The 72,089-nt window shown below is 46.6% G+C and overlaps 3 protein-coding genes and 2 pseudogenes across 3 annotated transcripts; 3 read left to right on the top strand and 2 right to left on the bottom strand.

The window, feature by feature from the left end:
- Positions 1-5,056: 5,056 nt before the first annotated feature.
- LOC123067210 (cysteine-rich receptor-like protein kinase 6) lies at positions 5,057-7,612 on the top strand. Its single transcript, XM_044490111.1, has 6 exons — positions 5,057-5,918; positions 6,038-6,171; positions 6,372-6,582; positions 6,749-6,989; positions 7,074-7,224; positions 7,310-7,612. Exons 1-6 carry the CDS (start codon positions 5,057-5,059, stop codon positions 7,610-7,612), a joined length of 1,902 nt encoding a protein of 633 aa, XP_044346046.1.
- Positions 7,613-18,211: 10,599 nt separating this feature from the next.
- LOC123067209 (uncharacterized) lies at positions 18,212-27,065 on the top strand (annotated as a pseudogene).
- A 2,609-nt stretch (positions 27,066-29,674) lies between these two features.
- Positions 29,675-35,827, bottom strand: LOC123064500 (receptor-like protein 50; annotated as a pseudogene).
- Positions 35,828-40,671: 4,844 nt separating this feature from the next.
- On the bottom strand, positions 40,672-41,430 carry LOC123067208 (probable LRR receptor-like serine/threonine-protein kinase At3g47570). The gene has a single exon (XM_044490110.1). It carries the CDS (start codon positions 41,428-41,430, stop codon positions 40,672-40,674), a length of 759 nt encoding a protein of 252 aa, XP_044346045.1.
- A 6,394-nt stretch (positions 41,431-47,824) lies between these two features.
- On the top strand, positions 47,825-54,430 carry LOC123067207 (wall-associated receptor kinase-like 3). The gene is made up of 5 exons (XM_044490108.1): positions 47,825-48,779; positions 50,190-50,539; positions 50,637-50,675; positions 52,962-53,055; positions 53,193-54,430. Exons 1-5 carry the CDS (start codon positions 47,825-47,827, stop codon positions 54,428-54,430), a joined length of 2,676 nt encoding a protein of 891 aa, XP_044346043.1.
- Positions 54,431-72,089: the final 17,659 nt, after the last annotated feature.

The following is a 72,089-nucleotide window of genomic DNA, read 5'->3' as shown; positions in this document are numbered from 1 at the left end:
GTAAGCTAATAATACTTATGGTACCTTTAGTCTCGATCCCATAAGGCACAACATTCATCGGGAGTCCCTGTTGAAGAACATCGTATGGTAACATACTTAGCAATGAAGTTTAGCTTCAAAAATAATGTATGGAAAAGATGCACTGAGGACAAATGATAAAAATCTTACCATCCTTCCTAAATAGATGTGACTGTAGTTCATTACGAACACTATTGGTCGCACGTTTTCAGTACTAACATTTCTAAATGCAGGAAGAAAATTTGTCTTGATAGTATCAAGATCATCAAGCCATGAAACATAGTGACTGAGCTCCTCGCAGTTGAGCTCAGCCCCGGCACAGTATACGGTCCTGTCTACCAAGCGCTGAACATGTTTGCTTGCACCGAAATAAGCTGACAATACAAATTAGTTGTCAACTATTTTTGAATAAACAATATCAAAGACATAAATATGATTGAGAAACTTACATAATGGTATAACTGGAGGCGTCTGCACATCGACCCAGATGTCGGTATTACCTTCAATATCATCTTCCGGACGAATATCAAAGGTGATAACCATATCAGGCTCAAATGCATAAGTCTTGCATAGTGCTCACCATGTTTTGCATCCAAAATAGGTGTAGTCATCTGAATTGTATAATTTTATGTTAAAAATATAACCATGCTTGGTCTTCAAGTAAACTTTCTTTACCTCCATAGTACGACTGAAACCTATCTTATCCAATACAAAAACTCTTGCATGGTAGGGGATACGCTAGTAGAATAGTAAAAATAAATAAATTATAAGTTCAAGCAAATGAAGCATATGTCATGCTTAATTACGAAAAAAAAACTTGTCGTTGTGACTTACTGTATCTACTTCGAAGTTCTCATCCAGCTTGATGCTGAAGCGCCTATCATCATCTAGGAAGATTCCGTCGCACAGGACGCGCTCGTCTTTGCAGTATTTGCAAGTACCGAAATCCTTTTCGTCGTCAGACATTTCCTATGTTCATAGTTGAAACATTAATTGAAAATCGATCGAAGACAACTACCAGGATACTCAACAAACAAATCCAGGGCACTCGATATTTCCTACATATCCTGGCACAAGTCATGCCAAAATTCACGAAAAAATTCGGCATGACCTTTGCTAAAATAGGACATATCGAGCGCCTGAAATTTGCCGGAGCGGAAATGAATCAACACTCTGGCAAAACATAGGCCACTCGAAGGTGTAACCTGCAAACATGATCGGTCACTTGGGCAAGCACATATCCTATTTGAGCAACACAAGATATACATTTCAAAATATCTTATAGGACTCAAATTAGCATGCATTCAATAAGCAAAAGTAAATCATCTCATGCGTCCGTACATCGTCGAATATTATCACTAATACATCCCGAATAGTGTCATACATATAACATCACTAATACAACTAAAACCCTAGCACACGACGGGTATCGGCGCGGGCGGTGGACACCCACAGAGAAGGAACCATCACGGGATCATAGCTCCAGTGAGATCCCTGAAGAACCTGCCAGGTATTGGAGAACCTGTACTCCAACGCAAACAAGTAGCGACGGACGTGCGCGTCCTCCTCACTGACACGATGACGCACCACCTCCGCGGGGTCCTCGAGCCTCTGGATCGTCATTGGCCCACACGACCGTCACCAAAGAAGGTTCGGGTCAACGACAGGGTGGCTCCTCACAACCTGCGCCCCCCGGTAGGTAGCGCCTCCCAGTAACACCCCGAGGAGTCCAGTCCCGGACATGGCCCGTCTGGTCAAGCAGGTGTCGTCCTCCGCCGACTCGACGACGAGGATGCGGGATAGGCATCGTCCACGTCGATGCGGGAAAAATTGCTTTAACTAAAAAAGTAGCAACAAGTTCTTACTAACTAGTTCTATTAAATCAATTAATTCTTACTAAAAATAAACTTACTATAAATAAAAATAAATTAGTACCTAATTAGTACCTAGTTCTTACTAACTACTCCCTCCGTTCCGATTTACTCGTAAACCATGACGAGTAAATCGGAACGGAGGGAGTAATTAGTACCTAGGAACTACTACCCTAATTACCATATAAGTATCCATTTTTAACTAGGTTCGTACTACCTAATTAAATAGGGTTAATACTAATTGTAATTAACTAACTAGCACTAAAAATAGCCTAGGGTTCGTACTAACTAGAACTAAATAGCTAGGGTTCATACTAAGCAAACAAGAGGGATCGGAAGGGGAGAGTTCTTACAGTGGGCGGGGAGAGAGATGGGGTCGGGGGAGACGGCGGTACCGAGGCGCGGCGAGGCGGGGTCGGGGGAGATGGCAGCAAGGCGGGATCGAGGGAGACGGCGGTGAGCCGGGGTCGGGGGAGACGGCAGCAAGGCGGGGTCGAGGGAGACGGCGGCGAGACGACGGCGAGGCGGAGGCGACGAGGGGGAGAAGAGAGAGTGGGGAATTGGGGGAGGAAGCAGAGGAGAGGGAACCAGGCCGTGCGGGGGTTAGGTGAAAATAGTTTTAACAGTAGCGTGCGGAGACAAAACGCGCTGCTGCTAAAAATCCGTAGTAGTAGCGCTGTTTCTGGAAGGGCGCTATTACTATACCTAGCACGTCGGGAACGGTGTGGCAATTATAGTAGTATCGCATTCTGCTACTGCCACGCTACTACTAAGCGGGTAACAGTAGCGCTGTTTTAGCCGACGCGCTACTGCTAAGTAGCAGTAGCGTCTCATTTTAACAAGCGCTACTGGTAAGATTCTGTGTATAAACTTTTAGCTAGTAATGTAAGCTGCCACTGACATACATATAGCTTATGATGGCATGACACTATACAAAAATTAACCAAAAGGTAGTAGGCTTTAAATCGGTCCAACACACAGAAAAACAAAACAGCCTAAAATATCGACTGAAAACACAACAAAACATCACAATTGATATGTATCGCTCAGCGTTAAGGACTCAATCGCCGACTAGTGTAGGTAGAGGGGCCTGGCATTTTAGGAATGAAAGCGAAGCGAGCGAGCAAACTACCGCGACTGGTTTTAGGAGCTTTTGGAAGGTTCCTGACCGACGATTGAATCTTCTAGAAGTTTTTTTTTCTTCACTCATTTTTCCTGTTTTCTAGTTATTTTTCCTTTTTAAAAAATTCAAAAATATCAATAAATTTCAGTATTTTTTGGGATATAAATTTTTTCTTCAGAAATGTTCAGGATTTTAAATTTTGTTCGTGCTTAAAAAATTGTTTCAACAAAAAAAAATTCGCATTTTTTCATTTTTTTAGAATATCAAAAAATAGTCGATATTTTAAATAAATGTTAAAAAATATTAATTTTCGAAAAAACTTCAATGCACAGACTATCTTTTCAATTTCGTGATAAATTTTAAATTTAACATTTTTAAAATTCCACAAACATTTGGTCTAATCCGCAAATAATATTTAAATTCATGAGCATTTGTTGAATCCGCAAATTTTGAATTTGCAATTTTTTCTTTCAATCCATGAACAATTTTTTAATTCACAAACAATTTTCGCAATGCACAAACATTTATTGAATTCATGATTTTTTTTCAAATTCATGATCATTCTTTGGAAACACAAACAATTTTCATATTCATGAACATTTTTAGTTCTCGGTTATTTTTTAAAATCACAAAAGGAAAAACTCCACAAATCAAACCTACGCTACACTATAGGAGCCAGCGATTCAATGTACTGGGCCAGTCCACCCAACGTGTGGGATCTCCCTTAGCGCTCGCAACAGGCGCGCTATAGCAGCTCCCTATAGCAGCACCCACAAAACATTAGTCAACATTGTTATGCTTACCTCTGTTAGTTCATGTTATGACTCATTAAACAAGAGAGTCAGATAAAGAGGTGCATAAAAAGTGCTCAAAAATAATAAGTCTCGTTTTTCTCTCCATTATGTAAACGGCCGTCGCTTGGGTATTATGTCGCCGCCCACTAACCTTGCTATTCCAGTCATCCTGACTGTTTAATAAATGGCAGTAATTCCAACAGAAGGAAATGTACCCTACGCATGATGCATGAATCATAAAGGAACGATAACAGATTCAAGTGAAAGCTACTCCCTCCTTCCTAAATATATATCCTTTTAGATTTCAAATGGACTACCACATACGGATATATATAGACATATTTTAGAGTATAAATTCACTCATTTTGCTCCGTATGTAGTCACTTGTTGAAATCTCTAGAAAGAAAAATATTTAGGAACGGAGGAAGTAGAAATTTAGCAAACACACACACACACAAAAAAAAAAAACCAAGGTTCTATCCTCCCTACCCGGCATGATAAGAAAGAGAATCTCTCATACTTTAAAAAATAGTTTTCTCTCTAGCTCATTTGTTCGTCCACCCTTTCATCGGTAGTTCCTATTTTTATTTTCTCATCCCATCTTTGGTTTTTCCTCATCAGTTTTGCATGAAAACCACCGTAACTATAAAGCTTTTTTCTTTAATTTGTAATCACATTAACAATAAAATGGCTTGTAATCACGATGATTACCTACACAAATTCACTAAAAAAAATAATACAAATCTACTCCTTACGATCCAAAAAAGTGTCATGGCTTCATTTTAAATTTAAACTAAAGATGAACTAAAGCCATGACAGTTTTTTAGATCGCAGGGGTACAAATTATGCTGCCATTGTAACGCATTGACAATTATCTAGTGATTCAGAAGAACAAAAAATAAGGCCCCCCGCATTCAAAAGTCTGAGTGTGCGTTGATCGTTCCAAAGTAATGTGCCTTTCAGTGCATGGTGATGGGTGCGTTGGTCGTTTCAAAGTACTCCCTCCGTCCGAAAAATCTTGCCCCTCAGTGCTAGATACATCTATTTGAGGGACAAGATTTTTGAGGGAGTAAGTATTAATTGACCCATGCGAAATCAGCTGAAAAAAGGTTTCCGTGTTCATTTTTCCAAGTGACCGATGGTGATTTGATGACACACAAGCGCACTTATTTGTGGATCATCTCATCTGGCAGAAGGGAAACAAGAAACATGTTGTAGCTAGCTAGTCGTGCACTCGTGATAGATCGGCCATGGCGATCATCCTGCTCCTCCTCCTACTCACACCGTCTCTGGCGGCACCCGACGTGTTCTGTGACAACGTCAAGGCCATCGCCACCACTCTCTCCAAGAACGCCGCCTCTTCCCCGGTACACTTTGCCACCAAGACCTTTGGCGGCGCCCCCAACGTCGTCTTCGCGCTCGCGCTCTGCCGCGGCGACGTCCTCGATGGTCCCGCCTGCGGTGACTGCATCGCCAACTGGTTCGGCAAGGCGCTGAACCGGACCAGGTGCGACAAGGCCCGCTCCAGCTACGGCGACTGTATCGTCGTCTATAGCGCCGGCTATGATATCCTAGCGGCGCCCTCGAATACCACGGGAGGGTACGGCGATAACACGCCGCCCTTCGAGCAGTGGAACATCAAGAATGTCACCACCGGCGACGTCCCCCTCGCCGTCGGCCTCGTCCGCGAGCTGCTGGTGGAGACTGCAGAGAAGGCGGCCACCACGCCACCGAGGCTGTACGCCACCGGCGTCATGGACGTAGACGAGGTGACGACCTACCCAAAGGTGTACTCCCAGGCGCAGTGCACGCCGGACCTGTCCGCGGACGACTGCTCGGCGTGCCTGCTCCGTCTCCTCGGCATGGTCAACTCCACCATGTCCCTGCGAATTGGTGGGCAGATGGCTGTCACGCGGTGCTATTTTAGGTATGAGGCGTATCGGTTCTACGACACCCAGCCCATGCTGAGTCTGCCGTCGCGGCCACCGCCGACGACTCCGACCAAATGCAGGAGCATGTTGTGGGTAATTGCGGTAGTTGCAGTTCCACTATCGGCAGCAGCATTTCTCTTCTTCAATTGTTACTCTCGTCGTCTCAAAAGGCGAAGAAAAGGTATGCTAGCTAATGACCTAGTGGAATGTTCTTCCTTCACGTTCTTTACGGTTAGTGGTGATAATCTTTTTTTAAATGTAGTGGTAATTATGTTATGCTGATGACCTAGTGGAATTTAGGGAGAGAGGACCTAGTTTGGCAAGGGAAGAATTCCGAGTTCTCTTTGTTTCACTTTGAACAGCTATTGGAGGCAACAAGTAAATTTTCAGAAGAAAACAAACTTGGACAAGGTGGCTTTGGTGCTGTCTATAAGGTACATTTGTAGGTCTATGAGGTTCACATTTTGTTCTTGTGAACTGTTCTAGCTGCCTAATATGATCTCTTGTATGAAACAAGTATGTCAACATTGAATCTAGCTATCTTATATAGTACTAACTTTTAAACGGGAGAGGATGACTAATTACAGCCAAGGTGGGGAAGAGCCTAACTTTTGGGTAGATATTTTTTCCTCAGGGCCAGCTTCCAGATGGGTTGGAGATAGCGGTTAAGAGACTTGCTTCACATTCAGGACATGGTTTCACTGAGTTTAAAAATGAAGTCCAGCTCATAGCCAAACTCCAGCACACAAATTTGGTTAGGTTCTTGGGATGTTGCTCCCAAGAAGAGGAGAAAATATTGGTCTACGAATACTTGCCAAACAAAAGCCTGGACATCTTCATCTTTGGTATGCATTTGCATTCCTTAATTTACCTTAATTATTTTCCATGGTTGTGTTGCATCAAAAGAACTAAATATTACTCAAAAATGTTATTTCTATCAGTTCTGCGAATATGTAGTTTAATTTATGTGGGCGCTTTTCGCCGTATACTAATTATCTAATTGATGTGCAGATGAGTATAAAAGAGCTTTACTAGATTGGACAAAACTATTAGAAATAATTGAAGGAGTAGCACATGGACTCCATTACTTACATAAGCACTCTGGATTGCTTGTCATACTTCGAGATCTTAAACCAAGCAACATTCTCCTGGACAGCGAAATGAATCCCAAAATTTCAGATTTCGGGCTAGCAAAAATATTCAGCTCAAATGACACTGAAGGCGACACTACAAGAAGAGTCGTTGGCACATAGTAAGTTTGATAGAAAAAACTCCAATTACAATTATATATATTACATTTCAACCAGATAATGACATTTATCATATATAATTTTAGTGGTTACATGGCCCCTGCGTATGCTTCGAAGGGCGTCTTCTCTATTAAATCCGATGTCTTCAGCTTTCGTGTTGTCATTTTTGAGATCCTTAGCGGAAAACGGAATTCTGGTAACCAACAATGTGGAGGCTTCGTCAATCTCCTTGGATATGTAAGCGTATACACACGAGCTTCAACTTGCATTTTTTTTCTTCATTTGCTATAAAACCTATTTTTATTAATGGGATTGCAAACAGACATGGCAATTGTGGGAAGAGGGAAAGTGGATCGATCTCCTCGATGCATCATTGCTTCCTGATATTCACTTGGCAAAGTTAATGAGGTGCATTAATATAGCATTGTTATGTGTGCAAGAGAATGCAGTTGATCGGCCAACCATGGGAGATATTGTTGCAATGCTAAGAAGTGATACTATGATCTTGGCTAAGCCTAAGCAGCCAGCATATATCAATGTAAGGGTGGGAAATGAAGAGACTTCCAATGCTCCCGAGTCGTGCAGTATTAATGATATAACCATATCTGCCACAATTCCTAGATAGTGGTTTTCCTTGTATCATGTTATTAATCTATCTCATTGTACTAGTATTAACAACACTATAAACATTATATGATGTGGAAGTATAAATGTTGCTTCAAATGTGAGATTATGTACCCCAATAGATATAAAAGAACGCTTCCACGCTAGTTGGAGTAAAGAATCCGCTGGTTTTCCCATGCCCTTGATCATATTTCCCTTCCCGGGTGTGTCTGTTCTACACCCACGCACATTGTACCCCTGGTGCACCCACGATCAAAAATTTAGCAAAACATCTGAAAAGAATCTGAAACTTTGTGGATGTGATTATGAGCAAATGTTTTAGGTGCTTGCAAGATCTAAGGAAATATGTATAAAAAAACAAAGTTTGTGCTCAAAACATGTGGACGGTAACGTGGGTGCACAACATCATTTGTATTTCGTTTTTGTATGGACATTGAGGGAGTCCTGGACTAGGGGGTGTCCGGATAGCCGAACTATCATCATCGGCCGGACTCCAAGACTATGAAGATACAAGATTGAAGACTTCGTCCCGTGTCCGGATGGGACTTTCCTTGACGTGGAAGGCAAGCTTGGCGATATGGATATGTAGATCTCCTACCATTGTAACCGACTCTGTGTAACCCTAGCCCTCTCTGGTGTCTATATAAACCGGATGGCTTTCGTCCGTAGGACGAACAACAATCATACCATAGGCTAGCTTCTAGGGTTTAGCCTCCTTGATCTCGTGGTAGATCTACTCTTGTAATACACACATCATCAATATCAATCAAGCAGGACGTAGGGTTTTACCTCCATCAAGAGGGCCCGAACCTGGGTAAAACATCGTGTCCCTTGTCCCCTGTTACCATCCGCCTAGACGCACAGTTCGGGACCCCCTACCCGAGATCCGTCGGTTTTGACACCGACATTGGTGCTTTCATTGAGAGTTCCTCTGTGTCGTCACCTATAGGCTCGATGGCTTCTTCGATCATCAACAACGACGCAGTCCAGGGTGAGACCTTCCTCCCCGGACAGATCTTCGTATTTGGTGGCTTTGCACTGCGGGCCAATTCGCTTGGCCATCTGGAGCAGATCGAAAGCTATGCCCCTGGCCGTCAGGTCAGATTTGGAAGTTTGAACTTCATGGCTGACATCCGCGGGGACTTGATCTTCGATGGATTCGAGCCACAGCCGAGCGCGCCGCACTGTCACGACGGGCATGACTTAGCTCTGTAGCCGGACAGTAACCTGGAGGCCGCACACGAGTCCGCTCCGATCTTCAATTCGGAGACGGCCGCGCAGATCGAGGACGGGTGGCTAGACACCGCCTCGGGGGCTGCAACCTCTACGGCGATAGAGCCGAACACTGACCTTGTCCCTCATGAAGCTCGTGACTCCGAGGTGCCGGACTCCTCGCCGAACTCCGAACCTCCCGCGCCCCCTCCAATCGAATCCGATTGGGCGCCGGTCATGGAGTTCACCGCTGTGGACATCTTTCAACACTCACCTTTCGGCGACATCTTGAGTTCGCTAAAGTATCTTTCGTTATCAGGAGAGCCCTGGCCGGACTGCGGTCAGGACGGTTGGGATGCGGACGACGAAGAAATTCAAAGCCTACCCACCACCCACTTAGTAGCCACTGTCGACGATCTAACCGACATGCTAGACTTTGACTCCGAAGACATCGACGGTATGGACGACGATGCCGGAGACGACCAAGAACCAGCGCCTACTGGGCACTGGAAAGCCACCTCATCATATGACATATACATGGTGGATATCCCAAAGGATGGGAATGGCGAAGGAACAGCGGAGGATGACCCCTCCAAGAAACAGCCCAAGCGCCGGCGTCAGCGGCGCCGCTCTAAATCCCGCCACAGCAAGAAGTAGAGGATTACATGCCTCCCTCCGGAGACGAGGCAAGCCTCGACGACGACGAATTCGTCGTGCCCGAGGATCCCATCAAACAAGAGCGTTTTAAACACAGGCTTATGGCCACGGCAAACAGCCTCAGGAAAAAGCAGCAGCAGCTTAGAGCCGATCAAGATCTGCTAGCCGACAGATGGACTGAAGTCCTTGCGGCCGAAGAGCATGAGCTCGACCGCCCCTCCAAAAGCTACCCTAAACGCAAGCTGCTCCCCCGATTAGAGGAGGAGTCATATGAACCTGCATCACCAGCAGACAATACGGCTGACCGACCACCCATGACCACGACAGAGAGGCCTCTAGGACCTCCACCAGAACCGTACCCCGGCATCGCTCGAAAAGCACAAGGCCACAGGGGAATGCTCCGGACTTGCGAGATATATTGGAGGATAAGGCAAGACAATCAAGATCGATCTATGGATCGCGTGGGCGCCCCATGATATGCGACGACAACCATCGCGCCGGACACAGTAAGTCCGGCCGGGCCGAACAAAATATACAAAGCTCTTTTGAACTCCGTCATGCTATCGCCCAATACAGAGGCGCCGCACACCCACTATGCTTCATAGATGAAGTAATGGATCATCAAATCCCCGAAGGGTTTAAACCCGTGAACATTGAATCTTATGATGGCACAACAGACCCCGCGGTTTGGATCGAGGACTATCTCCTTCATATCCACATGGCCCGCGGTGATGATCTCCACGCCATCAAATATCTCCCACTCAAGCTTAAAGGACCAGCCCGGCATTGGCTTAACAGCTTGCCAGCAGAGTCAATTGGGAGTTGGGAAGACCTGGAAGCCGCATTCCTCGATAACTTCCAAGGCACGTACGTGCCACCACCAGACGCTGACGACCTAAGCCATATAATTCAGCAGTCAGACGAATCGGCCTGACAATTCTGGACACGGTTCTTAACCAAGAAAAATCAAATCGTCGATTGCCCGGATGCGGAGGCCCTCGCGGCTTTCAAACATAACATCCGCGACGAGTGGCTTGCCCGACACCTGGGACAGGAAAAGCCGAAATCGATGGCAGCCCTCACATCACTCATGACCCGCTTCTGCGCGGGTGAGGACAGCTGGCTAGCACGCAGCAACAACCTCAGTAAAAATTCTGGCAGTCCGGATATCAAGGACCGCAGTGGCAGGCCGCGTCACAACAAAAACAAATGCCGCATTAACGGCGACAATAGTGAGGATACGGCAGTCAATGCCGGATTCAGAGGCTCTAAACCCGGTCAACGGAAAAAGCCATTCAAAAGAATTACTCCGGGTCCGTCCAATTTGGACCGAATACTCGACAGCTCATGCCAGATACACGGCACCCGAAAAGCCAGCTAACCACACCAACATGGACTATTGGGTATTCAACCAGGCAGGCAAGTTAATTGCCGAAAACAACGACAAGGGGCTGCATAGCGATGACGAGGAAGAGACCCGACCGCCGAACAATAGAGGACAGAAGGGTTTCTCCCCACAAGTGCGGACGGTGAACATGATATACGCAACCCACATACCCAAAAGGGAGCGGAAGCGTGCACTCAGGGATGTATACACGATGGAGCCAGTTGCCCCAAAGTTTAATCCATGGTCCTCCTGCCCAATCACTTTTGACCGAAGGGACCACCCCATCAGCATCCGCCATGGCGGATTTGCCGCATTGGTTTTAGACCCAATCGTTGATGGATTTCACCTCACCAGAGTCTTGATGGATGGCGGCAGCAGCCTGAACCTGCTTTATCAGGATACAGTGCGCAAAATGGGCATAGACTCCTCAAGGATTAAACCTACAAAGACGACCTTTAAAGGCGTCATACCAGGTGTAGAGTCCAATTGTATAGGCTCAGTTACACTGGAAGTGGTATTCGGATCCCTGGATAACTTCCGAAGTGAAGAGTTAATCTTCGACATAGTTTCGTTCCGCAGCGGCTATCATGCTCTGCTCGGACGCACCGCGTTTGCAAATTTCAATGCGGTACCGCACTACGCATACCTTAAGCTCAAGATGCCAGGCCCTCGAGGAGTCATCACGGTCAACGGAAATACTGAACGCTCTCTCCGAACGGAGGAACATACAGCGGCTCTCGCGGCAGAAGTACAGTGCAGCCTCTTAAAGCAATTCTCGAATCCGGCCGTTAAGCGACCGGACACGGCTAAACGCGCCCGGAGTAACCTACAACAAGACCACCTGGCACGTTCTGAGCATGCGTAGAAATGCGGCCTCAATCCCAGCCCCTACAAAATTTCAAGACGGGTCCTTCGTGTACATCATTACGCTCTGAAGATACCATGGGCATAGGGGGAGGGGCACGACCACGATAGGCCCAGAATACGGCTTAACCACACCAGGGGCTCTCAAGTGTGTCGTTCTTTTTCATTCCCTTTTTTACCCACAGGACCCCGTTCATCAGAGGCCCTGTCCGGCAATAGACCTGCCGAACTCACGATGCAACAGCCAGGGAAGGAGAAAGGCTACGACGAATATCCAGGTGGTCTCCATTATGAGCATTAAATCTGTTTTATACACCATTCCGCAGCCTACCCCTGGAGGGGGACATGTTTAATAGTCTCATGCCTTGCTTATCGCACCATTTGTATCGTTCTGCATTCACAGCAGTATTTCTTGAATAAACAATGCACCTTTTTTGCTTACAATTGCATTCCTTTCTTATACATATGTTCATTTATGACATGTTGCATCCGTACACTTTGGTACGGCTAAATACACCAGGGGCTTATGTTTTCCGCATCATGGTGCGATAAGTCCGAACACTTTCACAAGTGCGGCACCCCGAACTTATAGCATTATATGCATCGGCTCCGAATCATGTCTTGGGTCAATAGTTGGGTTTGCCCGGCTCCCATGTTTTGGTACCTTATGTTCCATTGTATCGGCTAAGGTAGCACTGGTAGAACCACTGCGATTGCGCCCCAGTTGAGCTGGGCGAGCGCCTCAGTGGAGAAAGCTAAAACTGACCGTCATGATGAGGCGAGAGCCGGTCGCTGTTCGAGAGGTTTTTTCGAGTCCCTAAAGACTTATGCCGCTTAGAGCGAGGAACCGGCTTTGTCCGGCCCAGGCGTGGATAGCGCCCCAAATTCGGCCTTCCGAACACTAGGGGCTTCGCCGAAATTTAAAATTATAGAATTCTATGGCTAAGTGAGAGTGTTCAAGCATTATAAGTCCGGTTGCCTTGTTCGTTGTGTTGAGCGCCTCCCTAGATGGACCCAAAAATGGGAACAAGAGTGCTCAAATTTATCCCGAACACCCCAGCACTCGTGGCATGGGGGCCGAAGCCGACGACTTGCCATCTCTCAGATTTGATAAACGGCCACACAGAAGGTAATATTTTAAATTAACAAGCGTTGCTTAGCGCATATGAACAAAGTTTTCAGCGCACAGGATAACAAAATGCGAGTCTACTCAAATATTACATCTTTGGAGCACTCACCCGCAATAGTGCGGGCACCCTTCAGAACAGTCTTATAATACATCTCGGGAGTACGATACTCCTTGCCCAGCGGTGGCGCGTCCGTCACAAGCTTCTCAGCATCCATCTTGCCCCAGTGCACCTTTGCGCGGGCAAGGGCCCGACGGGCACCTTCAATACAGGCGGAGTGCTTGATGACTTCAACCCATGGACACGCATCCACCAGCCGCCGCACCAGGCTGAAGTAGCTCCCAGGCACGGCCTCCTTAGGCCACAGCCGAACTATGAGGCCCCTCATGGCCTGTTCGGCCACCTTGTGGAGCTCGACCAGCTGCTTCAGCTGGTCGCTAAGGGGCACCGGATGTCCGGCCTCAGCATACTGAGACCAGAAGACCTTCTTCGTCGAGCTCCCCTCCTCGGCCCAGTAGAAAGCGGCTGCATCGGACACGCTGCGAGGAAGATCTGCGAACGCTCCTGGAGAGCTCCAAATTCGGGCAAGTGATAGGTAATTCACACTCACATGCTTACTTTGCATGAAAAATGCCTTACCCGCTGCTATTTTCTTCAACGCCTCGATTTCTTGGAGGGCCTTGTAGGCTTCGGCCTTAGCGGCTTTGGCACTCTCAAGAGCCGATGCAAGCTCAGACTCTCGAGTCTTCGAGTCATGCTCCAGGCTCTCATGTTTTTCCACGAGATTCTGGAGCTCTTGCTGTACCTCCGCCACCCGTGCCTCCTGCTTCTCTCGCTCGGTGCGCTCCGCGGCCGCATTACGTTCGGCCGCGGACACCGCCTCCTTCAGGGTCGCCACCTCGGTCGTGGCACCTGCAATACCCATGTTACCCTTGTCAATTTTCTTGCAACCAAATCCTTTTCTGTAAGGTACAATCTTAATACGGTGTTATTCACCTTCCTTGTCCTCGAGCTGGTTCTTGGCACAGCCGAGCTCGTTCTCGGACAGCTCGAGGCTTTGCTTCAAAGTATTGACCTCCGCAGTCAGTGCGGCAGAGGTCAGCAGCACAGCCTGCAACCCCATATTGACATATTTCATGACTCCTGCGTATATCTTTTTAGATCCTCAGTCCGGCTTTTCTTTCCGAATACCGAACCGAGCATCATGGGCTACTGTCTATGCGGTACTATTCTACATATATCAAAATTCTTACCTCAAAGCCTGTTAGAAGGCTGCTGCAGGCTTCGGTCAGCCCGCTCTTGGCGAGCTGAACCTTCTGAATCACCGCACTCATGAAGGTGCGGTGTTCCTCTTCGATGGAGGTGCCGTTTAGCGCCTCCAGCAAGCTATCCGGCGCCTCCGGTTGGACGGAGGCTGCTGGCGTCGCAGTCTTGCCCTTCTTACGAAGGGGCCGCCCATCGGACACCAGAGCCACTTCAGGTTCCGGTGCGGAGTCCGGCGCAAAGTCCGGGAGGTCGCCCTGCGGCACCTCCGGGGCCTCCCCCTCCTGGCGGGTCCCTTCCCGGGATCCCACCCTGGCATCGTCCGCATCACGGGGGGTGGAGGCGGTCGGAAGGGAATCCATATCCGACGCACCCAAGGACCCGCTCGACGAAGCGGGAAAATCATCCTTGGGCGAACTGCAGGGTTATATGCGGCATTAGAAAGACACTATGTGGCGAAAAGAAAAACCATGAAGTTATTCGGGAGTCCGGATACTTACGATCTCGCCAGGGGCTTGGCCCTTGGAGGCCAATCCTCGTCGTCATCACTGGCGTTGGCGGAGCAGTCCGGGGAAGAGTCTTTCCCTTCTTGGACCCTTCGGCCTCCCTCGTTGGGGAAGCCTTCCTTTTCTTAGGCCTTCTTCTTCTCCTCCTCGCCTTTGTAGGAGGAGTCTGCCTCGGAGTCATCGTCCGATGACACCTAAAAACGGGAACTCTTCCGAGTGCCCGTGGCCTTCTTCTTGGCCTTGTTATCCGGCACCACGTGGGGTGCCGGAGCTAGCAGCCCCGTTAAGAGGGCGTCCGCTGGGTCCTCTGGCAATGGGGCCGGACTGATAGTCTGTTCAGCCTTCTTCAGCCAGTCCTGTCAAAGGAGAGGGAGTTTAGATCCCGCATAGAGTCAAACTATGGAAAACAAGTGTCTTGTAAAGGGCAAAATCGCTTACCTCGCTAGTCGGACGCTGCGAGCTGAATCCGCGATCTTCGGTAGCGGATGCGGGGGCCTCGGCACCTTTAAACAGCACCCTCCAGACATCTTTGTACGTAGTGTCGAAGAGCCCGCTCAAAGTCTGGTGATGCGCCGAATCGAACTCCCACATACTGAAGCCCCGTCGTTGGCACGGGAGAATCCGGCGGATAAGCATGACCTGGACTACGTTGACAAGCTTGAGCTTCTTGTTCACTAGCTTTTTCATGCAGGCTTGGAGTCCGGTCAGCTCCTCCGAATCACCCCATGTCCGGCCACTCTCTTTCCAGGAGGTGAGCCGTATGGGGATACCAGATCTGAATTTGGGGGCCGCTACCCATTCAGGGTCACGCGGCTCGGTGATGTAGAACCACCCCGATTGCCACCCCTTAATGGTTTCCACGAAAGTGCCCTCAAGCCAAGTAACGTTGGGCATCTTGCCCACCATGGCGCCTCCGCACTCCGCTTGGCTGCCCTTTACCACCTTTAGCTTGATACTGAAGGTCTTGAGCCACAAGCCGAAGTGGGGCTGGATGCAGAGGAAGGCCTCACACACGACGATAAACGCCGAGATATTGAGGATAAAATTCGGGGCCAGATCATGGAAATCCAGGCCGTAGTAGAACATGAGCCCCCGGACAAAGGGATGGAGTGGGAAGCCCAGTCCGCGGAGGAAATGGGGAAGAAATACTACCCTCTCGTGGGGACTGGGGGTGGGGATGAGCTCTCCCTCGCCGGGGAGCCGGTGCGCGATGTCGCTGGACAGATATCCGGCGCTGCGCAGCTTCTGGATGTGCCCCTCCGTGACGGAGGAGGCCATCCACTTGCCTCCCGCTCCGGACATAGTTGGAGAAGGTTGAGGTGAGATGTGCGGACTTGGGCGCTGGAGCTCGAGTTCGCAGAGATGGATAAGCCAAGGAGGAAGAAGGTGCAGGTAAAATGGTTGAATCTTTATCCCCTTATATGGGCGGACGAAACATGCGTCCCCACCGGCCTGATAAAACTCGCTTATCTCCCAAGCGCCGCAATCAATGGCGCGGTTGGGTTACCCACGTCCGTATTGATGGGAATCCCGGAATAAGGGGAACACGATCTCTGCTTCGACAAGACGTGCCAAGGAAACCGCTTCGCTAAACACGCTGAGGTGGTACAATAAAAACGATTCGAGTAAAGGCTTGGTAGTGGTGTGACGTCACGCCACCAAATACGTCAGCAGATTGAACTTGTGTAAATATTATTCTCTCTACGGTGGTATGTGGAATTTATTTTGCAGAGCTGGACACTATCCTGGTGTTCACAATCTTCTATAAATTATTCGGAGAAGGAACCCGCCTTGCAATGCCGAAGACAACATGCGCGCCGGACTCATCGTCATTGAAGCCTGGTTCAGGGGCTACTGAGGGAGTCCTGGACTAGGGGGTGTCCGGATAGCCGAACTATCATCATCGGCCGGACTCCAAGACTATGAAGATACAAGATTGAAGACTTCGTCCCGTGTCCGGATGGGACTTTCCTTGGCGTGGAAGGCAAGCTTGGCGATACGGATATGTAGATCTCCTACCATTGTAACCGACTCTGTGTAACCCTAGCCCTCTCTGGTGTCTATATAAACCGGATGGCTTTAGTCCGTAGGACGAACAACAATCATACCATAGGCTAGCTTCTAGGGTTTAGCCTCCTTGATCTCGTGGTAGATCTACTCTTGTAATACACACATCATCAATATCAATCAAGCAGGACGTAGGGTTTTACCTCCATCAAGAGGGCCCGAACCTGGGTAAAACATCGTGTCCCTTGTCCCCTGTTACCATCCGCCTAGACGCACAGTTCGGGACCCCCTACCCGAGATCCGCCGATTTTAACACCGACAGACATTATTTGATGTCTTTTGGTGGCCAAACTTTGCAAGCTCCTAAAACATTAGCTCATGATGGCATTCACCAAGTTTTAGGTTTTTTGAGTTTTTTACTATTTTTCTTGAATTTATTGTTCACTGCGTGGGTGCACCGAAGGTGGGTGCAGCCACTACGTACTTTCCCTTCCCTTTTTGGTGTTGCAAAAAATTACCTTTAATGAGATGCACATAGTAAATTTTCTACCATTCTGTCCTACAGAACTAAAAACACATGTTGCATGACAACGTAGAAAATGGAATACAATTATGAATGGTTGCATGGCAGAAATAGATGGAGTGCTCCGAGGAATTCTCTTGTGCCCGGAAGACATCGGAGAGTGGGAGGAGTGGAGTGTTCTGTCATGGCATGCGGAGAAGGGCTAGCCGTGGCCCGGAGGAGTAGAGGAGGTTGTCGCTCGCGAAGTAGCTCACGACACCGATCGCAGTGGAAGAAGGGGAAGAAGCGGTCTCACCACGGGCTCCTGGGGAAGCAGGAACATGGTCGTGTGGCAAGGCATGCAGGGTTAGGAGTCTTTCCTCGGGTGACGACTACTCGATGCATGCAAGGTGCTCGACGGGTGGATCTAGAGCTCGGGGAGCAAACATGTGCCATGTGGCCGATTTTCTCATATAATTTGTTTTTCGGACGAAAGTTATTCGGCTTTGAAACATGAGGGACTAAATATTGCCCAGAAAAATCTTAAGGGACCAGATGTAGACGTTTGTTGAACATATGGGACAAAAGCATATTTTTCTCAAAAATTAGAGTGACACCGTGTCAAGCAACGGTCAACAGACTGGTCGGCGCCCACTTCGAAAACTAGTCAACAAACTGGTCGGCCTCCACTGCGAAGACTTACTTTGCATTCTTACAAGTCAATCCACTGTCTTTTTTATTTGGAAAAAATAGGTTCACTGGATCAACTTGCTCAAAAATGCTAGACGTACGGAGTCCTAGAAGCTTCTACAGGCTCCTTCCTAACCAACTAATCATGTCCTCCTCTAGATTTTCAGGTGGGTGGGCCCCAACCTCCTTTAGTCCAATCATAATTTGACAGCTTAAACACACCCTGTAAAACCCCATAGATGTCTTGCATTCTAAGTCAATGGTGGGCGCGAAACACACGTACATCTCCAAGTGCGTCCGTGCGTGTCAAACACATACGATTTTGCGTTTTAAGCAACGAGAAACCAACACAAGCACGGACGATCAGAAACCCTGCCGCACAAAACAATGGTGGGCGTGCTGCTCCTCCTCCTCCTCCTCAAGCCGGCGTCGGTGTCGGCGATCGGCCACGTCTGCGGCAGCGCCGGTAACTACACGGCCAAAAGCACCTACCGGTCCAGCCTCGCCGTGCTCAACGCTACGTTCCCCGGCAACGCCTCCTCCTCCCCGCAGCTCTTCGCCACCGCCACCGCCGGTGTGGTGCGCGCGCTCGCGCTCTGCCGCCGTGACACCACAAACCTCACCGCGTGCAGAGAGTGCGTCGCCTCCTCGTTCAAGTACGCGCAGAAGATGTGCCCGAAACACAAGGCCGCAACCGTCTACTACGACTACGACGAGGTAAATGTCACGCGGCCAGGGTGCCTCCTCGGCTTCTCCGGCGACGGCGGCTTCCTCAGTCCGGGATCCAGTGTCATCTGGAACGATACGTTCTTCCAGTTCTTTAACCCGGTGCAAATCCCGGGCAAGGCCGGGGTTGTCGCTGCCGCCGTCCGCCAGCTCCTGAGGCAGACGGCGCGGTACGCGGCCGGCACGGCGAGGAGGTTCGCCACAGGGTCCATGGACTCCATTGGCAGTGCCGCACCGACACTGTACTCCCTGGCGCAGTGCACGCCTGACCTGTCCGCCGGCGACTGCCTGGCGTGCCTCCGGCGGCTTGTCGACACGCTCAACGCTACAAACTCAGTGCGCGTGGGCGGACGGATGTTCGTGCTCCGCTGCAACGTGAGATTGGAGCCTTTTATGTTCCACAACGACAAAAGCATGCGGCGGATTCCATCTCCATCATCCATCGCTCCGGCACCGGCACCGGCACCAGCACCAGCGCCAGCTCCGGCAAGCAAGAGTATGTGATGAACAATTCACGCATGCAACAATTCAAACATGCGACAAGACTCTTGATAAATTAGTTGCCAAGTTATTATGAATTTTATGGAATTATTGTGACGTAATGCTAATTCATGGACGTATGGATTTTTAATTTTGAAGGACATGGAGTAAAACCTTGGGTAATTGCCATTTCGGTAGCTGCTCCTGTAGCGCTAGTTGCACTCTGCTTCATCGTCTACCATCGTCGGCGCCTTAGAACCAAGCACACAAAAGGTGGGTATATTAGTTACTGAAAATGATCAACATTATATATATACTCTACTTACTAAATATAAAGACTCATAATTGAAGAGATCCATGTTGATTGCGCTGGTTCATAATTTTCAGATAAAGGGACAACCTTGCAAGGAAAGAGTACTCACGAGTTTCATGAAAGAGATGAACTAGTTTGGGAAATGGAAACAGAGTTGGCTGAGTTTGCAGTATTTGACTTTCATCAGATATTAGAGGCTACAGTTAACTTTTCCGACGAAAACAAGCTCGGCCAAGGTGGATTTGGCCCTGTTTACAAGGTAATTATATACAACACCGTTCTGTAATCCTTATTTCTAGGCAATACAAAATGCATACCAAAGCCTCGTTAGAGTATAGGAAAAATATAGATCCAAATTCCAAAGTAGTGTAAATGTTCTTCTACTCAGGACGCGGAGTTTCTGCTCCCTGGCTCATCTCCACCCGTGGTAAAAAATAAATCAAAACAAATACTAGAAAAATTCAAAAAAAATCCAATTTTTTTGTGTTGTAGATAATTTGACGCGTGCGGTCTGCTCCAAATTTCAACTCATTTGGACATCTGAGCAGCTCTCGGCAAAAAAGACAAATTCAGGGTCCGTAAAAAAGTTTACTGTTCATGCACTCTTCTGACCCGATTTTCCTTTTTTTTTCCGAGAGCTACTCAGCTGTCTAAATGAGTTGAAATTTGGAGCGGACCTCACGCATATTATCTACCACACAACAAAAAATTGTTTTTTTTTTATTTTTTAGTATTTTTTTATTTTTTTTCTGAGCGGGAGTAGATGAGCCTGGGCACTGAGTTGGATTTCTGTTTTACTCAGCACTATTGAATTGTGAATTAACTTGTGCAAAGCAGCCTGGATTGTTGCACAATATTAATATAAATATTTACGTTTCCTAGGGCCACTTTCCTGATGGAAATGACATAGCAGTGAAGAGACTTGATTCACATTCAGGACAAGGTTTCATAGAGTTCAAAAATGAAGTTGAGCTTATAGCGAAACTTCAACATAGAAATTTGGTTAGGCTCATGGGATGTTGCTCTCAAGGAGAGGAGAAAATACTGGTCTATGAATACTTGCCAAATAAAAGCTTGGATTTCTTCATCTTTGGTACGTATTTGCACTTTCAAATTCATATCATATACATTGTTTGTCATGATAGCACCTTAAAATATTTTCAAAAATTAAGGTTCTCAGCTTTAGATTGTTTGTTTAGATTACACTATTATACTAATATTTGCTTACGTGCAGATGAAAATAGAAAAACACTACTGGATTGGGACAAACGTCTTGCAATAATTGTAGGAATAGCAGAAGGACTTCTTTACCTACATAAGCACTCTAGGTTGCGCGTTATACATCGAGATCTTAAGCCAAGCAACATTCTCTTGGATAGCGAAATGAATGCAAAAATTTCAGATTTTGGACTAGCAAAAATATTCAGCTCAAATAACACCGAAGCAAATACTACAAGGAAAGTAGTTGGTACACTGTAAGTCTCATATAAATTACTGCATTTGTGAATACTTAAATTGCAACTCGACCATATATTAAGTGGACATATATTTTTGCATAATTTTAGTGGCTACATGGCACCCGAGTATGCTTCCCACGGTCTCTTCTCTATCAAATCAGATGTCTTCAGCTTCGGTGTTTTAACTCTTGAGATCCTTAGCGGGAAAAGGAATTCTCATGAATGTGGAAATTTCATCAACCTCCTCGGACATGTGAGTGCACCTTTACACATTCGTAAAATAAAAAGAAAATGCTAGTTTATTATGTGTCTTCCTAAAGTATTTGATGAAATTTCAAATAGGCTTGGCAATTATTTGAAGAGGAAAGCTGGGTCAATCTCATTGATGCGGCATTGCTTCCCAACGGTCATTCGGAAGAAATGATGAGGTGCATTAACATTGCATTGCTATGTGTACAAGAGAATGCAGTTGATCGACCAACCATGTTGGATGTTGTCGCAATGCTAAGCAACACGACCATGATAGTAGATAAGCCTAAGCACCCGGCATATTTCACGGGGGAGAAAGAAGAACCCACTACAACTCGGTCGTGTAGTGTTAATGATGTGACTATATCTACAATAACCCCTAGATAGTTTTCTTTTGTATCAGTGTTGTATGAACTTAGATGGTGTGTAGTGCATAAAATTGAAGTACTATATGAAGTGCATGACCTTCTCGATATTATAGATGTACCATATTTTGCATGATGCATATAACCAATCAAAAATATGGTTTTGATAGTTTGTAGTAATGTCTTTTCATATTTATCGATGGTTTTAGGGCATGGGACTACTTCGAGGGATTGATTGTGTATTTACACTATGCGTAAAAACATATTACTTTTTGACCTTGACATGGTCTTGGACATGATACATTTGGTAATTACTTTTACATGTATAGGTTAGTAGAAAATATACAATAACTAAAATTTGCAATTTTCATGGCAAATACAAATACATTTTTAATTTTAGCAAGTGGATTGTTTAAATAATTTAACAGGAAGAGTCACGCGAGTTTGACGGCACAATATTTGGGATGGCATGTATCAATGTATAATGATATACTATTTTTAGCAAAATAAGAAAGCCAATTATAGTTGAAAATATTTTTCATGGCAAATAAAAAATATATTTTAGTTCCAGCAGTGTGGTTTGTTTATATATTTTGATAGAAAGAGTCACACAAAACTTAATTGTACAACTTTTAGGATAGTATATTTTTAAGAATAAACATATAGTACTAATTTTTACCAAAGTAATGAAGCCAAATAATCTTAGAAAAGAACAATAAGAGGTACATTCAGATTGAGGAGAAATTTTTCTGAAATAAGTTTTGAAACATTTATCCTTTGTATGCTATTAATATTAATATGTTCTCTTTTATATAATCATCAATATATCGCATAAATTTGATATATACAAGAGAGCTGCCATGTCCTTGTGTACTTCTCTTGTACAGATTGGTCTTGATATGCATATCCAGTACAATGCAGGCATGCGTTGCCACATCGAAACATAGTTCTTGATGAGACATCCCTACTACATACAGTTGCATCCTCAGCCCACATGACCAGGCCAGATCAAGTTTCAGAAACACAAGGACCAATTACTATAGCTTGCATAAGCCAAGTCAAATATCAAGATCTTTTGTCTCTGGGAACTTCCACTTGTTCTCATGATGATACTACCTGAATCTAATATATTTGTATTAGTAAGGAAAGAATGGCCTGCATGGACGAGAGGGACAATTATTTTAACATGAGCAAGTGTCGAGATGGCAGCCGAGGAATGAATATGGCATTTCTAGTACTAGAGATTTCAGGACTTTAAGGCTGCCATAATGACCCATGAAGACATGTACCAAATATATGGCATTTCATAATTTCGTTCATGATCATCCATAGGTGTTGCTCCACCTCAAATTTGGGTGAACACATGTACTTTTGGAGTAAAAGACTATGTGCAGTTTTGAGAGTATGTATTTAAGGAGGAGACCTACAATTCATATTGCTTCGTAAGTTCTTCGTTGTTCTTCGATTGCGTGTAGGGATTTATCTTCACGATCAAGTTGATTATCTTTTCAACACCATCAATAAGCATACCAGAGTTTGTTGTTGGTTCGTCAAAGGCTCCTCCAACAAAATAGAAACACCTTTGTACCTATCACATGGTATCAAATTTCAGGTTGCTCGGTGAGAATGCTTTAGTTTTTCTGTATTTAGATTGCATCTGTTTTTCATATTATACCCACGAAATACTACAAAAATCGGGTTAAATTCCTATCCAAACCAACCTAAGCTGTCGTAATATTTCCTTTCCGTGCATTGCATCGTTGACTTTACAAATGCATCATCATGTTGAGTTTCTCGTCTTAGGGTCCAGTCCTTTAGAGTGTTGAGTTCTGTTAGCCACCATCCTACCATCATCATCATCTCCACTGCCGACCACCACCTTTGGGCAATCGCCACCGCCCTCTTACGTCATCATAGTTGTGATCACTTGCATGTTTGCTCAACTAACTGTATTGTCCTCAGAACATAGAAAGAAGCCAAAAAAACTAGATCCAACTAAATAACTACACTCTGAATTGGGGACAAAATTAAGTTTGCGTGGTGTTCACTAAAACGGCTAAAGGATCATATCTCACTCATACTAAGTCTGTTTGGGTCCACAAGTACTCAAAATGCCGACGATGGCAAACCACATCCAAATACTACTTTAATAAATTAAAATGCAATTAATTTGTTCCAATAAAAGAACGACCCATATAGCAAGTGTGAACAAATCATTTGCTTGCATTGTGGAAATTTTCTTCCGGTGCAGTTAATTGAAATATTTTGGCCCTAGACAAACTTGTGTCAGAATTCTATCAATGGAGATATGTTCCCAATGCTACATTTTTTCTACTTTCTAGTGCAATTCAACTTTGTGACCCCATTGTTTTATCATGTTTAGATTTGTTTCCATGAAAGTACATATGTGGTCTGACCTTCTAACCCCACGAACAAGCCATAGTAGCGCGGGTTTTAAAACATGCGCTACTACTATATGGATAGTCGTAGCGCAGGTGAAACACGCACGCTACTACTATACTCGCACACCAAATACCCCCGGATCCACTCCCATCCCACCAACCGTCCCACACCACCCACCCACCGTCTGTCTCAAAAAAAATCCACGTAGCCCGATCCAGATCCCCAACCTCCTCTCCTCTAACAACCCACTCGCCGCCGGCCTCCCTTCCACCTCCACTCCTCTCCCAACCCACTCGCTGCCAGTGAGCACTAGGTGGATAGTCCACCACCACACTGTTTGCTGCCATGAGCCACTGGATGATGAGTCCGGTGAAGGTGGAGGGTCACCCCTGCCCGTCCCCGACGGCCGTCGTTAACCTTCTTGGAGGTATCGTTGCTTTGCCTCAGCACCGCTCCTGCACAGATCTGGCCATCTTGGCCTCTCTAGGGGAAAACCTTGATCTTGCGTGTTCGGACGATGGCGGTGCCTTGGTGTCGTGTTCCCTCTTGGGGGCTTCGTCTCAGAGCTCGGCATCGGCAAGCGGAACTGGTGGATTCATCTCCACGTGGCTCTGCAGTGTGTATTGGGTCGACGATCGCCTACGGCGAAGTCAGAGTCGTTTTCTCAGTGTTTAGGGATGGCGATGACACCTCTAGGGGAGTAGTACTGTTTGCAAGAACAATTTAAGTACGGCTTTTTTTTTGCGAATCATAGGAGTTTTATTCCATATTTAAAGAGTTACAGTCGAGAGGCAAAAGATCCTTAGTACATGGTGGTCCTTGGTGCATCCACATAGTGGTGGCACACTCAGTACAACTATACTTTGACAGGAAGTCGACAACCCTATTTTGATCCCTAGTTAACTTTTGTGGAATAAACTCCCTGACTTTCATCAACTCCTTAATTTCAGCCAGAGATGACCATAAGCAGACCGATCTAGCCCATCCGTTGTTAAACTGGACAACGCCTCACTTGAGCCAGATTGGATAACGACTGGAAGGTTTAGTGTGTTGAATAGCAAGCACCATTCCTTGCATGATTGCATGTATCTCCATCTCCAGTGCATCAGCAATTTAAGTACGGTTAGTGATCGTAATAGCTAATATTAATAGTTTGATTTATGTCTTGGCCCGTCACTTTTTTTCTCCACGCACCGCCAAAGCAAACGTGATCAAACACAAGTACTAATAAAAAGCTATACTATGTAGCAGTCATCAACATGACTCATATCAATAAAATGCAGTACCTAAAGTCCTAAACTATGTAGTAATGATCAATCAAACACCAATATAACAACGAACAACTTGATCAATCAAATATTTTTTACAAGTCACCAACCTAATCCAATATATACAACACCTAATGATTGTACCTTTTTCATAAAGTCCTAATTAAACTAGACCTGACCTAGTGAAGTCCTTTTACTTTCCAGGCCAACCAAGTAAAATCTGCCAACAGTGCAAGTACTTTGCTGAACGATAGATGCCAGATCTCGTGGAGTTATAACCAAAGGTAGCTAGAGCTAAACTGAGAGCTTAATTGGAGATGGAATTGGGAGTTTACTACGGCATGGTAATGAGCAATTTGATGCTTGTGCTAACTGCGTTCATGGTCTCTGCTACTTACCTCTTCATGAGGAGGATGAGAGGCAAGATGAGGCTGCCACCTGGGCCAGGCTTGGCCCTCCCGCTGGTGGGCCACCTTCACCTGCTCCGCGAGAAGCCGCTCCACCTCATGCTGGCCGGCCTCGCCGCGCGCCACGGCCCCGTCCTCTCCCTCCGCCTCGGCCGCCGCGCCGCCGTCGTTGTCACCTCGCTGCGGCTCGCCAAGGAGTGCTTCTCCTCCGAGCTGGACGTCAACTTCGCCAACCGTCCGCGGTTCCCCTCCGCGCGGGAGGTCTCGTTCGGCTACACGGGGCTGTCAGCCGCGAGCTACGGCCCGCACTGGCGCGCCATGCGCCGCATCGCCACCGTGCACCTCCTCTCGGCGCGCCGCGTCGACCTCATGTCCGACGCCGCCATCGCCGGCGAGATCCGTGCCATGGTGCGACGTCTTGCGCGCGCTGCCGCTGGTGGAGTTGCCAGGGTCGAGCTGAAGCGGAATCTGTTCGAGCTCTCGCACGGCGTCCTCATGGAGGCCATCGCTGGAGCCAAGGGCAAGCGCGGTGCCGGCTCCGACGCCGACATGTCCGAGGAGGCGCACGAGTTCAAGAAAGTGGTGGATGAGATCGTGCCGCTGCTCGGCATGGCGAACCTGCACGACCACCTGCCGGCACTGCTGCGCTGGCTGGACTTGGGTGGCGTACGCCGGAGGCTCACCCAGCTGGTGAACCGGAGGAACGCGCTGATGCACGGTCTGATCGATGCAGAGAGGGAACGGCGGCGGCAGGAGGAGCTGCTGCCGGAGTCGAAGAGCATGATCGGCGTGATGCTCTCGTTGCAGGAGTCCGATCCGCAGCAGTACACAGACACTTTCATCGCCGCTTTAGTCACCGTGAGTGCTCTTCCTCCTACTGCTTCGTCTTGTACGTTCACGACCAAAATGCATATATCCATGCTGCTCTGCTCTGTGAAGAACCTCTTCGGCGGCGGCACGGTGACCACGTCGGCGACCATGGAATGGGCCATGTCGCTGCTGCTCAACCACCCGGCGCGCTGCGGAAGGCGGGAGAGGAGGTGAGCGCGCACGTCGGCCACGCCCGGCTCCTCGGCAGGGACGACCTCCCAAACCTCCCTTACCTCCGGTGCATCATCAGCGAGACCCTGCGGCTCTACCCCGCCGCGCCGCTGCTGTCGCCGCACGAGTCGTCCGCAGACTGCAGCCTCCACGGGTACCACGTCCCGGCGGGCACCATGCTGCTCGCCAACGCCTACGCCATCCACCGTGACCCGTCCGTGTGGGACGACCCAGAGGAGTTCAGGCCGGAGAGGTTCCACGTTAATGGCGCCGACGGGCAGGGCCAGCAGGGGATGATGCTGCCGTTTGGGATGGGGCGGCGGCGGTGCCCCGGCGAGAGCCTTGCGCTGAGGACCATGGGGCTGGTGCTGGGGACCTTCATCCAGTGCTTCGACTGGAGCAGGGTGGCCGGAGACGAGGTTGACATGACGCAGGCCTCTGCCAAGATCTTGTATAAAGCTGTTCCTTTGGTAGCTCTCTGCAAACCACATGACAGCATGCGGGCTATGCTTCAATCAGGATCTAGTTAGTCCATCAAGTCTCCTGCCCCGTACAAAGTTGTACTAAACCAAAGACATCTATTTTAGACCTGCCACGCAAGATCTTTGGTCTTCCCCTGGAACCGATGAAAAAAAGTGGATCGCTTCTTATGTACTCGCTCAGAATGATTCTTCTCTATCTATAGTTCATGGCCTATTAGAAGTAGAAGGTGCTCTGGTGCAATCCTTACCGACAGAAAAAGATTGCAGTCAGGTTGATAATAGTCGAGTGACATTACTTCGTCGGTCCGAACTAAGGAATCTGTTAGAAATGTTTTGAAATGGATATTGTTCTCTCTTTGATCAGGGATTGCTATATGAAAAGAAGTGGAGTTTGAAAAAGGGAACGGAATGCTCAAACCGAAACTGCTAGAGGAACGAATTTTCAATAGCATAACTTGGGCTCCTAGAATATCCCCCGCCCCAAAGCGAGACTCTATCCAGATCTCAAAGAATAACGAGCTAGGCGGTTGGCGGGCACAGAAAAGGGGCGGGGCGTTTACTTGAAAATGACAACCGCCTGTTCCAGCAGCGGGGGCCTTGCACGAAAGCAAACCTACGATTAAGTAGCAGTTGCTTTCGCTGATGGGACGGAGGGAGTATTATATTGCTCCAACAAACCATGCACGCAATTGCTCTGCTAAGTAATAAAAAACCATGGGTGGCGTTCGACACTTCAGATGAAACCATTAGTCACTAAAATTGAAATGCAAGTTTTCGTATCTTTCAGGCTTTCTCTCACTAAAATGTCTTCAGACTAGCCAACTGTCCTTGGATTTGTACCAATCTTTCTAATCAGTTTCGACCTTAAATGAACCCAATTTTTTTACATACAGTATATTGCGATGTCTCATTTGGAATGGAATGCGTTATGTTGATCCAAACTGAATGATGCACTGTGAGCCTTAGGGAAGATCGTCCTCAATAGAGAGAGAATCTGCAAGTAAAATCCACCCTTTATCGAAAAAAGAGAGAATCTGCAAGTGATGCAAATGGTTCGGTAAATAGGTTCCATAGAGCACCCAATTCATTCGTAAGCTTTGCTTTCTTTGACTCCAAAAGGATGATCCTATTCTCTCAAAAGAAGGTTGAAACGGATCCTCTAGATATTGCAGATATATAAACGCATCTATCAGACATTCGATAAGATCTTGACAAGATCAACAGCAAAGGCCGGTGTCAAATAAATTCATTTGATGGTGACATTCCTGAATCGCTTGGGACACTCGTTTCACATCATGTACTAGACATGTCAAGTAATGCCTCCGTTGGTGATATATTTCACAAAAAATTGGCCAGATGAGTTAACTAGAATTGCCAGAGCTATCTTGGAACTAACTTGTCAAACAAACGAACAAAGGCTGAAGCGAAGGTGGGACTGAAAAATAATTCGGCAGATTCTTTAATTTGACCACTTGGGATTATTAATAAAAAGCTAGTACTAGAAAGCAGTAGCACCCAGGTTGAACAATAGGGTATCCGCGAGAAAGCAGCACGAGAAGAAGAAAAGCAGTAGCCCATTTTGTGATAATTAATTAATTAATTATTAGAAGAGTACCTGCGCAGTGACGAGGGCGAACAGAATCAACTCGAATGGCCTTTGCACCATCTTTCCTGACAACATCTCGGATCAGCACCCTGGGCTTCCCTGGTTCCACTTATCATGAAAACATCAGCAAGAGCATGCTTGCTACAATCATCGCGAACTGTAAACAGACATCACCATCGCAGCAATTAGGGTAAGGTTCAGGTTTCATAAATTCCACACACCTCCAATGTAATTAATGGAACCGAACACCGATCTCCTACACACGCTGCTCACTGGTTCCTACACATGACACCCATGCGAAACAAAGAAGTGGCTATCACGGAGCCCATGCTGGACACCAAAGACGATCACTGTCTCTGAGCGCTTCGTGTTCGTCTTCGGCAGGCAAATGTGGATTCATGCTGTTCTCCCTCATGGCACAATTTCCGTCGCTGGTCCGACATGACCGTCACCGCAAGGCAAAAGGATTGTTTAACTGCTCATCATCCACACCACCTTCCAGCCGACAGTTCGCTTCCACGAAATAACATCAGCAAGCTGAGGCAGTTGGATCACAGGCTATTGCCCTAGCACACACTGCATGTGCGTCGGACAGGCTATTGCCCTTCCGGCAAGCTCATAATTCACAACTCTGCACCGGCTATGTTGGTTTCACTTTTGCAATGAGATGAAGGACAGAGGAATAGTACCTGAAACAATTAACGAATTACATCATCATGCTTATGTTCCAGAGCTAGTACTGTAGTACATACAGCCATGTAGGCCAAACAACATCGTATACTCCTACAGATAAGCTGTCGTAAGGCTTAAGACATGATACAACTGCATATATGCGTTCTACAACACGGAACATATGTGAACTTCAGAAGTGAAAGCAATATATAAATATGTAGAAAGTCGTATTACATCTCAGTACCCCAGTCCTCAGGGATAGCAACCTTCCAGGAAAACATGCAGTTCACTTTAATTAGATGGAAAATATTGGCACATAACCTGAGAGACCATGTCCCAAACAAATCAATCACCTTAGTTTTTGTATTGGAAGATTCTACTAGGGAACCAACGTTGGATATTTTTCCAAGCAAGCTGAAGAAAACTTAAATTGTGAGAATCCATGAGCATCTCCAGGGGAGGAGTGGCAGACGTATCAAAGTTATCTTGGAGACTGATCGCAGCTAGGGAGTTCAGGGGCGACAGGGACGGGCAAATAGGACCAACAAGATTACAATATCTCAAGCTAAGAACTCGGAGATCGGGAAGAGATTTAGAAAATGCATTGCACCAATCATCCGCGCTGCTAGACATATCCACTCCATCGAGGTAGAGCTCTCTCAGGTTGTTGATGTTGCCAATTAGGATCTGAAACTTGGGGTCCTGCAGCCATAGCCAACTAGTAACACCAGGAATTCTGGTGCCATGACCATTAAGAGAATCATCAGAAGCGGCATAGTAGAGAACAGAAAGATCCAAGTGTTGGATAATCAGCAACTGAACTTTACTGAGGGTCAAAGGCCATTACATATACATGTGTGTCAAAGAGCAGGAAACCCATTATACAATGGGGATATACCGAAGAGAGACTATACACATTTAACACCCCCCCCCCTCAAACTCATGATGGATCAACAACACTGGATTTGGAGAGGAAAAAGGTATGCTGCGCTCGAGTCTGTGCCTTCGTGAAGAAGTCAGCCAACTGTAACTTACAGGGCACATAGTGAAGAGCGAGAGTCTGATCCTGCACAGCAGCACGCACAAAGTGGGCATCCACACCGATGTGCTTGGTGAGCTCATGCTTCACCGGGTCACGCGCAATACTGATAGCACCAGTACTGTCGGACAATAAGTGAGTCGAGGTAGGAGCAGACACACCAAAATCCTCAAGTAACCACCGTAACCAGATCACCTCAGTCGTCAACATAGCCATGGACCTCAATTCAGCCTCTATACTAAAGCGAGAAACTGCAGTCTGTTTCTTTGTCTTCCAGGCAATAAGAGAGCCACCAAGAAAGACACAGTAAGTAGACAGCGAGCGTTGATCAGAGGGATCACTGGCCCGGGTAGCATCAGAGTAGGCCTGGAGCTCAAGAGAGCTGGAGCGGGGAAAGAAAAGACGCCGAGAGATCGTGCCACGAAGGTATCATAGAACACGGAGAAGATGACTATAGTGGACAGAGGTGGGGGCTGAAACAAACTGACTCAGGATATGAACAGGATAGGAGATGTCAGGACGCGTAACAGCAAGATAGACAAGGCTACCAATAAGGTGATGATAGCGAGTGGGATTAGGAAGAGGGTCACCATCAGAGGCACAAAGCTGAACGTTGAGCTCCATAGGAGTCACAACAGTGCGGTCATCACCGAGAGCAGCTCGAGCAAGAAGATCCTGAATATATTTCGCTTGAGAGATGTAGAAGCCATCAGAGGTCGAGGAGATCTCAATCCCAAGAAAATAGTGAAGAGGACCAAGATCAGTCATGAGGAACTGGTCGTGAAGGCGGGCCTTAACAAAGGCAATGTAGTCAGAGTCGTCACCAGTGATGATCATGTCATCAACATAAAGAAGGAGAAGAGTCCGACCACGAGGAGACGTGTGAACAAAAAACGCGGGATCATGATCACTGGGCAAGAAACCAGCGGCAGTCACCACAGAGGCGAAGCGCTCAAACCAGGCGCGAGGGGCATGTTTAAGACCATAGAGAGAGTGGTGAAGTCGACAGACCATACCATTAGGAGCATAGTACCCCGGTGGTGGCTGCATGTAACCTCCTCACGCAACTTGCCATTGAGAAAAGCGTTCTGGACATTAAGTTGAGAGATAGACCACTGACGAACAGAGACCACAACAAGGAGAGTGCAGACAGTGGTCACGTGAGCCACATGAGCGAATGTCTCATCATAATCACGTCACTGCTCCTGCTGGAAAACAAGGGCCACAAGACGAGCTTTGTAGCGCTCAAGAGAACCATCAGAGCGAGTCTTAATCTTGTAGACCCACTTGCAGGTGATGGGACGAACACCGAAAGGGAGGGAAACCAGCTCCCATGTGCCAGAGCGCTCAAGGGCAGCAAGTTCTTCGGCCATCGCAAGCTGCCATTCAGGTTGAGTCATGGCAGTCCGATAGGAAGTGGGCTCAGCCATAACAGAGAGACCATACCGATCAGGAGAGTAGCGATCAGGTGGGGGCGAGGCCGAGCCCGGAGGTTGTGAATCGGGGGAGGCATGAGGGGAGGTGCACTAGAGGTGGAAGACGCGTCAGGGGAGACATCCTCTGGACGAGGGCGACAAGTATAGTGGAGAGGGAATGGTGAGAGAGGGCGACGGACGAGAGATGATGGTGGAGAGGTGGAGGAGGGGGATGGAGAAGATGGGGTCGGTGGTGAATGAGAAGGAATGAGAGGTGCCGGAAGAAGAGGTGACACAGGAGGCACATAGCAGGGTGTATTGGGAAGGCGAAGGAAAGAAAGATCGTCCACATAGAAACTCGAGGAAGAAGGACATGGGTAGTAGGAATGAGACTCGTCAAAAGTCACATCACGCGAGATGCGCAAGCGACGAACCACATGATCCCAACATCGATAGCCCTTGTGCTCATCACTGTAACCAAGGAAAACACACTCAACCGACTGAGCAGTCAGTTTGGTGTGTTCTCGGGGGGCAAGAAGAACATAGCACACACATCCAAATATACGAAGAGCGGAGTAGTCAGGAGAGCGGCCAGTGAGACACTCCGAAGTAAAACCACCCTACAGAGCAGTCGATGGCTGAATGTTGATGAGATAGGTGGATGCAGAAACAGCCTCAGCCCAAAAATGGGGTGGAAGAGAAGCAACAATCATCAGCGCACGAGCCGTCTCAAGCAAATGACGATGCTTACGTTCGGCGACGCCATTCTGAGCATGAGCACCAGGACATGAGAACTGGGCAAGAGTACCCTGTTCAGCGAGAAAACCACGCAACAGCTGAGAGATATACTCTCCAGCAGAGTCGGCACGAAAGGTGCGAATGGGCGTGGAAAGCTGGGTGTGAACCATGGCAGCAAAACGTTTGTATATACAGAGAACCTCGCTACGAGATTTCATGAAGTAGAGCCAAGTGTAGCAAGAGAAATCATCAATAAACAAAACATAGTAGCGATGGCCACCTTTCGAATCAAAGGGATCAGGACCCCAGGCATCAGAATGAACTAAGTCAAAAGGACGCTGAGATACAGACTCGCTAGTGGGATAAGGTAACTGAGTCTGTTTGCCAAGTCTGCAACCATTACAATGTAAGGAGACATCTCCAGATACAGACCTTAAGAGGCCCTGACGAACTAACGAAGACAAGCGAGAGTCACAGATGTGACCAAGACGATGATGCCACTGCTGGAATGACACAGGCGAAGAGGCAGCAAGAGCATGGGAGTTGGCAGAAGTGATGGCAGCGGAAGGAACACAAAGCCAGTCAACCTCCCAAAGGCCCTCTGACTCATGGCTCCGGGGGCCAGCACCAACTAAAGTCTTGGTGCGACGATCCTGAATAGAGCAAGAGTCGGTATCAAGAATGACACGACAACCAGAATCAGTGAGTTGGGCAGCAGAAAAAAGATTCATGGTAAGGCGAGGAACATGAGAAACACTAGGAACAGAAAATGATGGAGTGGAAAGAAGACCACGACTAGCAACACGAAGAGGTGTGCCATCGGCGGTAAGAACATTAACAGGTGAATCAAGAGGTCGGAGAGAGGACATCACAGATGAATCAGAAGACATATGAAAGGAGGCTCCAGAATCCAGAACCCACGAGGATGTACCTGACTGTGTAGAGGCCTGCGGTGGTGTAGAAGGGGATGCAGTCATAGCAGCAGCTGAACCAGTCGACGAGGAGCCGGAGGAGGCAAGTAGACGCTTGAGGTGAACAATGTCCTGGTCAGTGAGTGACGGAGTCGAGGAAGACGCAGGAGGGCCACTAGAAGAGGAGCACCTCTGGTCTCGCTTCTTCTGGCGACAATCAGACTCTGGGTGACCTGACCGGGAGCAGTAACCACAGAAAGTGTCTCGGCGCAACGTACTCTTCTCAGCATAAATAGGACGGTTCACCCCCCCCCCCCCCCTGAAGGAGTGGGCAGGAGTGGTGGAGCAGTGAGGCGAGCAGCTGACACAGGAGCCCGGGTGGCCAACACTGAAGGAACCACGAGTAACCCAGCAGAGCGAAGGCGGGTCTCCTCAGCACGAAGCTCAGCAAGTACCTCCGAGATAGGAACACGATCACGAGCAAGCAGGTGAGCACGTCGATGCTCGAACTCAGAGCGGAGACGAGATAAGAACTCATGAACCCGCTGAAACTCCAAATCGGACCGTGTAGTATGACAGCAATGACAAATTCCACAAAAAACTGGCCGAAGAGAGTCAAGGTGACGCCAGATGGCAGAGCACTGTGAATAGAACTCATCAACAGAGGAATCACCTTGCTGAAGTGCGTGCTCCTGACACACTAAGGATAGGTAGAGAGCATCACCAGAAGGCTGATAGCGCTGACAGAGGTACAATCACATCGCTGCAACTGTGCCAAGTCCCATGAACTCTGAAGCAAACTAAGGGAGGACACTCGCAGTCAGAACAGCCGCAGCACGAGCATCATCATTGCACCACTGAGTGTAGGTAGACAGATCATCACGGTACACAGAAAGAACATCTGAATAAGCTGATACCTGCTGGTCATAAGCATCAACTGCAGCATCATCGAGAGCCTTGGCTGCATCCCGGTCAGCCTGAGAAGCATCAGCAGCAAGTAGCCTTGGCTGCATCCCGGTCAGCCTGAGAAGCATCAGCAGCAAGTACCGGCAGCACCGGTGGAATTGGGGCCATAGGGGCAACATGGCATGGCGGACAAGGAACCTCGCCAGAGAGAACACCCCACTGAAGAAGGCCACGCATATGAATGCGCATGAAGCCCACAAACTCAGCATAGTAGGTGCCCTCGAAGATCACCGAGCACCGGGGAACAGCGACATACCCCGAAGAAGACATAACGAGGTCTTCCTTTTCTTTTCTTTTCCTCTCTCTTTTTTTTTGGAGTCAACGAAAGAAGAGAGTCGATCTGGATCGAGAGAGAGAGAGCAGGGGCGCACGGGACAGCGCTAACCAGAAGCGGGGATGGGAGCTGGATCGATCCAAAGCGGGATCGAGATCCCGCAGCTCCCGCGGCTGCTGGACGAGGCGGCCAGGCGGGGCAGCACCAAACAAGCAGCCCTCGCGACTGCCGTGCGAGCTAGGCTGCCGAGCGGGACAACCTCGAACGCGCAACACCCGCGGCCGGGCGGGACGGGCCGGACAAGGCGGCGTCCGTAGCTGCCAGATGGGGCAGTCGGGCGAGACGACGCCGGACTGAGGAACTGCCGAGCGGGGCGGTGGCCGGACTGGGCGGCTGCCAGACTAGGCAGCAGCCGAACGAGATGGCGGAGTGAGACGGCGTCCTGCTGGAGAAGCAGCAGAGCCGGGCCAGAGGGACAATGGCCGGACAGCCGGAGAGGCAGTGGTCGGACGGCCGGAGACGAGCAGGCTAGGAACGGGGCGCACGGAGTTGCAGCATGCGGGAGGAAGGGGCTAGCCTAGCATCTGACATCATGTTGGATAATCAACAACTGAACTTTACTGAGGGCCAAAGGCCATTACATATACATGTGTGTCAAAGTGCAGGAGACCCATTATACAATGGGAATATACCGAAAAGAGATTATACCCATCTAACACCAAGGAGATAAGGTTGGCAAGTTTGCTGATATCTGGCCTTGGAAGGCCGAATTGGAGAGGTTGGGGTCGGTGAGCAAGGAGAGCCTCTCAAACCCGGTTGCCGGGAGATTGCACTGGCCAAAATTGTTCAGGCTAAGATCGAGTAGCGGGAGCGAGGTGAGGTTGAAGATTGCAGGGTCAAGGCCTTGACTGTACAAGCCACGGCCGCTAAGCTCTAGAGCAGTGACATAGCCAGAGGAGTTGCTGCAGCCAACACCTTCCCAGAGACATCAGTCGGTGCCGTCCTGCCATGAGTCGACAGCGCTGGGGCAGCCGAAGAAGGAGAAGGATCACTTTAGCTGGAGGAGGCTTGCAGCCTGGTCCGGATGGCATCGGAGAGTGAGGTTATCGTCAGTTTCATGAGTGTTGGAGGTGGCTAGTGCCGAAAACATTGCAAGAAAGAGTAGTGGCACCCAACAAATTGAACCCATTTGGTTCAAAGTAGTTGTTTCTCTTCCTTTTGAGAAAGCAAGCAGGAGTACATTTAGGCTTTATAGAGAAAACACCAAAGAAAATTAGAAACAAGAGGTTTAGAAATTGTAGTGACAGATTTGTCACAAGTTGTATCAATTCAAAGTTTATGCTGGTCTTCGTTCAGATCATCCAAAAACACAATGGGCCAAAAAGGAAAGCCCCAGTGACGCGAAACGACTTCCGTCATACGTGTGAGACGGGTTGCGTGGAACCGTGATCCTTGCAGATTTTCCCGTTGGGCAGGTGCCATAGGTTCCTTCAGATATGTCCATAATAGCTAGATATTGTTTGGAAGCTACTGCCCCTTGGTTGATAGATCACAGTACACCGCCCTTGTCCAGAAGATCTCTACTATGATGAGAGGGGACAAACAGATTAAGGTTAAGGCGATAAAGAGGGAGTGTAATCTTGTTAGCCATGAACTAGCTAAGATTGGGAGGGTTGAGGTTAAGACGGCCGTCTGGTTACGGTCGGGTCTTGAGAGGGTTGTAAAACTGTGTGCACTGGATCATACTGATCCGGATTAATTAATACAGAACCCTTTCCCCCCGCAAAAAAAAGTCCCAGTGACGCGAGACGACTTCCGTCATACGTGTGAGACGGGTTGCGTGGAACTGTGATCCTTGCAGATTTTCCCGTTGGGCAGGGGCCATAGGTTCCTTCAGATATATGTCCATAATAGCTAGATATTGTTTGGAAGCTACAGCCCCAAGTGGTACTAGATGGTGAGTTGGGAGTATGACTCGGAGTGGACAGAGCCAATATCTGCAGAGTGGCACTAGACTAGACGATGACTTGTGATGTGAGTAGCAATTAGGACTCTAGGAGTAGCATCTAATCCTCTGCTGCTGCAAGTAGAAGTGTCCTTGACTAGTGCCTGCAGCAAGAAAAAAGCAAAGCTCCGGCAAGGCAAGCAGCACTTGCATCGTTTACGTGTACCCTGGCGCGTGGGTGCAGAAGAAGTGCAATTCTTGGGTATTTTTTTTTTCAAAAAGGAGGATTACCCTGGTCTCTGCATGAGAGTGATGCATGCAGCCTCTTTATTAATCAAAAAGTCTGAAAAGTCATTATTTGGAGAGTGGTCGATGGGACTAGTATGAATATTTGGAGGGATAATTGGATCCCTAGGGAATCTGCCCTACAAATTTGCGGTAAAAAGAGCAGAACTAGGATCAAATTGGTTTCCGAGTTATTTTTGAGTGGATCTAGGAGTTGGGGTGAGAACCTGATAAGGCATCTATTTTATATTCATGATGCAGAGGAAATCCTAAAGCTCCGTATTCTTCGAGTGGGCAAGGGAGACTTTATTGCTTGGCACCACGAGAAAAGTGGCTTGTTCTCCGTGAAGAGTGCGTATAGACTAGCTCTGAATCTTAAAGAGCCGAGGAGTGTTTCTGGCAATTCCAGTGATGCCATAAATGGGGATAGGAGGCTCTGGAATATTATTTGGAATGCTAATGTCCCCCAAAAAATTAAAATTTTTGCCTGGAGGGCTGCTTCTAATAGTTTGGCGGTTCAACTCAATAGGGTTAAACATCATCAAACTACTCTAGGTACATGCTCAATATGTGGTATTGATGATGAGTGTATTTTTCATGCTTTGGTGGTTTGTCCCAAGGCTCGTGCGTTCCGCATGGCTCTGAAGGAAGTGTGGAAATTACCAGCGGAGGAGACCTTCAAATATTCTGGACCGGATTGGTTCCTTATTCTATTGGATCAGTTAACTACGCCTGTTCGTGAGCAAACTATATTCATGTTTTGGAGAGCTTGGCACTTGAGGAATGATTTGATCTTTGGTAAGGGAATGGAATCCATCTCAGCCTCGGTAAGTTTTATCGAAAATTATTGGACATCTTTCTCGTCTTGTCATGCTAAAATGCAGGTGGAGATATGCAGTAAGGGGAAGCAAGTGGAGTTGGATCTTCAGCCAACCAATAACATTGAGAGGCAGGTTACTCTTTGGAGGCCACCTATCCCAGACGTCTATAAGATTAATGTCGACGCAAGTTTTATGGAGGCCATTGAAGCTGCGAGCGTGGGGGTGGTTGTTAGAAATCACCGTGGGCAAGTGATCCTATCCTCCTGGGATTATATTGGTACTTGCTACAGCGTTGAGGAAGCGGAACTTAGAGCGTCCTTGTCCGGCCTATATATTGGTATGACTCTAGACATGCCCGTCATTTTGGAAACTGACTGTTCGTTTGTAGCCTCCGTTTTTGGTAAAGAATATGTGGACATATCATCCCTTGTTGATCTAAAGAAGGAAGTTGTAGATGTCTCAAAGTTGTTGGTGAATTTACAGATTTCTAAGATCAACAGGAGGGCTAATATGGTGGATCATGAGATTGCAAAGTTTAGTTTTGATAATAGTTCTGATGGTCTTATGTTTCATTCTGTTCCGCCCTGCGTGGCAAAGTTTGTAACGAATGATTGTATGAACATTTTAAGTTAATTAATGCATGGAGGGGTTTTTCAAAAAAAAAAGTCCGAAAAGTCTGTGATGCAGAACAAGCTCGCTCAGAGCTGAAAAATAAAATAAAAAGTATAAAATGCCACGACCTGCGAAAATAGAACGAGATGACTAAACACCTATGCTATTACTGGACCGTCATCTAAACCGGTTGTAGATATCCTGAGCGACCATCTCCCATCAGGTAGACCCAGTAACCAAAGGCTCCCTGGATTCCCCAGGAGCCAGTAACGACCACATACGGATTCAAGCAGTGGCCTGCACAAAATCTATAAAAGTTTTTCTGTTAAAAACCATGTCATTTCTATAGTTCCATATAGTCCAAAGTAATGCACGTACTTCTATATGAATATGTCTCGCAGTAATTGTCTCTACTCCATTTAGCCACATCCCGAATAATGCGTAAATCTATTTGGAGGAGTGATATTAATACTAGCTTGGCCAGCGAACAATCAGAAAGTGGTATTTGAAGGTTTCATCTTGATCGCAAAAGCTACATCTTTGACTACCCTCCCAATTACGTTTTCCGAAATTATCCTTAGTCAGAATCACCTCCTTGTGTACAAACTACATGAAGACTTTGATTCTTAACGGGACTTTCATCTTTGAAATATACATCGATTTGGGAATCGGACCATAATCAATTAGGTCCAAATACATAGATTTCACTGAGAACACGCCATTCGTAGTTAATCTCAAGTGCATACTATCAGACTTATTATAGAGGTTAACACCCATCAAACTTCTGACAAGATGTATCCATGTTTCCCATTGGTCTCCTATCAAAGATCTCTGGAACTGAATATTTAGAGGGTTGGACGGTAACACTATAGCAACGTACCCCTCCTTACACTGTACAATGTGATAGAGATAAGGATATTGTGTGGCTAAAGGCACAACTATTGGGTAGCGATGAGCCATTTTTTTATGTTTTAAATCCGACTGAGTTTTCTACATAGTACTTCCTCTGATCCATAATAAGCGGCGTAGTTTCGAACTAAGATTGAACTAATCTTAGTTCAAAACTACGACACCTATTTTACATCGAAGGGAGTACTACATATACTATCAATGGACTCCTCTTTGGCTAGACATACATTGACGAGTGAGGTTACCGACCCTGGGTGCCGGAGGTGGCTAGTGCCAAAACAATTGCAAGGAAGAGTAGCAGCACCCAACCAAGTGAATCCATTTTGTCTAAGTCTACATGTTTCTTATCTTTAATTTGGAGAGAACAAGCAGGAGCGCTGCTAGGCTTTATACAGAGAATACCCGAAAGCAAAACAGAAAGAAGAGTGTGTCAGAAACAGTATAGTGATGGATCGTCGGAATTGAATCAATCCAAGTTTTATGCCGGTCTTCGCTCTGAGTTGTGCAAATAACACAATGGGCCAGAAACGGGAAGCTGTAGCAAAGCCAAACTCCTCGTATGCACATACCGTCCAATTGGGACATATCCCGTCCAAGAGAAACTGATGCAGGAACAAACTCTTGGGGACCAGAGAATAATCATATCATGGCTGAAGTGAATAAGAACACTGAATTGCTTCATCGAGCCCTCTGAGAGATTCAAAGTTTGAGAGAAGCACTCATACATATTTTGGAGGACAAGCCCACACCACCATCATCGTCATCACTAAAGAAGGAGACTTGAGTACACGGGTATGGGCACTCCCCTTGGCTTGTGCCAAGCTTGGGGGTCATGCCCCGGTATCGTATCACCATCACTTCTATTACCTTTACCTATCTTAGTTCGATCCTTAGCTATTTCGTGATTTGGTTGAATAAAAGTTTAGTATGATTTATTTTCGAGTGTTAGTTTCGTGATCTATCTATGTATGTAATCAAGTGAGAGTTATATAATAAAGTTTAATTGGAGTTTTTTGCTTCTTAACTTTTCTGTTCACTAGTAGAAAACAGGGCTTTCGTTCGGGCCAGATAAGCCCATTAGTCCCAGTTTAGTCACGAACCGGTACCCATGGGGGCATTGGTCCCGGTTCATGCGGCTAAAGGCATTAGTCTCGGTTCAAATGAGCCCTTCAGTCCCGGTTTGAGACACGAACCGGGACTAAAGGGTGCGATGCCCTTTAATCCCGGTTCGTATCTCAAACCGGAACTAAAGATTAGACCTTTAGCCCCGGTTTGAGGCATCTCTAAGAGTACTATTCCAAAACTGTAAACATCCCCACGGATTGATGCCTGGCCGCTTTGAGCATACTCTGTCAGGAGATAAGATTGTAGCAATTAACTCATTTCTAAGTTTATTTGTTAAGGCAAAGAACAGATGGCATTCAAAAAACGGAAGTGTAGAGACTGCTATACCTGAAGCTATTAGCCCATCGTTCCCTTCAGCCTAGTTGAGGTAGCTAAGCTTGAATGCCCGATGAGGCCTGCAATGCCGAAGTCTCCCAAATAAGCATTCATATCATCGTCAAGAAGGATATTTATTGGCTTCAAATCACAATGTACAATCTGCCTTTCACAATCATTGTGTAAATAAGCCAATGCATTGGCTATACCAGTAGCTATGGTTGCCCTTTGAGATAAGCTCAAACATTTCGAAGAACTACTCAAAATTTTGTGATGCAAACATGTGTCCAAATTCCCTTTAGGCATGAATTCATAAATTAGAGCCTTGAAAGTGTCACCTTTATTGTCTACTGTTGAACATGCAGTTAGGACAGGTACAAGGTTCCGGTGCCGAATTCTACTGAAAACCTCACATTCTGTTACAAAACTTTTGTCTGCACATTTCATCTCAAGGTCAAAAACCTTAATAGCCACTTGTATTTTTGCTTGAGTTAACGTTCCTCTATACACTGAACCATAGCTTCCTCTTTCGATAAGGTTTAACTCTGAGAACTTCCCTGTAGCTTGAGCTAGATCACTGTAGGCAACTCTAGGGAATTTCTTACCAAAAGACAGCAAAATTGAGTATGTTGTTCGTGATGTCTTCTTCCCAAAGAATATAATATAAGCCAGCATTACAAGTGATGTGAAGACAAATAATGGAATCAACACTCTGACCAAATAGTATCGTGTCTCTGACCTCCGAGAAACAATAGGACACATGGGCATGTGAAGATCCATCGCACCTCTAAAGAGCCCCCAATTACCCTCAATCGAAATAGCTCTGGCATTTCCGAACACTTCAAAAATTAAAATCCTTCGAGAGGTAGTTATTTTACTACATCTATTAGTTAGAAAAATTAAAAAACTTAAATTTGAACATGTTTTGCAAAAAAGTGTTATGAAAAAGTAAAACGGCCATATCTTTTGCATACGATGTCAAAAAAAGGCATAATATATCAAAAAAATCAGCACGAAAATCCGCATCAGATTTTGACAGCCGTACGCATGTTTGCAAATTTTTTGAATTCTCAAATTCTAAAAGGAAAAAAGGCTCCTAAATGTGCTTGATCTTTTAGTGTAGGAAAAATAAGCGCTGTACGAATTTGTGATGACAAAGTAATAAAAGCGACGGACTGCATAATAAAGATTGCTACCATAAGGGGCAATACAACGTGACATTCTTTCCGCATTAAGATATTGTGCATACAAAACCAAAAGAGCATGACAACCTCTGCTTTCCTCTGCGAAGGGCCTATCTTTTACTTTTTATGCAAGAGTTAAAGTATTTTTCTCTATTCCTTTTTATTTTCTCTTTGGTAAGCATCATGTGGTGGGGAAATATCTAGGCACATATACCGAGTTGGATATTAGTGAGCATGAGTTATTATTGTTGACATCACCCTTGAGGTGAATAAGTTGGGATGCGAAACTATAATCCCCTATCTTTCTATGTGTCTGGTTGAAACTTTTTGCTCATATATATGATGTGATTGTTAGCAATCATAGAAGATTAAATGATGGTTGAGTATGTGGACTTGCCAAAATGCTCCGATACGAGACCCTTCCTGAAAATATGATGAATTGTAGTTGCAAAGTTGACTGAGAACATAGTTTGTTGGTTTTCAACAAAGTTTATGCCTTTTACTTCAATGTTATGATGAATTGTTACTTGTTCAGTTATATGATTAAGTTTTATAATAAAGTTTGTTGTTGTTATAATAATAAACATGATGCTACTATGTCCGTATTTTGTTTTTATCGACACCTCTCTCTCTCTCTCTCTCTCTCTCTAAACATCGTCATCACTTTTGCCCTCGGCAGAGCGATTCCGCTGGAGGAATTCCCTCCTGGAGGGGGAAATCGAAGCCATCATCATCACCAACAACCCTCTCATCTTTGGGAGGCCAATCTTCATCAACATCTTCAACAGCACCACCTCATCTCAAAACCCTAGTTCATCTCCTGTATTCAATTTTGTACCAGAACCTCAGATTGGTACCTGTGGGTGACTAGTATTGTTGATTACATCTTGTAGTTGATGCTAGATGGTTTATTTTGTGGAAGATTATATGTTCAGATCCATTATGCTATTTAATACCCCTCTAATCTTGAGCATAAATATTACTTGTGAGTAGTTACCCTTGTTCTTGAGGCCACGAGAGAAGTCATGTTGCAAGTAATCATATGAATTTGATATTCGTTCGATATTTTGATAATATGTATGTTGTGATTCCCTTAGTGGTGTTATGTGAACGTCGACTACATGACACTTCACCATCTTTGGGCCTAAGGGAATGCATTGTGGAGTAGTTATTAGATGATGGGTTCCCAGAGTGATAGAAACTTAAACCCTAGTTCATGCGCTATTCCGTAAGGGGCTGATTTGGATCCATATGTTTAATGCTATGGTTAGATTGTTATCTTAATTATTATTTCATAGTTGCGGATGCTTGCGAGGGGTTAATCATAAGTGAGAGGCTTATTTAAGTAAGAACGGCACCCAAACACCGGTCCACCCACACATCAAATTACCAAAGTAGCGAACGTGAATCAAACCAACATGATGAAAGTGACTAGATAAAATTGTCCGTGTGCCCTCAAGAACGATTTGCTTATTATAACAGATTGTTTTGGCCTGTCCTTTGCTACAAAAAGGATTGGGCTATCTTGCTGCACTTTATTTACCGTTACCATTACTTGCCCATTACAAATTGTCTTACTATCAAACAACTTGTTACCGACAATTTCAGTGCTTGCAGAAACTACCTTGCCGAAAACCCCTTGTCATTTTCTTCTACTCCTCATTGGGTTCGACACTCTTACTTATCGAGAAGACTATGATTGACCCAATATACTTGTGGGTCATCAACCGATCAGATCGATCAGGGAGCCACCAGGTTGGGGAAGAGCTGAAGCGAGAGAGGGGCCCATCTACAATTGGCACCCCTGCCGATGACGGGTGGTCTGGCCACATCGGCACCACCCATCTCTCCCACCACATCTCCAAACATCATCCCGTGCGACGCCCAACGTCAACTCCTGGCCTGGATCTGCAACTGGCCTTGTCCCGGCTACCTGCCCAATGGCGCGAGTGCCAGACCGGCCACAACCTGCAACCGGGGAGGACACCGGAGACATCCACCAGAGCCACGCGCCAACGTACAAATGCCAGAGCATGTCCAGCTGCCGCCGTGAAATGACCTGCACTGCCGCCATGGGCTGCCACCACGTCATCGTAGCCCACATCCGTGCAACGACCAGAACGACCGCTACCGCCACCCGAGCCGTCCGCCGGCGACCAAGGCCTAGATCCGGGTGGGTCTCAGCAGGCAGCCACCAGCCGCGCCACCTGGCCCTTCCCAGTCAATTGAGCACATGGGGGAGAGGACGCCCACCACTGTCGCGTCGCCACCCCCACCAGCAGAGAGCCACAGTAGGGGAAGCCGCCAACAACCTGCGCCGCCCATGGCCCACAACCCCTGAAGTCGGATATGGACGTGCCGGATAGTCCCACTACTGCCGCCTTCTCTGGCCCCAAGGAGGCACCACCTCGACGTTGCCCATCACACCGCCGTCCTAGCACCGGCGCCACCTGTACCGGCCCGGGGCCGTGCTGCCACTCCCGAAGTGAAGTGCCGCATCCAGGCAAGGTTGCCTTGGCCCACGCGCAAAGACAAGGACTCGGCGGCCTCGGCACTGGCAGGGCTTTGCCTGGCGATGCCCTCGGGCGGCGGCAAGGGAGGAAGGAAGGGAGGTTGGAGGCCCGGTTGTGGCGCAAGGGTTTGCTTCCCGGTCGCTCGCTGGAGCGGAGGGGAGGAGAATAACCCCTGTATTGCCTTCTCGGATGGATAGCCTCCTCGCGCTGGTCAACCCAACGACTAACTTTGAGTGCACCCTCCATTTTATTTCAGGTTTCCCCAATGGGCACAAGCTATAGTGGTTTATTAGAAAAGCACGGCAAGGAAGAAACAGAAACAAGAGGTTCTGAAATGTCACCGCAATAAAAAAGTGGTTCTGAAATGGTGTGCTGGCGGATTTGCCAGAAATCATAATAATTCAAGGTTTATGCCGGTCTTTGCTGAGCCATCCAAACCACGTAGCGGGTCAGAGGAAAGCTCCAGCCAAGCAAGACCGGTACTATACGTGCGAGACGTTTTGCAATTGTTACTCTTGCTTTTTTTGCCCCCATTGGACAGAGACATTTTTCTTTGGAGTTACTTGCTACTGTTGATCCTGTCAAATAAAGTAAATATTAGCTATCGTTGATTTGGTCTAGTGAATTTGTGAGGGAGAACGGAGCTTGGTTCGCTGTCTCGGTGGCACTAGATTGTGATTTGTGAGTAGCAAACCAGTTAACAACCTATCCCCCGGTGGCGCTAGATTGTGATTTGTGACTTGATTAAATTATTAGTAGCTTGATTTGTTATTGTGAGTTGAACTAGAACTAGAACTCTAGGACGTGATTTGATGTATTTTTTCTTGTAAGGAAAGCCTAAATATGTCATTTTCTTGTATGGGAAGTCCAGCCACCTCGTATATATGTAAGGGGTGACGGCCGATTAAACAACACAAAATCGAACAAATCAATATACTATTTTTTTCATATACGTTTTTATGTCTCCACAGTTTTTCTCTCTCGTTCTTCGCTGTTTCTTAGGTTTGAGAGCTGTGAATCCCGAGGCTCTAGGGGCGAGCGAATCGACCTAGGGCAGCTCATTCGACGTGAGCTACGATGCATCATCCCCGACGTCAAGGATACACGTGACGTGTTCGTGTGTCAACAGTTCTGAAATGGTGTGGTGGCGGATTTGCCAGAAATCATAATAATTCAAGGTTTTTGCCGGTCTTCGCTAGGCCATCCAAACCACGTAGCGGGTCAGGTCGGAAAGCTCCAGCCAAGCATGACTGGTACTATACGTGCGAGACGGGTTGCAATTGTTACTCTTGCTTTTTATGCCCCCATTGGACAGAGACATTTCTCTTTGGAGTTACTTGCTACTGTTGATCCTGTCAAATAAAAAAAAACGAGCTATTGTTGATTTGTTCTAGTGAATTTGTGCGGAGAACGAAGCTTGGTTCACTGTCCCGGTGGCATTAAGACTGTGACTTGTGAGTAGCAAACCAGTTAACAACCTATCCCCCGGTGGCGCTAGATTGTGATTTGTGACTAGATTAAATTTGTTAATAGCTTGATTTGTTACTGTATTGCGGACGAATTGCAGCGGCAGCACGTTACTGCATGTAAGAATACTGATGATTGAATCCAGAAAATCGCAGTTCTTCGGTGGAGACTTTTCGTCAGCAGTCCGGTCGGCACAGGTAAACACCACCGGGTAGCGAGATAGCTGCTTGTCCCTAAATTCGGCTGCCAAATCAAGCTGGCACCAAACTAAGTAAACACTCCAGGACGGTCGAATTGGATAGAATTTGGGCGAACCCGGCGGAACCAAAGCTGGCTCCCAGACTCTCGAACTACAAAGCTACTCCTTCTCTATAATTTAGTATAAGACGTATTTTGTCAAACGGAAATCCCTTTTGGAGCTCGGCCTCCGAATTCAAATTTGAAATTTCATCAAAATTCATATTTTTACATTTCAAAAAATTCTGAAAAAAAGTACAGATATACATGAAGGCATAACAGACATGTGTGTAAATTTTCAGTTCAAAACATTGAAATGAGGGTTGTGCAAAAAAGACAAATCTGGGGTTGTTTAATACATGATACTATTCATCCTTTCAGACCATGAATTTGTCTTTTTGTACAGGTCGCAACTCAAGATATTTCATCATGAATTTTTACAGACATGTGAGTTACATCCTTACATACAAGCATTTTTTTTCAGAATTTTTTGAACCATAAAAGTTTGAATTTGAATTTTTCAAAAATAAAGGCCTCCATGGAGATTGGCCTCCAAAACGCCTCTCTCTTTATCAAATGTCTTTTTAAATTACAGAGGGAGTACTTGGACTATGGAATGAGCGCACAGTTCCAAGAACCACGTGTACCTGCGACAAAGCGGCTAGCACAAGAAGAAAGCAGGGAGCTCCCCACCCAAGTTTCAAAATTGGAATGAAATTTCGTTGAAATTTTCGACATTTCGCATATTTCAGAGCGGTCCAAAATACTTGTAACCCTGAATTTTCGGTCTCAATTCAAACTAATATTGAAAATAGGTTAAAATTCATTGAATTTTGAAAACTCAAATACGAAATAGTTCATGAAATATGTGAAATTTTCGGTGGCCTCCAATTTTTTTTTTGCTTCCAAAATTGGAAGCCTTGTTCCCACCCTACCTGCGCATCGATGGTCCTACCAAGATGGTGATTTGATGCAGGCCTGATTAGAGAATCTAGCAAAGTATAGTCAGCGAATCCATCCAAAAAACTATGGTGCCGGCGGCTGGGATGCGTTGAATTCGGCGCCGGCAGCGACGGCCATAGTTCTACCGATTTAGGAGCCCGCTGGCCAGAGAGAACTAAATCTAGGCGGGGGAGGAGCGCGGTGGGTCCTACGAGCGTTGGCATTGGCGTGTGGTGGCCGGCAGAGGCTAGAGGGGAGGCGCCGGAGTAGATGCGGTGCGAGGGTGGGATGGGTGCGGCGAAGGGAGGAGTTTTTTTGTTCTCAAGCAGGTCGCGCTGAGTAAAAATAGGAGCCCACGGCGCCGAGGAATATTTTTTTTACTTTTCTAACTAGTTTAGGAGATCGGTAAGGCGCCGCTTTGAGGAGTAAAACTGAATAGTTTTTTATGGGATTGGCTAGAGATGCCTTTAGTTTATTGTGAACTGTGCTCGTCAATAAAACTCAAAACTAAAATATAATGCCTCTATTTACCGATTGAAGTAATATAAGCCTTGCGGTCAGTATGTGTGGCAACGCTTCAGTCGAAGTGACTGACTCCTAGTCTTTGATCGAGCCAAGTTTCCAACCTGGCAAGCGGGTCCTGTACTCCTGTACGCTTTGGAAACATTCCCTCTCGGGTCCTTCCCGCAATCCACGGCATAGGCGCCAACCATGGCACTATATATATGCGCCTGGTTTACGGCTCACACCCTCAAACCCGCAACTTCTTGCAACCCCACAAGCAAAAAGGTAGCCAACACATCTCTGTTCCCAAAAGGCCCAAACCAAAAGATGAGCCTCCTCGACGCGCTATGCTGTCTGCTCGCACTGCTGTTGCTACGGCTGTCGACGGCGCAAGCATCCGGCTTGCAAAAGAGCCGGCCGGCGAATGGAACCGTTCCCTCCTCCGCCACGCTTGCCGGTTGTCGGAAGAGCTGCGGCAACCTGAGCTTTGAGTACCCTTTCGGCATCGGCGCCGGCTGCTTCCGGGACCCGGACTTCGAGCTCATATGCGACAACCACAACACCACGCAGGCCCCCATGCTCTTCCTGCACGACGGCATCACCAAGGTACACATGGACATCAACGCTACTACCCACTGGAAGATGAGCATGAGCAACACTGAATTGCAAATCAATAATGAATTTCTAGTATCATTTTCCCGTACCATCTATTTGAGACCGGACGTCCACATATACCACATCTCATGGTATCCTGGGAGATCTTTCCGTTTTCTCGCCATGGAACCAGGCATCATAGGCTGCGACTTCGACGTCAGCATGCTCGAAGATTCCACACAAACGATGGTGCGACGGTGCACAGTTACATGCCCCAGCAGAAATACCACGGCCGATGAGGACGGTGGACGGAACTGCAACAACACAAGAGGATGCTGCTCCTTCATGGTTACTGATGTTGGCGCCACCGTCCGGCTCAAGTTCGTACGCCGCCCAAGGACAGGAGGGAAGCATGAATCTCAAGGGCACAACAGCCGAAGCTCCATCCAGGATAAAATCCATGTTAGCATTCGAGCTAGTCTGTCGTGGGGTGTCGTGGACGATCAACTCACATCGCCTGGAAGCTTCCAAAATAGAACAGATTATGCATGTCTCAGCAACCACAGTGGAGAAGCACCGCAAATTTCAGCATCACCCTACTACTTTTATAATTACTTTTATAATTGTCAGTGCGACAATGGTTACCAAGGCAATGCCTACATAGCCGATGGCTGCTCACGCGACAAAGGTAATTACTCTCAATTAAAGTTACTATTTAAACAAGGGTTACTTTTTCTATATATCACCATCTCCGCGCCCTAGGTAGCGTACGTTTCCTCAAAAAATAAAATTGTTAGCTGGTTTTACTAATTATCAAGGACATGTGGCAATAATCCTCCCAATGCTATTTCTCTCAATGTAAACATATCATCATCTCAACACAACATATTAGTATGCTACTTATATTTCATAAATATTTTACAACTATAGAATAACAAAATGCAATACTCATAATAAATGCAATGCAATGACATAAAATTTGTTTGAAGTCAAACTTAGTAAAGTTTGACCAACTTTATAGGAAAAAACATCAACATTCACAATACGAAATCTATCATTATATGTATCATGGAATTAATTTCTATACTGTATAACTTTAGTAATACCTCCTTCTGGGCTTATTAGCCCCCATTGAATTTTTGGTAAAAATTTGACTACATATTTGACTAGCAAAATGTCAAGGTATGTCAACAAAAAAAATATTGTTGGATTTGTATTAGAATGTAGTTTGAATTATTATTTTCCACGTCTAACTTATATTTTATTAGTTAAAATCAATGTCAAAATATAACCCAAAATACGAGTGAGACTAGTAAATCGGGATAGAGGTAGTATTGTAGATATTGATATATCTTTTATATTAATTTGGTTAAACTTTGCGTAGTTTGACTTCAAACAAATCTTATATGTTGAGTAAAAAGAAATGAAGGGAGTATGTAAAGTTGCACAAAGTAGGAATGGATGACATAACATTGTGTTATTTTTAAGTTTATTTATAAGTAGCACGAGAGATTCCAATGCACGAAACCGGCCCATCTATCCATTCAATGGCTTGCGCAGTCTCTTCATTGTCAACCTCTACTTTGCTTCGGCTCGCTGCATTATCGTTGTTCTTCTTTGTAGTAGTGTCTTCCACTCCACTTTAAAGCAGTTAGGCCTTTTTTACGGGGCCCTTATTGTTTTATGGGACAACTTAAACATTCGCTATCAACCTCCGGTTCAGTAAAACCTGAACTGGAAGGTTTTTTCGTCACCCGAGGGGATGGTTTCATGAGTGGTTCCCGGACCGTTATAAGTATTACTATCTCCGTCTTATAATACATGACGCTTGTGCAGTTCTTATGTCTTATATTTTTAAAAGGAGTAGTACATTCTATTGTGTTAGTGTGAGGCATGTGACATATGGTTGTTTGGCTAATGTCAGGTTTTAGTCATTTCCCATCACCAAATGCATAGTTTTAAAAATAGGACCCCCCCCCCCCCCGACCCTTCAAAATAATTAGGATTTGATCATATAGGATACCTACAAGGTAATTGTGTGTTAGTATTGAGTAAGCCGTAAGCTAGATGCACTGAGTCTTTTTCATTAAACCTGCAGGGTACAGACAATTACAACAGAAGACTAACTGCTCTAGATGGTGCGGGAACATAAGTATTCCGTTCCCTTTCGGCCTAGGACGCAGGTGTTCTGCAAGGATGTCGTTCCAGCTAAAATGTGCAAATTCAACGACGTCCACACTAAATTTCTATGCACCGAGCTTCACGGAAAAGCATATTGAATACATAAATATCAACGAGGGGCTAGTTGGTATTACGGCCTCAACCTATACTGAAGGTCAAACTACTTTCATTGTAAGAGAGGACCCTGCGCTCTACATTGGCTTAGGGATATCAACATCTTTCCGATGGGCCGTCGCCAATTTAACATGCCAGGAAGCTCAAGAGGACTTAACAAGATATGCATGTGTTAGTACTAATAGCACATGTTTGATTGTCAACTCGAGACAAGGATACCCTGCCGGTTACCGTTGCAAATGTATGGCTGGCTATGAGGGGAATCCATATATCACAACCGGGTGTCAAGGTGTGCATGCTCACTCTATTACCTCTTGGTCCTGGAAGATAAGATGCAACAATTTTGCAGTGTTAATTAATATGGTCTTTTTGGTTTGTACAAATAAGGTAGAAAATAATTTTGACATTAAATCATGTGTTACACTACGAAATATACCATGCATTGTGCTAATTTTTGATTTTCCATGTTTCGTTGTTCCTACATAATAATGTGTCCCTGCCATTGCTTTTTTTTTGAGCTTGATCATTTATACCATAGATTAAGTATTTATATTCATATTTATGTGCTGTAAAATGAGCTAATTGTTTTGTCTCTTTTCTACCTTTGATCAAGATCTAAGTACTAACCTAACACCATAGGAAAAAATGGAACGGAAATATGTGAAGACATACATAATTTTGTTTCTATGAGCCAAAGTACTGATTGAAGCAAAATAATACAAACAAATGTACAAAGACTCAAAATTGCGGTATAGTTTGACTTAATGTATTTACCTCCCATTCTCCATTTTGGTTTCCGGGAGATATATTAATTTTACGTGACTAAAAAAATTGAAAAATAGAACTAATGTACATTAGTATGGAGTGAAATGTGTCACTGGTCCATTAACTCAAAGAGATTGCACGCTTTAGGCCAACAACTCAAGAACCGATCGATTTAGGCCGTAAACTCATTGATTAGACCAAATAAAGCCAAAATCGATGAATGGGGGGGGGGGGGGGGGCTGCTCGCATGGGTGCCTCATCAGTGTTATTTTGACCACTCAGGAATTATCTATTTGTAAATTTATGAATTGGTCTCCTTTTTTCTAACAAAACAATGCCATCAGCGTGCGGGTGAATTTTCTTCTTTTTTGAAAAACACGGTTTTCACGGACTTGAAGCTGGGAGTTTGAGCATTAGTTCCCGCTTGCTGAACACTAAACCACAAACTTCTTTGTGTCATGTTATTCAGCCAACTCTATTTATTACTTCCTCCAATTGCAAATATGGCACCTAAGTTTGGGCTTGTTGATTAAAGAAGTAATCATGCTATTATTTTGTTTTGTAACTACAACTAATAATCACATGCCATAACTGAACAATTCTTAAATCAGAGATAGGCGGGTCTCCTCATTTCCCACGGCACCCAAGAGCAAAAATATGTTTTTTCTTTATTCCCAGCTAAATTGGTCGGAAAAAGAGATACGAGAGGTAATTTTGGCAGTTGCCGTAATTTTTTGATGATGCGCCCTTCTTTGGAGAAAAAACATGGATAATGGTGTACACCTATTAATTATTTGGAATCGGAGGGAGTAGAATGAAACTTTTGGCATACATTTTAATTTTCCACTGATTCTATAGAAACTATGTTGTTTTGCCGGACTATAGATATTATGTAAAGACTAGATGAGCGGTCGACTCGATACACAGAAAACTTCGGATACCATTGGTCAGCATCTTTGCTCCTTTTATTTGGGCGTGGGCTCAAGCCCTTCCTAACGCAGGGTGGCTTAATTTTTTTGAAAACGTGTGTCAAAGGTAATAATTCTAATAAATAGGGTTGGCTAAATCTTAGAAAGCAAACAATGTCATGGTCTAGTAGTTAGCAAGATCGTTGCTACTGCCCAAAGATTGTGGGTTTCTAGTCTCATCTATATCCTATTTTTTTAATTGTTTTTTGTTCCCTCAATATGCTGTTAGCCTGGTTTGTGAGAAATCTGTAAAAAAAATGTTAATCTGAAAGTGTCAAAGGAACGCTGATGTGGCAGCCACGCGGGCTGGTTTTTCCCCTCTTAAGTCGATTTTGACCTTATTTGATCAAATCAATAATTTTACGGCCTAAAGTGATTGGTTGTCAAGTTGTTGGCAGCGTGCAATCACTTTGAGTTAATGGACAAGTGGCACATTTCACTCCATTAGTATGGACCGAGTAAAAACTCCATAACATGTGATATGAGAATAGTGCAGAAGTACACATTTTTATTGACATATCATGGTGGAAAGAAAAAGAATAAATGGTTTTCCAAGAATGAGGCATGTGTATTATACGCAGAAATTCTATGTGAATCCTTGGTGTACATAGGCGAGGTAATTAAATTCATCTAAAATATATTTTATTTTATTTTCACTTTCTATACTTGAAACATTTACATTGTCAAATTTACTCTTGGTCAACGAACAGGTATTACATATTCCTCTAAGTTGGAGCTGAAAGCAACAAAATCTAGTGTCGCCTGCAAATTAGGCACCAACCGGCAAGTTAATTATTTCTGCTTTATATTTCTTCTCACATTGCGCATCTCTTATATTGCAGATATTGATGAGTGCAAGGCGCCGGGTATTTGTAAAGAAATCTGTAATAACATTATGGGAAGCTACTATTGCACCGAATGTTCTGGTAAAACAACGTATGACACTACAACAATGAGGTGCATATCCATAAAAAGCCAAAATCTTGTAGTAGGTGAGTTCTATGGTATAACTGATTTACTGCAACAAGACAAACGGAATTACATTATAATACTGAGCAGCATCTTCATTACAGGTATTACCATCGGGATTAGTGTTGGCCTCGGTGTTCTACTTCTTATCTTGAGTGTTACAGTTCTCATCCGCAGATGGAAAAGAGGCATCCAAAAAAAACTTCGTGGAAAGTACTTCCGAAAGAACCAAGGCCTCCTACTGGAACAACTAATTTCATCGGATGAAAACGCAAGTGACAGGACCAAGATTTTTTCCTTGGCAGAGCTAGAAAAGGCAACAAATAACTTTGACTCCACACGTGTTGTTGGTCGCGGAGGGCATGGCATGGTGTACAAAGGTATATTATCTGACCAGCGGGTAGTAGCCATAAAAAAATCTAAAGTTATTGAGCAAGTTGAGATTACTCAGTTCATCAACGAGGTCGCTATCCTCTCGCAAATAAACCACCGTAATATTGTCATGCTGTTTGGATGTTGTCTTGAGACGGAAGTCCCACTACTAGTATATGACTTCATCCCAAATGGTTCACTATTTGGAATCCTCCATGCTAACCCAACCAACGACTCCATGTTGTCCTGGAATGATTGCTTGAGAATTGCTACAGAAGCTGTCGGCGCACTTTATTACCTCCACTCAGCTGCTTCAGTATCAATCTTTCATCGAGATGTCAAGTCCACGAACATACTCTTGGATGGAAATTACACGGCGAAAGTATCTGATTTTGGTGCTTCAAGATTGGTTCCAATTGATCAAACTCACGTGGTTACAAATATACAAGGCACCTTTGGATACTTGGATCCGGAGTATTACCACACGGGCATACTAAATGAGAAGAGTGATGTTTATAGCTTTGGTGTAGTACTTGTAGAGTTGCTTCTAAGAAAAAAGCCTATTTTTACAAGTGACTCTGGGATAAAGCAGAATTTATCCAACTACTTCCTTTCTACGATGAATGAGAAACCACTTGCAGAAATAGTTGATGCTCAAGTGCTGGAGGAGGCAACAGAGGAAGAAATTCATGATGTCGCTGCTCTTGCAGAGACTTGCTTGCGGCTCCGAGGCGATGAGAGGCCTACTATGAAACAAGTGGAGATGATATTGCAGGCTGTGCGATCCAAAAGGTTGAGATCGTGTCAGGTTGCTCCAAGAAATGAAAGTATGCAACCATTCTTATGTGGACAAAGCCAGGTCACACGTCGGCCGGTGATTGCTGACAGAGCTAACTCGGCTTCTGAAATGAGCCATAATTGCTACAACCTGGAGCAAGAGTTTATGGCGTCGGCGACCCTACCACGCTAGGTCATGTAATCCTCTTGGTATTATGTTTCAAGTCTGTATTTTTCGTTTCAAATTCTATCATTGTTGTTCTTCGATTGAAATGGTGAAGTATACACTATAGTGTATAGTGCACTTAATATGTAGCTTATATTATATATTGCAGTCCCATTCTTATAGTATTTTCTTTAAGAAAAAGGCATGTTTACTGTAATTGCCCAGGTTGTAAACATTACGATATGAATTTGTGATGACCATGTAATATAATGAATATCATATCATGAACCTTAGTTGTGACGCCCGGGTAATCAAGCTACAGTAACCCTGCGCTAATGATGCCACGTCACCTTGGTTACTGTTGGTAAACTCGTGTTAGTTCAAAACGATTTAAATTCAAATTTAAAATATAGGCAAACAACAAAGGTTTTCAAAAGATATAACAAAAATGTTCGGGTTGTGCCAAAATTGGCATAGGTAATTGTAGTGCAGCAAACTCATTTTTAGAAATTGCCTAAATAATTTAAAATGAAATAAAACAGAATAGATAATAAACAAAAGAAAGAAAATACAAAAGGAGAAAACAAAAAAAGGAAAGAAAAGCAAGCACCCCCTCCCCACTGGGCTCCGGCCAGCTGGCCTGCCCAACTGGGCCAAGGCCCACCCCCACTCCCTTATACCCACTCCCCCGTAACCTAATCCACCCACCGACACCCGCTCCCCCACTCGTGCCCCCACTCTCCCTCTCCCGATCCAATCTGGATCGGGGAGAAACCCCCACGATCCCCCATGCTCCTTTCCTCCTACCCCCGATCCAGAACGGGATCGTGGCACTCGCCAACGACGCCACCGCCCCGATCCCGTCCCCCCCCCCCCCCCGGAGCTGCCACGCCATCGTCGACTGCCACGTCGCCGTTCCGTCCTCGACCTCCTCTTCGACAGACCCCGCCGGAACTCGTCGCGCCGCCGACTGCCATCGACGCCCGCCTCCTCATCTCCTCCCTGCCGCCCCACGTGCTCGACGCCGGCGCCGCATCGCTACCGCTTGGAGGACCTCCCCGCCGTCACCGTTCGTCGGGGCAACCTCACCGGAGCTCCTCTGCCTCGACCCCACCGTCGCCGGAACGCCACCTCGACCCCCTCCTCGTCGGACCTCCCCGACCTCCGTCGAGCCCGCTGCCATTCCCCCTACGGCCCCAGTGAGCCCCGCCTCGCTCCCTTCTTCTCCCTCCCGTAGTCGCCGCAGTCCCCGCCGATCTCGCCGGCGGTTGACGCGCTCCGGGCGCGTCCGATGCGCGGTCACTCCGCCACTCGTGCCCTCTCTCCCGCAGCTCCACGCCGACGCATCACCCGCGCCGTGCTCGCGGCCACCGCGGTCCCGGTCCCGGCCAGGCCCGCTCGATCACGTGCGCGTGCCACCGCCACGCTTCGCCCGCCCGCCGTGGCCTCTGCCACCCTCGCCCGCACTCGCCGCGCCACGACGCCCCACCCGTGCCTGGCCTTGGCCTCCTCCTGGCCTCCCCTGCTCCGGCGCCCGACTAGGTACGCCCGCCCCTGGGCGTGCGCCCGCTCGGGCCAAACCCGCAGCGCCCCGTGCCCGTTTGCCCGGCGCCCGCAACCTCCCTCTTGCCCAATGACAAACGAGGCCCTGCCCAGAACGTTTTTATAAAAAAAAAGAATTTAAAAAATAATTATAATTATAACAATAATAAAAATATTAATTATTAATTAATTAAAGAATTAATTACCTTAATTAATCATAATTAGACTAATCTAATCACTAATTAACCTAATTAACTGTTAGTTAATTAATCAGTCAATGACATGTGGGACCCTCACGCCAGTTTGACCCCAGCCGACGCCCTGTTGACTGCTGACGTTATGCTGACATCATGATGACATCAACATACACTATTCTGGATAATGTTGAATTACATTAATTAATTAAATTCCAAAAATGATGTAAACTTTAGAAAATCATATAAAATAAACCGTAGCTCAGATGAAAATGTTTTCTACATGAAAGTTGCTCAGAACGACGAGACGAATCCGGATATGCAGCCCGTTCATCCGCCCCTCGTCCCTAGCATAGTGAACCTGCAACATTTCACCTCCGGTTCATCTGCTCGAAAACACGGAACACTGGGGATGCTTTCCCGGATGTTTCCCCCCTTCACCGGTATCACCTCATAGCGCGTTAGAACAGATCTAACTCTGCTTGTTGTCCTGTTATGCAATTTCTTGCCATGTATTTATTGTTTCTTCCCCCTCTTCTTCCGCTAGACACCGAGACCGACGCCGCTGCTACCCAGTACGACTACGGTGTTGACGACCCCTCTCTCTTGCCAGAGCAACCAGGCAAGCCCCCCCTTTGATCACCAGATATCGCCTATTCTTCTCTATACTGCTTGCATTAGAGTAGTGTAGCATGTTACTGCTTTCAGTTAATCCTATACTGCTGCATAGCCTGTCCTTGCTACTATTGTTGTTACCTTTACCTGCTATCCTATTGCTTAGTATAGGATGCTAGTGTTCCATCAGTGGCCCTACACTCTTGTCCGTCTGCCATGCTATACTACTGGGCCATGATCACTTCGGGAGGTGATCACGGGCATATACTATATACTTTACACTGTTACATTACCTGTGATACTGTTCGAAGATGGGGGCTGAAAGGACAGGTGGCTCCATCCCGGTAGAGGTGGGCATGGGTTCCCGACGGCCCCCGACTGTTACTTTGTGGCGGAGCGATAGGGCAGGTTGAGACCACCTAGGAGAGAGGTGGGCCTGGCCCTGGTCGGCGTTCGCGGATACTTAACATGCTTAACGAGATCTTGGTATTTGATCTGAGTCTGGCCATTTGGTATATACGCACTAACCAACTACGCGGGAACAGTTATGGGTACTCGATGTCGTGGTATCAACCGAAGCACTTCGTGACGTCAGTGACTTAGTGGCGCGCGCCGGATTGGACTGGAATGCCTGCTAGGCTAGGTCTGCTTCCGGCCGCCCACGCAACATGCAGGTGTGCTAAGGGCGATGGGCCCAGACCCCTGTGCGCTTAGGTTTAGACGGCGTGCTGACCTCTCTGTTGTGCCTAGGTGGGGCTGCGACGTGTTGATCTTCCGCGGCCAGGCATGACCCAGGAAAGTGTGTCCGGCCAAATGGGATCAGGCGTGTTGGGTTATGTGGTGCACCCCTGTAGGGAAGTTAATCTATTCGAATAGCCGTGATCTTCGGTAACACGACGACTTGGAGTTGTACCTTGACCTTATGACAACTAGAACCGGATACTTAATAAAACACACCCTTCCAAGTGCCAGATATAACCCGGTGATCACTCTCTAACAGGGCAATGAGGAGGGGATCGCCGGGTAGGATTATGCTATGCGATGCTACTTGGAGGACTTCAGTCTACTCTCTTCTACATGCTGCAAGACGGAGGCTGCCAGAAGCGTAGTCTTCGACAGGATTAGCTATCCCCCTCTTATTTTGGCATTCTGCAGTTCAGTCCACCGATATGTCCCTTTACACATATATCCATGCATATGTAGTGTAGCTCCTTGCTTGCGAGTACTTTGGATGAGTACTCACGGTTGCCTTGTTCCCCCTTTTTTCCCCTATCTCTATCCGATTGCTGCGACCAGATGTCGGAGCCCAGGAGCCAGACGCCATCGTCGACGACGACTACTACACTGGAGGTGCCTACTACTACATGCAGCCCGCTGATGACGACCAAGAGTAGTTAGGAGGATCCCAGGCAGGAGGCCTGCGCCTCTTTCGATCTGTATCCCAGTTTGTGCTAGCCATCTTATGGCAACTTGTTTAACTTATGTCTGTACTCAGATATTGTTGCTTCCACTGACTCGTCTACGATCGAGCACTTGTATTCGAGCCCTCGAGGCCCCTGGATTGTATTATGGTGCTTGTATGACTTATTTATGTTTTAGAGTTGTGTTGTGATATCTTCCCGTGAGTCCCTGATCTTGATCGTACACATTTGCGTGCATGATTAGTGTACGATTAAATCGGGGGCGTCACAAGTTGGTATCAGAGCCGACTGCCTGTAGGAATCCCCCTTCCCAACTCCTTGGCCGAAGTTGAGTCTAGACATTACAAAACTTTACTAACATGGCTGTGTGCCTTATGGGCCCACGTCGCCATTGGGTGGTACTAGGATCTTTTACTCCTCGATCTTTACTCTGGGACTCAAATCTCTCCCCTATTCGGGTTAAATTATTTTGCTAAAAAGACTAACTTTAGGTTCTCGAAAGACTTTCTCCCGGAGAGTCTCTCACTCCAAATGATCGCTTGCTGCACCCGAAGATTCCGAAGATACTCCGAGGTTTTCCGGAGACCCTTGTGGCCACCGACTTTACAATCCCCTACCACCGATATACCCTTATGGATAACTACCTACAATTATCGTTCATACCTTCATCCTCAGTTGCTCTTGTTAGTACAAGATGCCCTAAATTGCTCTCCGTTGTTCCGAAAATCCTATAAGCTTACTGCCTTGCAGTTCTTTACCACATGAATACCGCTATTGAAAATTCCTCGCACTTATTGAGTATCTGTTCATCCCCAGTTGTTCGTATGCTTCATAAGATACTCTGAAATACTATCCGACCTTCAGAGCATCCTCTTCAAACTATTGCTCTGCAAATACTTGTATGCTTATATTATGGATGCTCCCATATCACTAGCAATATTCACTAGTATCTTTTGACACCGTCATTTTGATCCTTTTGATTCAACATGTGTGCGAATGCACACAATCATCTATCAACCCTTCTAAAATATCTTTCCGGCTCAGACGTCATTTTGAACATGAGCTGGTTGTCGACCAATCGAATTGCCACCGTTTGTGCCTCTAAGTCTATTCGACTTACTTATATTTTGATTAGAGCATCTGCTTCTGATCCCCCAATTTGGAAATCGTAATTCCTTGTATTTAAGCTCTCGAATTATCAAAATATTTCTATAGTCCGATGCCTTTTGCATTATTTCTTCTTCTGGTTGAACATATATGCTCACATCAGATTCTTGGCGGTCCGCCAGATCGTTTGGTGGATTATTATCCGACCGTTCCTGCATATTCTCAAAACCTTGAGTTCTTCCCCTGATACATAATGCCTTTGGTAAATTGTATCATTTGCCTTGTCAACCATGCTCTACTTTCGAGCTTGTATCATTTACTCTTGAAGATATGTTCCTAAGATGCCGTGATGGGTTGAACCTATGCCTTCCTTACTATGTGTGAACTCGGAAGTTTTCACGGGTCATACTCATCTAGTATTTCACCAGGTAAAACTTTCAACACTAATGCCATTATCGAAACGAGAAGTGAATGTAAGGTTATGCTTTGGAGAAGTGGGAGTCGACCTTGAACTTTGTGTTCATGCCCATGGACCCGAGGTGGAACTTATCATGGAAGCTTCTCGTAGTAATAATAATCCCCTTATTATAACTTATTCTCTTATCTATGCTTGGACTTTTGCGACCGTGGTTTCGACCATATTGTTCTTCTTTGATCCCATTTCTTGGACAAGTTTAAGTGCTTGCCTTCTGCAAATGATTTCACTTGTCCAACCTCTTCCCGCTCTACCCTTGAGTATACCCTCTGGTACCGCGAGAATATCATGGAACTACATAACTTCATATGGGTTCTTCATCAACTGTTATTTCTCACCGATTCCAATTTTCCTGGGTTCTGGGTTGTCGTCAACCGAGAGCACTGATAAGTGAATCAATTCCACACTTCGATTCAATAACTCTAAGTATTCTTCATTGCTTATGCGTTTATTAATCCTTAAAGTCATTGCTAGCCTGATTGGCTATATCGTTATCGTGCTAAATTTTAACTCTGCTACTGGGTCCTTCATCCTGGAGCACAAAATATTCAACGATGAGCTAAGCTTACGTCGATCTTCCTCGTCATATCAGTTCGCCTTGAACAATAATCTTGATTTCAAGTTTGTGTCCTACCCATGGTTCCAATAACCTTCCGCTACCTCATTCCTTTGACTTGATGTCGTTGCTGATTGATTACATCTTCATGAAATCTCTCGACAAATGTGTCGTGATCATCATCAACCTTATGAGCTCTTCCAGGATATCAATTGAGTTCATGATGAGAAATACCATCCTTGCCCTTGATGATCTGTGTTATCATCGACCACTTTATTGCCTTCCCACCAACACAGGCTTGTTCGTGTTTGGTGTTATACCTTGAGTTCCTTGCTATCCAGTAGTTGTTCTTCTTTACCTTGGAACATTAACATCCCTTATGTCCTCAATGTTGTGAGAATTTCACCACCTCTGGAGAATTCTTGATACAAGTGATACTTATCACCATCACCATTCTTTTCCTGGTCACAGAGTTATTTCTAACCACCGACAAATGGACTGTGATGTGTAATTGCAAAACTTCTAGCAACCCTATTGCTTTGGAGTTAATGGTCGGCCGTTCATTCTTAGACTATTGATTATAGAATCACCATTCCGACTTTCGTTGTGCAACCTAGCCCATATTTTGGGTGCACCTTTCAACCAATGTTTAATTGTGTATGTTTCCCTCGAGGAGACATCATTATACCATTTGATCTGACTAATGTTATCTCCTTGTTCACTTAATTGTGGAAACCCATCTTTTGGAAGTCTCGATGAATTGTCACTAAGATCATCAGCTACCTCATTATCCCTTCATTGGTTTAATGATGAGCTTTTGTTTCGGAACTCGCTTCCGTAGTAAATTCCTCGAGGATCTTGCAATACCACCTCGTCAAATTGTGTTGCACCCCTTCCTTCTTAGGCATCCTGAGTCTGAGGTATCCTGACACCGATCAGATCTGAATCTCGGTCAGATATGATGGTTGGGACATGTTTCCAAGAGTTATAGAACTGGTCTTTATATGACCCGGTAAGGTAGTGTCATGAATATTTCTCTCCCCCTACCTAGAGGGTTTTCCACATCTATCCTGTCATGGATATCATGCTCCGCTTGTCCTTGGGAAGGATATACCCCTGAAATATGTGTGTATACACATTTTTCTTTCCATTGTTCTGTTTAAACCTAATAATCACTTTTCCTTTCCATTGGTTTGTTTAAACCTTCTTGTGATTTATATAATATAAGCAGTAATATTTCCCTGCTTATGTAAACACCTCGTTGTACCACTCTGTCAGTAAGACCCTGTTACTATTGTTGCTGACATTCCGGTAGCCATCGATGGACGAGAACCTTGTCTATTGGTCTGCCTCGTTCAACAAGCAGGAAAATGGTTCTCTTCGTCCCTCGCCCTTGGTATCGATGTTGTTGCCGACATAACTGACAGGCTAACCTCTGACACGCCTTACTATCTTGACCGTGAAAGATGTCGGCCCCCTTCCTACTTTCAACCACATGGCGGGCCCATAACCCACAGTTCCACAGGATCGAAACCTGACTCCCATGTACGCCCCCTGTTCCCAAGGTTGTTCCTCGCGCGTGACCTTGTATGTAATTCACGAGCCACCTTCAGGTCTGATACCGGACACAATACTTATTCTCGTTGTTTTGACCCTTTCACGCCCTATTACAGGCATCGAACGATTGCCTGCCCGCTCGAAACTTTCCAGGTTACCTCCTTACTTTGCTCTCGATAATTTCTTAAGATTCGATTCGAGAGTTACTTTCCGCCACCTTCCTCGATGTTGTCGACCCGATAGTCAACCTTGCCGACGTCCGTTCTCCCAGAATGCCCACCCTTTATTCTTTCGTAAGTACGATGGAGTTCCCAAAGAAAGGATGCCAACTTCATCATGAGAACCTGAAGCAGAGAAATGAAGACATCAAGGTTATGGATCGGCCTCTTCGAGAAGAGCAACCAAGACCGAGAACACTCGCTAGAAATTCGTAACCAGAACCTTCTCCCTCTACTCCGCCTCTTAAATCTCGGGACAAGATTTCTTGTAGTAGAGGAGAATTTTGACGCCCGGGTAATCAAGCTACCGTAACCCTGCGCTAATGATGCCACGTCACCTTGGTTACTGTTGGTAAACTCGTGTTAGTTCAAAACGATTCAAATTCAAATTTAAGATATAGGCAAACAACAAAGGTTTTCAAAAGATATAACAAAAATGTTCGGGTTGTGCCAAAATTGGCATAGGTAATTGTAGTGCAGCAAACTCATTTTTAGAAATTGCCTAAATGATTTAAAATAAAATAAAACAGAATAGATAATAAACAAAAGAAAGAAAATACAAAAGGAGAAAACAAAAAAAGGAAAGAAAAGCAAGCACCCCCTCCCCACTGGGCTCCGGCCCAGCTGGCCTGCCCAACTGGGCCAAGGCCCACCCCCACTCCCTTATACCCACTCCCCCGTAACCTAATCCACCCACCGACACCCGCTCCCCCACTCGTGCCCCCACTCTCCCTCTCCCGATCCAATCTCGATCGGGGAGAAACCCCCACGATCCCCCACGCTCCTTTCCTCCTACCCCTAATCCAGAACGGGATCGTGGCACTCGCCAACGACGCCACCGCCCCGATCCCGTCCCCCCCCCCCCCCCCCGGAGCTGCCACGCCATCGTCGACTGCCTCGTCGCTGTTCCGTCCTCGACCTCCTCTTCGTCAGACCCCGCCGGAACTCGTCGCGCCGCCGACTGCCATCGACGCCTGCCTCCTCATCTCCTCCCCGCCGCCCGACGTGCTCGACGCCGGCGCCGCATCGCTACCGCTTGGAGGACCTCCCCGCTGTCGCCGTTCGTCGGGGCAACCTCACCGGAGCTCCTCCTCGACCCCGCCGTCGCCGGAACGCCACCTTGACCCCCTCCTCGTCGGACCTCCCCGACCTCCGTCGAGCCCGCTGCCATTCCCCCTACGGCCCCAGTGAGCCCCGCCTCGCTCCCTTCTTCTCCCTCCCGTAGTCGCCGCAGTCCCCGCCGATCTCGTCGGCGGTTGACGCGCTCCGGGCGCGTCCGATGCGCGGTCACTCCGCCACTCGCGCCCTCTCTCCCGCAGCTCCACGCCGGCGCATCACCCGCGCCGTGCTCGCGGCCACCGCAGTCCCGGTCCCGGCCAGGCCCGCTCGATCACGTGGGCGTGCCCCCGCCATGCTTCACCCGCCCGCCGTGGCCTCTGCCACCCTCGCCCGCACTCGTCGTGCCACGACGCCCCACCCGCGCCTGGCCTTGGCCTCCTCCTGGCCTCCCCTGCTCCGGCGCCCGGCTGGGTACGCCCGCCCCTGGGCGTGCGCCCGCTCGGGCCAAACCCGCAGCGCCCCGTGCCCGTTTGCCCGGCGCCCGCAACCTCCCTCTTACCCAATGACAAACGGGGCCCCGCCCAGAACGTTTTTATAAAAAAAAGAATTTAAAAAATAATTATAATTATAACAATAATAAAAATATTAATTATTAATTAATTAAAGAATTAATTACCTTAATTAATCATAATTAGACTAATCTAATCCCTAATTAACCTAATTAACTGTTAGTTAATTAACCAGTCAATGACATGTGGGACCCTCACGCCAGTTTGACCCCAGCCGACACCCTGTTGACTGCTGACGGCATGCTGACATCATGATGACATCAGCATACACTATTCTGGATAATGTTGAATTAAATTAATTAATTAAATTCTAAAAATGATGTAAACTTTAGAAAATCATATAAAATAAACCGTAGCTCAGATGAAAATGTTTTCTACATGAAAGTTGCTCAGAACGACGAGACGAATCCGGATACGCATCCCGTTCATCCGCCACTCGTCCCTAGCATAGTGAACCTGCAACATTTCACCTCCGGTTCATCTGCTTCCCGGATGTTTCCCCCCTTCACCGGTATCACCTCATACCGCGTTAGAACAGATCTAGCTCTGCTTGTTGTCTTGTTATGCACTTGCTTGGTATGTATTTATTGTTTCTTCCCCCTCTTCTTCCGCTAGACACTGAGACCGACGCCGCTGCTACCCTGTACGACTAAGGTGTTGACGACCCCTCTCTCTTGCCAGAGCAACCAGGCAAGCCCCCCCTTTGATCACCAGATATCGCCTATTCTTCTCTATAATGCTTGCATTAGAGTAGTGTAGCATGTTACTGCTTTCAGTTAATACTATACTACTGCATAGCCTGTCCTTGCTACTACTGTTGTTACCTTTACATGCTATCCTATTGCTTAGTATAGGATGCTAGTGTTCCATCAGTGGCCCTACACTCTTGTCCGTCTGCCATGATATACTACTGGGCCGTGATTACTTCGGGAGGTGATCACGGGCATATACTATATACTTTACACTGTTACATTACCTGTGATACTGTTCGAAGATGGGGGCTGAAAGGACAGGTGGCTCCATCCCGGTAGAGGTGGGCATGGGTTCCCGATGGCCCCCGACTGTTACTTTGTGGCGGAGCGACAGGGCAGGTTGAGACCACCTAGGAGAGAGGTGGGCCTGGCCCTGGTCGGCGTTCGCGGATACTTAACATGCTTAACGAGATCTTGGTATTTGATCTGAGTCTGGCCATTTGGTCTATACGCACTAACCAACTACGCGGGAACAGTTATGGGCACTCGACGTCGTGGTATCAACCAAAGCACTTCGTGACGTCAGCGACTGAGTGGCGCGCGTCGGATTGGACTGGAACGCCTGCTAGGCTAGGTCTGCTTCCGGCCACCCACGCAACATGCAGGTGTGCTAAGGGCGATGGGCCCAGACCCCTATGCGCTTAGGTTTAGACGGCGTGCTGACCTCTCTGTTGTGCCTAGGTGGGGCTGCGACGTGTTGATCTTCCGCGGCCGGGCATGACCCCGGAAAGTGTGTCCGGCTAAATGGGATCAAGCGTGTTGGGTTATGTGGTGCACCCCTGTAGGGAAGTTAATCTATTCGAATAGCCGTGATCTTTGGTAACAGGACGACTTGGAGTTGTACCTTGACCTTATGCCAACTAGAACCAGATACTTAATAAAACACACCCTTCCAAGTGCCAGATATAACCCGGTGATCGCTCTCTAACAGGGCAATGAGGAGGGGATCGCCGGGTAGGATTATGATATGCGATGCTACTTGGAGGACTTCAGTCTACTCTCTTCTACATGCTGCAAGACGGAGGCTGCCAGAAGCGTAGTCTTCGACAGGATTAGCTATCCCCCTCTTATTTTGGCATTCTGCAGTTCAGTCCACCGATATGTCGCTTTACACATATAACTATGCATATGTAGTGTAGCTCCTTGCTTGCGAGTACTTTGGATGAGTACTCACGGTTGCCTTGTTCCCCCTTTTTTCCCCTATCTCTATCCGATTGCTGCGACCAGATGTTGGAGCCCAGGAGCCAGATGCCACCGTCGATGACGACTACTACACTGGAGGTTCCTACTACTACATGCAGCCCGCTGACGACGACCAGGAGTAGTTAGGAGGATCCCAGGCAGGAGGCCTGCGCCTCTTTCGATCTGTATCCCAGTTTGTGCTAGCCATCTTATGGCAACTTGTTTAACTTATGTCCGTACTCAGATATTGTTGCTTCCACTGACTCGTCTATGATCGAGCACTTGTATTCGAGCCCTCGAGGCCCCTGGCTTGTATTATGGTGCTTGTATGACTTATTTATGTTTTAGAGTTGTGTTGTGATATCTTCCCGTGAGTCCCTGATCTTGATCGTACACATTTGCGTGCATGATTAGTGTACGATTGAATCGGGGGCGTCACAAGTTGGTATCAGAGCCGACTGCCTGTAGGAATCCCCCTTCCCAACTCCTTGGCCGAAGTTGAGTCTAGACATTACAAAACTTTACTAACATGGCTGTGTGCCTTATGGGCCCACGTCGCCATTGGGTGGTACTAGGATCTTTTACTCCTCGATCTTTACTCTGGGACTCAAATCTCTCCCCTATTCGGGTTAAATTATTTTGCTAAAAAGACTAACTTTAGGTTCTCGAAAGACTTTCTCCCGGAGAGTCTCTCACTCCAAATGATCGCTTGCTGCACCCGAAGATTCCGAAGATACTCCGAGGTTTTCCGGAGACCCTTGTGGCCACCGACTTTACAATCCCCTACCACCGATATACCCTTATGGATAACTACCTACAATTATCGTTCATACCTTCATCCTCAGTTGCTCTTGTTAGTACAAGATGCCCTAAATTGCTCTCCGTTGTTCCGAAAATCCTTTAAGCTTACTGCCTTGCAGTTCTTTACCACATGAATACCGCTATTGAAAATTCCTCGCACTTATTGAGTATCTGTTCATCCCCAGTTGTTCGTATGCTTCATAAGATACTCTGAAATACTATCCGACCTTCAGAGCATCCTCTTCAAACTATTGCTCTGCAAATACTTGTATGCTTATATTATGGATGCTCCCATATCACTAGCAATATTCACTAGTATCTTTTGACACCGTCATTTTGATCCTTTTGATTCAACATGTGTGCGAATGCACACAATCATCTATCAACCCTTCTAAAATATCTTTCCGGCTCAGACGTCATTTTGAACATGAGCTGGTTGTCGACCAATCGAATTGCCACCGTTTGTGCCTCTAAGTCTATTCGACTTACTTATATTTTGATCAGAGCATCTGCTTCTGATCCCCCAATTTGGAAATCGTAATTCCTTGTATTTAAGCTCTCGAATTATCAAAATATTTCTATAGTCCGATGCCTTTTGCATTATTTCTTCTTTTGGTTGAACATATATGCTCACATCAGATTCTTGGCGGTCCGCCAGATCGTTTGGTGGATTATTATCCGACCGTTCCTGCCTATTCTCAAAACCTTGAGTTCTTCCCCTGATACATAATGCCTTTGGTAAATTGTATCATTTGCCTTGTCAACCATGCTCTACTTTCGAGCTTGTATCATTTACTCTTGAAGATATGTTCCTAAGATGCCGTGATGGCTTGAACCTATGCCTTCCTTACTATGTGTGAACTCGGAAGTTTTCACGGGTCATACTCATCTGGTATTTCACCAGGTAAAACTTTCAACACTAATGCCATTATCGAAACGAGAAGTGAATGTAAGGTTATGCTTTGGAGAAGTGGGAGTCGACCTTGAACTTTGTGTTCATGCCCATGGACCCGAGGTGGAACTTATCATGGAAGCTTCTCGTAGTAATAATAATCCCCTTATTATAACTTCTTCTCTTATCTATACTTGGTCTTTTGCGACCGTGGTTTCGACCATATTGTTCTTCTTTGATCCCATTTCTTGGACAAGTTTAAGTGCTTGCCTTCTGCAAATGATTTCACTTGTCCAACCTCTATCCCGCTCTACCCTTGAGTATACCCTCTGGTACCGCGAGAATATCATGAAACTACATAACTTCTTATGGGTTCTTCATCAACTGTTATTTCTCACCGATTCCAATTTTCCTGGGTTCTGGGTTGTCGTCAACCGAGAGCACTGATAAGTGAATCAATTCCGCACTTCGATTCAATAACTCTAAGTATTCTTCATTGCTTATGCGTTTATTAATCCTTAAAGTCATTGCTAGCCTGATTGGCTATATCGTTATCGTGCTAAAATTTAACTCTGCTATCGGGTCCTTCATCCCGGAGCACAAAATTTTCAATGATGAGCTAAGCTTACGTCGATCTTCCTCGTCATATCAGTTCGCCTTGAACAATAATCTTGATTTCAAGTTTGTGTCCTACCCATGGTTCCAATAACCTTCCGCTACCTCATTCCTTTGACTTGATGTCGTTGCTGATTGATTACATCTTCATGAAATCTCTCGACAAATGTGTCGTGATCATCATCAACCTTATGAGCTCTTCCAGGATATCAATTGAGTTCATGATGAGAAATACCATCCTTGCCCTTGATGATCTGTGTTATCATCGACCACTTTATTGCCTTCCCACCAACACAGGCTTGCTCGTGTTTGGTGTTATACCTTGAGTTCCTTGCTATCTAGTAGTTGTTCTTCTTTACCTTGGAACATTAACATCTCTTATGTCCTCAATGTTGTGAGAATTTCACCACCTCTGGAGAATTCTTGATAGAAGTGATACTTATCACCATCACCATTCTTTTCCTGGTCACCGAGTTATTTCTAACCACCGACAAATGGACTGTGATGTGTAATTCCAAAACTTCTAGCAACCCTATTGCTTTGGAGTTAATGGTCGGCCGTTCATTCTTAGACTATTGATTATTGAATCACCATTCCGACTTTGGTTGTGCAACCTGGCCCATATTTTGGGTGCACCTTTCAACCAATGTTTAATTGTGTATGTTTCCCTCGAGCATACATCATTATACCATTTGATCTGACTAATGTTATCTCCTTGTTCACTTAATTGTGGAAACCCATCTTTTGGAAGTCTCGATGAATTGTCGCTGAGATCATCAGCTACCTCCTTATCCCTTCATTGGTTTAATGATGAGCTTTTGTTTCGGAACTCGCTTCCGTAGTAAATTCCTCGAGGATCTTGCAATACCACCTCGTCAAATTGTGTTGCACCCCTTCCTTCTTAGGCATCCTGGGTCTGAGGTATCCTGACACCGATCAGATCTGAATCTCGGTCAGATATGATGGTTGGGACATGTTTCCAAGAGTTATAGAACTGGTCTTTATATGACCCGGTAAGGTAATGTCATGAAAATTTCTCTCCCCCTACCTAGAGGGTTTTCCACATCTATCCTGTCATGGATATCATGCTCCGCTTGTCCTTGGGAAGGATATACCTTGAAATATGTGTGTATACACATTTTTCATTCCATTGTTCTGTTTAAACCTAATAATCACTTTTCCTTTCCATTGGTTTGTTTAAACCTTCTTGTGATTTATATAATATAAGCAGTAATATTTCCCTGCTTATGTAAACACCTCGTTGTACCACTCTGTCAGTAAGACCCTGTTACTATTGTTGCTGACATTCCGGTTGCCATCGATGGACGAGAACCTTGTCTATTGGTCTGCCTCGTTCAACGAGCAGGAAAATGGTTCTCTTCGTCCCTCGCCCTTGGTATCGATGTTGTTGCCGACATAACTGACAGGCTAACCTCTGACATGCCTTACTATCGTGGCCGTGCAAGATGTCGGCCCCCTTCCTACTTTCAACCACATGGTGGGCCCATAACCCACAGTTCCACAGGATCGAAACCTGACTCCCATGTACACCCCCTGTTCCCAAGGTTGTTCCTCGCGCGTGACCTTGTATGTAATTCACGAGCCACCTTCAGGTCTGGTATCGGACACAATACTTATTCCCGTTGTTTTGACCCTTTCACGCCCTATTACAGGCATCGAACGATTGCCTGCCCGCTCGAAACTTTCCAGGTTACCTCCTTACTTTGCTCTCGATAATTTCTTAAGATTCGATTCGAGAGTTACTTTCCGCCACCTTCCTCAATGTTGTCGACCCGATAGTCAACCTTGCCGACGTCCGTTCTCCCAGAATGCCCACCCTTTATTCTTTCGTAAGTACGATGGAGTTCCCAAAGAAAGTATGCCAACTTCATCATGAGAACCTGAAGCAGAGAAATGAAGACATCAAGGTTATGGATCGGCCTCTTCGAGAAGAGCAACCAAGACCGAGAACACTCGCTAGAAATTCGTAACCAGAACCTTCTCCCTCTACTCCGCCTCTTAAATCTCGGGACGAGATTTCTTGTAGTAGAGGAGAATTGTGACGCCCGGGTAATCAAGCTACCGTAACCCTGCGCTAATGATGCCATGTCACCTTGGTTACTGTTGGTGAACTCGTGTTAGTTCAAAACGATTCAAATTCAAATTTAAAATATAGGCAAACAACAAATGTTTTCAAAAGATATAACAAAAATGTTCGGGTTGTGCCAAAATTGGCATAGGTAATTGTAGTGCAGCAAACTCATTTTTAGAAATTGCCTAAATGATTTAAAATAAAATAAAACAGAATAGATAATAAACAAAAGAAAGAAAATACAAAAGGAGAAAACAAAAAAAGGAAAGAAAAGCAAGCACCCCCTCCCCACTGGGCTCCGGCCCAGCTGGCCTGCCCAACTGGGCCAAGGCCCACCCCCACTCCCTTATACCCACTCCCCCGTAACCTAATCCACCCACCGACACCCGCTCCCCCACTCGTGCCCCCACTCTTCCTCTCCCGATCCAATCTGGATCGGGGAGAAACCCTCACGATCCCCCACGCTCCTCTCCTCCTACCCCCGATCCAGAACGGGATCGTGGCACTCGCCACCGACGCCACTGCCCCGATACCGTCCCCCCGGAGCTGCCACGCCGTCGTCGACTGCATCGTCGCCATTCCGTCCTCGACCTCCTCTTCGTCAGACCCCGCCGGAACTCGTCTCGCCGCCGACTGCCATCGACGCCCGCCTCCTCATCTCCTCCCCGCCGCCCGACATGCTCGACGCCGGCACCGCATCGCCACCGCTTGGAGGACCTCCCCGCCGTCGCCGTTCGTCGGGGCAACCTCACTGGAGCTCCTCTGCCTCGACCCCGCCGTCGCTGGAACGCCACCTCGACCCCCTCCTCGTCGGACCTCCCCGACCTTCGTCGAGCCCGCTGCCATTCCCCCTACGGCCCCAGTGAGCCCCGCCTTGCTCCCTCCTTCTCCCTCCCGTAGTCGCCGCAGTCCCCGCCGATCTCGCCGGCGGTTGACGCGCTCCGGGCGCGTCCGATGCGCGGTCACTCCGCCACTCGCGCCCTCTCTCCCGTAGCTCCATGCTGGCGCGTCACCCGCGCCGTGCTCGCAGCCACCGCGGTCCCGGTCCCAGCCAGGTCCGCTCGATCGCGCGCGTGTGCCCCCGCCACGCTTCGCCCGCCCGTCGTGGCCTCTGCCACCCTCGCCCGCACTCGCCGCGCCACGACGGCCCACCCGCGCCTGGCCTTGCCCTCCTCCTGGCCTCCCCTGCTCCGGCGCCCGGCTGGGTACGCCCGCCCCTGGGCGTGCACCCGCTCGGGCCAAACCCGCAGCGCCCCGTGCCCATTTGCCCGGCGCCCGCAACCTCCCTCTGGCCCAATGACAAACGGGGCCCCGCCCAGAACGTTTTTATAAAAAAAAGAAAGAATTAAGAAAATAATTATAATTATAACAATAATAAACATATTAATTATTAATTAGTTAAAGAATTAATTACCTTAATTAATCATAATTAGACTAATCTAATCACTAATTAACCTAATTAACGGTTAGTTAATTAATCAGTCAATGACATGTGGGACCCTCACGCCAGTTTGACCCCAGCCAGCGCCCTGTTGACTGCTGACGTCATGCTGACGTCATGATGACGTCAGCACACACTATTCTGGATAATGTTGAATTAAATCAATTAATTAAATTCTAAATATGATTTAAATTTAGAGAATCATATAAAATAAACCGTAGCTCAGATGAAAATGTTTTCTACATGAAAGTCGCTCAGAACGACGAGACGAATCCGGATATGCAGCCCGTTCATCCGCCACTCGTCCCTAGCATAGTGAACCTGCAACATTTCACCTCTGGTTCATCTGCCCGAAAACACGGAACACTGGGGATGCTTTCCTGGATGTTTCCCCCCTTCACCGGTATCACCTCATATCGCGTTAGAACACGTCTAGCTCTGCTTGTTGTCCTGTTATGCACTTGCTTGCTATGTATTTATTGTTTCTTCCCCCTCTTCTTCCGCTAGACACCGAGACCGACGCCGCTGCTACCCAGTATGACTACGGTGTTGACGACCCCTCTCTCTTGCCAGAGCAACCAGGCAAGCCCCCCCTTTG

The sequence above is a fragment of the Triticum aestivum genome, chromosome 3B (genome assembly GCF_018294505.1).
Source record: "Triticum aestivum cultivar Chinese Spring chromosome 3B, IWGSC CS RefSeq v2.1, whole genome shotgun sequence".
Taxonomy (NCBI): Eukaryota; Viridiplantae; Streptophyta; class Magnoliopsida; order Poales; family Poaceae; genus Triticum; species Triticum aestivum.
This window is presented reverse-complemented; position numbering and strand designations above follow the sequence as displayed.

What these genes read in the sequence shown, in the direction of transcription:
- LOC123067208 (XM_044490110.1), bottom strand. Translation starts at nt 41,430, where the DNA reads ATGGATCTTCACATGCCCATGTGTCCTATTGTTTCTCGGAGGTCAGAG.
- LOC123067210 (XM_044490111.1), top strand. Translation starts at nt 5,057, where the DNA reads ATGGCGATCATCCTGCTCCTCCTCCTACTCACACCGTCTCTGGCGGCA. An exon ending in TCTCAAAAGGCGAAGAAAAG is followed by an intron (nt 5,919 to 6,037) that starts GTATGCTAGCTA and finishes AGTGGAATTTAG; the next exon opens with GGAGAGAGGACCTAGTTTGG. An exon ending in CCTGGACATCTTCATCTTTG is followed by an intron (nt 6,583 to 6,748) that starts GTATGCATTTGC and finishes ATTGATGTGCAG; the next exon opens with ATGAGTATAAAAGAGCTTTA.
- LOC123067207 (XM_044490108.1), top strand. Translation starts at nt 47,825, where the DNA reads ATGAGCCTCCTCGACGCGCTATGCTGTCTGCTCGCACTGCTGTTGCTA. An exon ending in TATCACAACCGGGTGTCAAG is followed by an intron (nt 50,676 to 52,961) that starts GTGTGCATGCTC and finishes CTTATATTGCAG; the next exon opens with ATATTGATGAGTGCAAGGCG. An exon ending in GAATGTTCTGGTAAAACAAC is followed by an intron (nt 53,056 to 53,192) that starts GTATGACACTAC and finishes TCTTCATTACAG; the next exon opens with GTATTACCATCGGGATTAGT.